Source organism: Stegodyphus dumicola, chromosome 1 (genome assembly GCF_044657685.1).
Source record: "Stegodyphus dumicola isolate Sdum_Otavi_A_Nest chromosome 1, ASM4465768v1".
Taxonomy (NCBI): Eukaryota; Metazoa; Arthropoda; class Arachnida; order Araneae; family Eresidae; genus Stegodyphus; species Stegodyphus dumicola.
Window position 1 is genome coordinate 65,506,103 of NC_140768.1, and position 69,276 is coordinate 65,575,378.

At 32.5% G+C, this 69,276-nt stretch overlaps 1 protein-coding gene across 1 annotated transcript; it reads left to right on the forward strand.

Moving 5' to 3' along the window:
- The first annotated feature begins 14,813 nt into the window (after nt 1-14,813).
- LOC118199721 (uncharacterized) lies at nt 14,814-28,284 on the forward strand. The gene is made up of 3 exons (XM_035371638.2): nt 14,814-15,537; nt 17,074-17,222; nt 27,718-28,284. Exons 1-3 carry the CDS (start codon nt 14,879-14,881, stop codon nt 27,849-27,851), a joined length of 942 nt encoding a protein of 313 aa, XP_035227529.1. The 5' UTR covers nt 14,814-14,878; the 3' UTR covers nt 27,852-28,284.
- Nucleotides 28,285-69,276: the final 40,992 nt, after the last annotated feature.

Sequence of the window (69,276 nt, forward strand, 5' to 3'; positions counted from 1 at the left end):
AATGGTTTGCTATTGAAACTGAATATTTTACAGCCTGTAATAGATACAGTCTTTAGTATATATACTACCAAACTCTCTTCAATAACGTGGTGTGATTCCACCTGTGAAAATTTTCATTATTATAAATCCATCGAAGAATGTTTTTATATACATTCATAGTAGATGAAACTCTATAGAGCTTCTATAGCAGATTTTAGAGCACAATTTGATAATTCATTGTAAAGTTTAAAGAGAGAACAATATCGAAACAGCTAGGTTTCTTTTAATAAAAAACAGAAACAGCTATAAAAATAAAAACAAATCACACAGGAGGCATACTTTTAAGAGAATGATTCTCATAATAATTATTAATGTATCATTTATTTAATAAATATATGGACTTTGTCTTTCAGGAGTTGTTGCAGTTATTGATGTCTTTTGTCACTGAATGGATTCTGTTTAAATCCTGTTTGAGCTCAATTAATTAAATGTTTATAATTTAATCTTCGCCTTAATTGCAGTTAGGCTGATTGATTTTATAATTATCCTTATAACATAATATTATTTTCATTTATAATTGAATACTGTTTATTTTACGAGTTATCTCAAATTAAGAATACTAAGGCAAATCCCACGATATAATAATAGTTCTCAATTTCACGGCGAACAGGATATATGTATTAGTATTCTGCACCGTAGCGATATTTCTAGAATCGTGCAAATACAGATAACAGGAAACGGAAGTTTTTTTTCCTCTCTATATTATTATATAAAATTTATGCCTTTCATGCCTACACAACCAGTCAACGATCACTACCTCAATAATTGTACATATTGGAATTATAATATGAAAGCATAAAATGCGAATCAAGTTTCATTATACGATAACAGTTATTGAAAGGCATCCGAATCAAGAAACACAAATAACAGTATGTTAATGAACCCAATGCGCACAAACATTCTTCGTAAAATGGCATGACGAAACATTAATCAGAATCAGAATTTCATTTATGGCATTAATCAGCTATAAAACTTAGTCATTAATATTTACCTTCCAACAGTTCTTAATACCCGTTGATCATCATAAAGTACATTTTTGTTTTGAGATTGTAAAGTACCATTTGTGTGTGAAACGTCAAGTAAATATTCAGAGTGCCTAGCTCTTTGATGTTGTAATGTAGTGGCATTAAATCCCTAGATCAGTGGTATTCAAACTTTATGGCAGTGTGAATCCATAAAACTTGCAAACGATCCCAAAACATTATTTCTCAACTCAATTAAAGCGTCGACTCTTAGTTACTATCAATTAAAATTACCATCAATTAAAACTGTTTAGGATTTTAATCCATCTTTCAAGACTATTATAAATTTTTTCGACCCCATGTGGGAAAAAAAGTCGCGAAGAATAGTTCGAATGCCGCTGCCATTGATGATGTCCTAGACTCCTTGTTTATGTGTTGTAAAACCTTACAACTCCAAGTTAAGTAGAATTCTTTGAGAAAGCGAAAAACCTCTCTACGATATTACATATGGCAAGCACTCCTAAATACTGTATTAGATAGAGTGTGAGGAAGCATCTGGAAAATAAATAAGTAAACGCATGGCAGTTACAAGATAATCGTTTCTTATGACGAATAAACAGCTGCTGATTTCAGACAAAATTTTTTGTATAATTCTTTTAGATTCTAAATTTTTCGGATAAAGAATATCAATGCTTTTATTATTAGTTAATTATATCTATTCCTATATAGCATGAAACTATAGCTTGTAAATAAGAACACAGAATATGTTAACTAGGCAGCATTTATATGAAGGTACACTTCTGACAAATAAAATTATAGTTTCTTGGCAGTTATGCAGAGATTTGTAATTTATGCCGTGATTTCATTTTTATTAAATCCCAGTCATACTAAATGTTGGGATTACATATTTTTATCTCTTCAAGCATTTGGAGAAATTCAAAATGCTATCCCAGAATTAATATTTGTATAATATTAATATCTATGTTATCTCTGTATCCAGTAATAAATATTAATTAACAATAAACCTTAATAATAAACATTAACATAATATCATGAGATTTAATAAACATTTGTAATTAGTAATGCATAGCAAAACATGTTATGACAAATAATTATTTTGTTACGTATTAAATAAGTTTGACTAACTATTTTAAACATTATTCTAAAACTATCCATTGTAAAAATAATCCCTCTGCACGAGATTTAAATAGAATTCATAAAATTTCTAGAATCAACAACTATATTTTTAAATTAGATTTTTAAGATTTTCCCGTTTTTCTACTGGAAGTTCAACTCTCTCAGTTTTCAGATTGCAGATCGCTGAGATTTCGAATGTGAACAGCAATCAATTTACTCATGTAGTTTAACTATATGTAATACAATTAAACCTGCTGAATCCATGCTTTAATTTTGTAAGCGATTTTGAAATGTGTAATGCAACTGCTGCGGAGCTAAGAAACAGAAAATGTTTTAAAGCAAAAAAGTCCAGGGGATTTCATATCGAAACTGGCACAACTTCATCAAAAGTCTTCTTGGCGCTAAAAATAAAAGAATAATGTTAAATGCCTTAGTTATATTACTTGGATTTATTAAAAATTACTTTCCAGCCATCTCGTATATGGCAGAATATTCAGATAGACCTTACGTATTTTTCTACATAATTTGATGGGAATCAATCTTCTGAAGTAAATGCACTTTCTGGAAACCACAAAGGTTTTTCATTTTCAAGTTAATTTATTATGTGTACTGATTTTGCATTACACTTAACTGATAATTTGAAAATTTTGAAAATTTATAATTAGATAGAGATTGGAATGGATCTCATACTATCCCTCAAGTGATAAGGCGTTTAGTTTGCTTCAAGAAGCCGTAGTTCAGTTAAATTTAATTCTCATACAAATTACACCCAAAATTTTGGATGAAATTCATAGATGCGTATCTAAATAATATCAAAACAGATGTATAATTTATGAAAATATGTTTATGCTGTTTTATAAAATGCGTACTTAAGCAATTTAAAATTATTAAATCATAATTTCTATGGCTGATTATTATTTGCTTAGCATTCAATACCTTAATGTATTTTTTGTTGCCAACATTAATATTCCAAAATATAAAAAAGCTATTACGCTAATTAGTTCTATTCGATCATAAAAGTTACAACAAAAAAAAATGGCATGCGAAGAAAAGGCAATATAAAATATCCATACTAATTTCTAACTCTTCAAAGAAGAATTTATCGTAAAAATGTGTTTTAATAAAAGCTATTAAAAAAGGTAAACAGCGTAAAATATTATAAAGAAATACTTTTTTTACTAATACGTTATGATACCTTTAAGGTTATCTGGGGAGTTAGAAACATCTTTTATTGAGTTAAAAGCCTTCATGAAAATTATCAGTTGGAACATATTATGAATTAAGTTTTAACCTATTTATATCAGTTTGATACATGAAAAATATTAAAATAAAGATTTATAGCAAAACTAGCATGTTATTTCTTTTAAATCGCTGAGTCTGTTAATCAGTAACAATTTCATTAAATTTGAAAAATATGTTTAAAAGCTTATGCAGCACTTTAATAATTGGTTATTCAGGAGAGCACGTGAAATGTAAATTAAAGACTTAATGCTTCGTATAGTGGTAACACATCTCCGAGGGTCATTAGTGATAAATGCTGAGTCTAGATTCTCCCCTTCTTCGTCCGACATTTTCCGAGGCATGATTGTGTCGACGCAATCATGCCTCGGAAATTTTATCGTCCTTATTTATCAGAACGTGATTTTAAATAATACACCTCCTTTAAAAAAAAAATAATAAAAAATAAAAAAAAAATCAGAATTTTATTTTTTTTTTTTACTTCTATACAGTCCAAAATTTCAGCAACAAAGGAATTGAATACTATGGAAAATCAATAACAGTAAACGGGTTTTCGTTACGAAACTCAACCCTGTTGCCTAACAACGGCTGTTTGTTATTTCTCTGAGAAGAAAGTTGAACTGAAAAATCTTTTGAAAACAAGATGTTATCAGATATATCCATCAAAACCTAAAATTTGAAAGAGGAGAAATGAGAGAAAGAATGAACTATGAGAAAAATTTACGAAGACATGAAATCGAAGCAAGGAAATGAAAGAAAAAAAAATGAAATGAAAACATTCTGTCAAAAATTTAAATTTTCTCTCAGTCATGCATTTCTGGCTTCTTAAAAGAATTCTCAGTTTTTTAAGCTGCCGATTTTTCATCTGTAGATAGCTAGGAAAAAACGATTAGGAGAAGCAAAATATTTTTTCTTCTAAATTGCGAAAAGGAGATAAAGAGCATTTGTAATTAGCTATGAAATTTTGATATGTACCAAAGCTCCAAAATATGAAAATTACCTTTATGTCTTTTTTTTTTTTTTTTTTTTTGTGTGTGTGTGAAGTGCATTGCAATTTTTGTTGGCTTTAATCGAGCTATTATTTGAGTGGTTATCGATAGCCTAGATCAAGTTTCAAAACAGTCTGGATCAAGCATTTTTAACGCCATAAAAGAGAATTAAAAGAAGTCTTTTCAGTAAGTGCATTTTGTTTCCTGCAAAATAAAACGTACTATCACTTGAGAAAAATATTTGTTGCAAGCTTCTGCCCAACCACTCCAATGAAATAAATACATCGCTAAGCCTTAAATAATTAAATACTTTAAATTAAATAACTGCTCACATCAACACGTGCTGCTAATGTACGATGAAATAATACCATAGAAAGTTTAATTCTGATCAAACTATGTTTTTTAGCTCAAAGGAGAGTTAGCTCAGAAGGGCTATTAGTTTCGTTTTGGCATTTTTACGTCGATTCACTTTAAGTGTCCGTATCACTTTTCAAATTGTTGCCCTCAAATATTATCGCTCTGTGTTATATTTTAAGAAATTAAATAATAAAGAATCTGTATAAATGTATGTATGTTTCTCGCATTGAGATAAAACAAAGGTACCTAGAGCCATGAACTTTTGAAAAACGTGCGTCTCCACCCGAGTATGCGCTTCCGGAAGCCCAAATTTGGAATTTGTTTTATTACCTATTTAATATTTTGTAAAGCATTTATGTGTTTTCGATTAAGAAAACGATTTCAAAGCGAGCAATGCAACACTGTACGAAAAATAGCTTTTTTATCTCCAACGCGCGAGACTGTATATCGGAAATTCTAAACATATACTCTTTTAAATATTTTGCGATTCTACTCTTGGATTGAATTTTATGGTTTAAGTGCGAAGAATATAATATTTAATAAATAAAAGAAATACGTTGAAAAAATGTTTGAAACAAATGTGAAAGGTTTCAGATTTTACATTCCACCCAAAGGGGCGTTTTATTAACGTTGTCTGTGTTAGCTTTATTTATTAAATATCATGTTCTTCGCACTTAAACCATAAAATTCAGTTTAACAGCAATATATAAAAAGAATTTTTAAATGAGCATATTTTTAGAATTTTCGATACACAGTCTCGCGCGCTGATGATAAAATGTTTTTTCCCTCTTACAGTGTTGCTATTGCTGGCTTTGAAATCGTGTTTTGCCTTATTCAAATAATCTAAGGTATATTCTCCCTCTTTTCTGCATGCCTTCATGGTGCAACAGTAGCACACTCGGCGCGTAATCGAAAGGTCCAGGTTCGAGTCCCAGCGAGGGCATTGCTCACTTTTCATGTCTGTTGCTTCAAAATAACCTAATATCACTACAACCTAGCCTAAAGATTTCAATAGTCCTACAGTATTTTATCCAAAAAATAATCCAAAGTTAGCATTGAAACTGAAATATTGCTTAAAATTTTGTAACAAATGCATTTTATAACATTTTATGCATATTACAACACTTTATCTCATTTTTCTCAAGATACATATAGATACATCTCAAGATACATAGAGAGAGAGATACATATATACACACTGCCCTGCAAAAATTAAGGAACAACATGTTTTTCAAAGCTCACCATTACACAGATGTCAATAACATTTAAATTCACGGTTTATATGTATGATAGTAATGACGTTTAAGAAAATATATGCAAAAAACAATAGCTACCACCTTTATTTTTATAGAAAGGAATATTTTATACAGGTGTTGGAGAAAAAAATGCAAAAATTGTAAGTTTTATTCACGAGTGTTGAACTTCAATTATAATCAGCAATTTCGATGATAATATACAGGAGAGTCTATCGATGATCAGGAGAAGTCGTTTGGCCGATTTGCTGAGGTAGCGGGTGATCGGATGAATTGAAATGGGGATATCACAAGCTGATGCTGCTAGAAGTCTCAATGTCTCTCACAGTGTGGTCTACTGTGGAATCAGTTTGAATCCGAGAATTCTGTGTTTAGAAGACATGTTATAAGCAGAGCTAGAGTTACAACAACTGCGAGAGACCATTATTTAGCACTTTCGGTCCGAGGAGGAGTAACATTACTGTGCCTCAGCTCATGGTAGATCATTTATTGGCAACAGGAACTAGAATCTCAGCTACTACAGTGCGCAGACGCTTGTACAATAAAGGTCTTTATGCAAGACGACCAGTCTGTATACTGTCCCCTTGACCCAGTCTGTACACAGAGGTGACAAACTTCTGTCGACCCCTTGATAGAGGTGCCCGTTTATGTTGAGGAAGACAATACGTATCCTGGACCAGTTAATGGGCGTTTCTTCTCCTCACAGACGAGTCCAAGTTCAAATTGGAGAGTTATCCAGGTCGTTAACTGATCTGGAGGGAACAACACACCAGATACAACTAATCTCACGTTATTGGAACGACACAGTTACAGAGGTGGCGAAATAATGGTTTGGCTTTGGATCTCTCTCGGTGGTCATACTAACCTGTATGTGTTCCATACAGGAACTTTGACCGGTGTGAGATATCGAGACGCGATTCTTGATCAGTATGTCCACCCATATACTGCTTCTATTGCTGCTGGATTTCTTCTGATGGACGACAATGAGCGACCGCACCGAGCTCGGGTTGCTGAAGAATACCTTGAGGATCACGGTATGGAGCGGATGGAACGGCCAGCTCAATCCCAGACCTGAATCCGATAGAGCATCTTTGGGACTACCTTGGGAGACAGGTTGCTGCTTTAAGTCCTCCTCCTAGGTCTTTAGATGAACTTGAACAAGGATTATTCTGTGTCTGGTTGCTGCCGCCAATGTATTGCAGCTAGTGGTGGACACATGCCTTGTTAGAACCCATTTTTAAAGCTTTACCACCCCATTTTTCCTCAAAACACTGTAATGCTCTGTTTCTCCAAGAATGGATTTCACTACCAAGAGTGCAATTGTTTGTTGTAATTCATGTTTGTAATGAACTTTAGAAATATTGTATGTCGCATTCATTGAAGAAGTGTTTAGTGAACATGTGCTCTAAATTTCTGGTTTCTATGTTGTTTTATTCTCAAATTAGATACAAAAACATGCTGTTCCTTAACGTTTGGAGGGCAGTGTATGTATACACTCTAAATCCACAATTTTGAAGACTAAGTTTTTAATAAATTATGCGAAATCTGTCAACACGTTTAACAAATTCTAATAAGAATTCCCATGAGTCAATAATGTAAAACATTCATTACTAAAACATTTCAACAACATTTTTTTTTTTTTTTTTTTTTTTTTTAAATATTGACTATTTAGCGGCAGAATGTTCCACGTAGTTAATCAATTCTTTGGATTCAATGAACATCTATTGCCGTGAATTCCAGAGTTGAGCAAACAGTAGCAATATAGTTCTGCTCTAAAGAGAGAAAATAGCAATAGAAGCATTTTAAATGTTATACAAATACTTTGGGTACTACGCACTGGTACGATCCAATCTTTTTCATTGATACGCATGATTTCGGGATGAGCACAATTTTCATGATGAACCCAAAAATGCTCTCCCTTTGTAGTCCCGAACGATGCAAACATCGAAACAACACGACAACTGCTGCTGAAAACTGGTCTTTTGGAATCACACCTAGTAAGCTTAACATCAGTAGAGACACTGCTCACAAAATGTTTGTGAAAGGACTTTGAAAAAGGAAACTTTTTCTCGTTTTGTCTTTCCCTCGTTGACTGCACTTCAAAAAGGAGATCAGTCATGATTTGACCCAAACAGTAGGTAGTATTCTTGATCTTTTAAAAACAAGCTCTAAGTGAAACTTGGTACTTTGTTTATGATACTCAGACCAAACGCCAATCATATACTTGGGTTGGATAAGATGTACTATGATCATAGAAGATTGGGTCTCAAATCATGAGCAAACCTTTTGTTAGAAACTTTTCTGATTGGAAAGAATTAATTCAATATTCAGAGCAAAATTCAGAGCATTAAGCCTGAAAAATCTCGATCGCCATTTTCACACGTAATCACACGATTCCGTTATCGACAAACAGTCTGTAAACGCTCAAAGTTTCACAATTCTCACCCCCCCCCAATTGGCAGATTAGCTTACCTTCCCTAAAGTTAAGGTTCACGTCTATGGTCATAATTTTGATACAACCAGGACTGTAACCAGACTTAAACAGCACTTCAAACAATGAGTTATACGAAAGCACCAAGCAACTGTATAAATGTGCCAAGTATTGTATAGACTTCTAAGATATTGACGACTGAAAAGATAAAATCCTATTTTTTTTTTTTTTTTTTTTCAGTTTTCTACAAATTCAGGTCTAAAGTTTTGTAGTTGCATTGTGTACTTATTAATTTAGAAGCAATTTACTTTACTAGAATAAACTGAAATAAAAAGCAAGATCTAAAAGAGAAGCTGCGCTTAAAGAGAAATCCGAAAATTAAAATTAAAAAAAAAATATCACGCTTGCTATCAACCGCAGAATAAGAGGTATGAAAACACATTTTAACGGATTCGACTGATAATTATCACAAATGTTTGGTGCAAAGGTCCTGTAAAGATAATTAATTATCGAATGTGCCAAGTATCGTAAACAAGTATTGTAAACAAATTCTCTCTTTTTTATAGAAATTATTATTTTCCTAAAAACTTAACAGCTGTAACTTACAAACAATATAATCGTTTTTCTATTTTTGGCAACACTTTAGAAATTCAGAATCTGAATAGCTATTATATGAAACAAAAATAAAATTATCTTCCTTGCTCCTTTCTTATACGTTTCATGTAAACATTTAAGTAACAGCAAAATTATCCTAAAATTACTCAACCAAAGTGAAATCAGCAACTCATCTCATTATTGCATTGAAATAATCTGGATGTTATTCTCGAAATATTCAAGAATAGTAAGATACTTACTGATTTTTTCACAGTTAGTGAACACAATTTTTAAATTTCATGCAACTGCATTAATTTACAATTTGTTAAGTGATTTTTGCGAATGGTAGAATTTAATTCGAATTACAAAATTCATTTTCCACATGTTCTACAAATGCAATATATTAATCTGATTGCAAAATATTAATTTTTCTCATATAATACGTTCATAAACCTTTGTTAAAATGTTGTTCTCTGCCTTTGTGACAAGTTTCTGTGTTTCGGAAGATAGATATCGTTATAGTAGACCTCAAGATTCCTTATCTGAGTAATAAATTAAACCTACTTTTCCACCATACCCGTCTACAAATAAAGTATCCGTTAATCATCACTGACAAGTTTGGAACTCACAGTGTTTGTGAGAATCGCAATTTGGATGTTGTCCAGTTCTTTACCAGCCATCATATGAGAGGGACCTCATCACTCAGAGGTGCCCAGGGAAAGACTTGTAATTACGTCTTCGGGTCCATGGCGTCGTCTTCTGTATGAAGGTTGCCATAATTTTAAGGCTAAAAAATAAATGGAAAATCGATATTCAAATTTTCATTATTTATCCAACTATAAAATCAACGCAGAAATCTTGCGAAATGACTCTCATAAACAGTAAATGTGCTTTAGTTCAGAAAATTTATTTAATGCTTTCACATATCTAGCAGCCCAAAGACTTTTATTTCATTAAAATGTTAATAAATCTGTTATTTTAACTCAATACTAATGTTTAATTGTTGCATAATTTTAAATAAATTGCTTTTATTTTATTAATTTTTATAAGAAATGGAAATATTATTAATTATTCTTCTTTTTCATCATGTTAGTTAAACAGTTACTGCGATTATTAACAATTGGTAAACTGTTTTCAAATAAGAAACAAATTTCTATTTTATTTAAAAATATCTGAAACATCAGCATACTAAAATGAATATTAGGTGTCAGATAATAAGGTTTTATGTAATTTAAATATATAGATAAATCTTTCGTAGTTTTTATTAGCTTAAAGAAGCGTTAGCTCAGAAAGGCTATTGATTTCGTTTTGGCACTTTGAAGTCGATTCAGTTTCTGCGTTGATCCACAGTGCCTTGACAAGGGTAAAATATTGTACGGTGTCGTTAAAATCAAAAGTCCTGGACGCAGGTTTAAACGTAATCGGAAGAAATCTTGAGTCAATCCTTCAAAAGATGTAGATAGGTTACCGATTCATTTAGAAACTCCTCTTCAGCCAAATTCGTGATTTGCTTGAAATGTTAGACGTGAACCTATGTTCAGATCGTTTATAATTCGAAGAAAACGAAATTAGTGCTTGATTGTGACTATTCCGTCGAAGCTTCAGGAAATCCAGAAAACCAGTTTCAAAAAATACATTCATCATTTTCTTTAGTGAAATATGGCGACTTTTTTCAGTGAAGCAACGAACTGACAACTCGACACATTGAGACTGCAGTCTTCACATTTTTCTCGGGGTGGGGGGGTAATATAAATTGGATAATAGCTAATTAGTGAAACACTAAAACCATTTGCAGCTTCCAAATATTTACAATCCAAATATGCAAACGAAATCCGAGGATTTAATAAGCTGCTATTATTTCTATATTAATGATGAAGGGATGATCATAAAATGCTTACAGGAAATCATTATTCCAGAATAACTTAAAACAGCAAAAGAAATCTTTTACTATACCCATGCGTACTATCTTCAAGATATTTATCTTAAAATATGAGTACGTCTACGAAGTATCCGACAATTCCGAACATCAATTCCTACAATGGAATGAAATTTCATAGCAGCAGGAATTGACAAAAATTTATTAAAGGCTCTATTTAAATCAAGCGAAACTGAATTACTTAGACGTTTTGCCAGATATTTGAAATCTGGCATCATCTGAGATCACAGATGACTAGACTTTACTACAGGAAGTTTAGTAGATTTCATTTTAATGGAAGAAAATCTTAAAATGGTGAAATATTTATATATTTCATTAATATGAAGTTCTAATATACTCATTGCTTGCGGCCCCGAAAATGCTCGTGCTGAGCCTATCCAAAAATGTAATATATACCTTTTAATATCAACTAAATTTTATGGGTTAAGATATATGCGAAATTGTGCATGGGATTGCAGTTGTTTGTGAATATCTGAGCTATTAAACTATGCTTCAAATATTACGAATTTTAACTGAGATGACATTCACTACTTACAGTTTATAATCAAAACTAAATATTTGGTATTTACAGAAGTGGAATTTTGAGTTTTTATTATAGCTTTTATTATAGGTGCGAATAAATATACCATACTTAGACATTTCGTCAAAAATCATAAATTGAGGTTAAGAATTCGAATAACGAGTTTGCTATCCATTAAAAAATGGAAATTTAAACCAATTATTTTGTCCTTAGATAAAAAATTATTTGGTTGCAACATTCTTAGAATTTCAATAAAAGAACGTGCATATTTATAATTTAAAGCAGAGCCAGAAAGGCATTTGACGATAATCCTGTCTGAAAATTTAAACTCCACTGCACATTTTAATGAACTTATAATTCATATTTACGCTAGCGTTTACACATAAACGCTCAACTCCATTCAAAGGAAATATCATATCAAAATATTTAAAATACTTTCTCTTTACTTTTCAGCTGTAAAGAATGAATGAGAAAATGTCAGAACATGTTCTTCTGGCATTAAGCGATTGAATTTCTGTCACGCAGAAAAAGGCACTGTTATTTAGATTCATTTTATGCATTATAAAAACAAATTCTTATTTTAAATCTTATTTCAAAATATCCTATGAAAGTATCTTTTCGACAGATATTTTCAAATAATGTGAGAAAATCTAGAAGGAAAGTTAGAAGTGCTCTGCTTATCACTTTGAAAATAATTTATGTTTCAGTACCTCATTATTTGTCTTTCTTTATGCTGCTTTAAGGCATTCTTGTTATGAACAAGCGTTCCTTTGTATCCATAAATAAGTTATTATTTATTTCTCTAAGTGAACAAGCAAATTAAACTTATTTCTGTCAAAATGTGTAGATAATGTTTAGCCCATTTATTCCATTATCACTCCTTTTTGCAGCTAGGTTCATTGTAGTTACTTGTCAAAAGTATTAAGTAATGAATACCCATGTAAGACCCTCTTAATATTGTAAGCCTGCCTCATTTTAAAATAGGTCATCACTTCTTTTCTAATGATCACTAAGATGTGTAGATTTAAATTATTTAAAAGACTACAGAACAGTTTCGAGTTTCTCATATGTAACCTGAAAATAAGAAAGGACGTAGTATATTGAGCCCTTTAATGAAAACTAAGTTGTTTCTGATTAAGAGGAAAAAACGATATAATAAAAAATATTCATTGTACAAAAATATACTAAAAAATCTGAAAACATTCATATTATAAAAAACTTTAAGCATGAGGAAACGACTGTTCATTTTGTAAGTTAACATAGGTTTTAAGAGGAGAAAAAAAATGGGTTAAATTTTACTGACTAGAATCTAGGTTCTTAGAATTTATACTTTTGTAAAAATCGAAGTACAAGATGGTATATTCAACGTGGACATTTAAAAAATTAAATCTGATCCTGATATTTTAAGTTTATGAGGGTTTGATTAAGTTTATTCGCTAAACTAATGTATAAGAGTGCTGTTAGCCAAAAAAAGTATTCCCATTTCTGAGAACTTTCTAATGGAAACTGACTAATATGAATGTTATCCATGCGAAATCTACGAAACTTCCATGGAAACAGCCCTTTCATTTCTGAGAACAGAGCATGGGAAAGAGGGACTTCTATTGCTTCCAGACTTTTAACATTTAGGTTCTGATTAATATCTATGATTAAGTAAGCAAATCTTTTAGGAATTTACAGATTCAGATAAAAGCTATGACCATTAAATCAAAACAGAAGAGAGTTGGAAGTATTACATTACCGCAAAATACTCTAGAACTATCTGACAAATGATGCGGATGGCTTCATGTATTAATTTATGAGAGAAACATGTTCTTATCCATGTAATACATGGGAAAAACCACGAAAGGGCTTAAAAAATCAGCCCGTTCACCTGAATTATTAAATTAAAATCAAATTGTTAAGCTTGAATATTACATAAATTATTGCAATAGATAGTCTGATAGTTCATTTATTTAAATTAAGACGAACCATCGCTTGAAAGCTTTGGGTTTATTAATATTAGATAAAGAAACAATATTTCATAAATCATTTTTAAAAACTGCATTAATATGCGTAAGATAGATATTATTAATTATTTCCAAAATTTTATTTTAAATAAAGAGAAGTCCGAAATTCAAAATTACTGTTGTCAAATCACTTAGTCATTAGGTAATCTTTAAAGAAGGAGTAATGAAAAATGAACAACGCTCTAACAGGGAATTGAAACACAAACCTCTGGATATGCGCCCAGCGTGCGGACCATTACACTACGAAGGCATGCTAAGAAGGTGGGAGAAATACCTTATATACTCTCCCTTTTAAAGGGCGACTGGGGTTTTTAGGGGAACCAATCGCCAAATCCTGGGTGTGGAGAATCATCATCCAACACCCTTTTAGTTCGGGCGCCACTGTACAGTCATTAGGTAATTTTTAAAGCAGGAGTTATGAAAAATAAGCAATGCCTTCGCCGAGAATCGAACCACGGACCTCTGGATACGTGCCCAGGGTGCAGACCACTACACTACGAAGACATGTTAAGAAGGCGAGAGAAATACTTTATAACTTTATTTATTGCAGAATATGAAAGCTTCTTTGTTGGTAAAATGCAAGTACTCTGTTTAGAATCAGTTGCTAATTCAGTGTTCATGAAGAAAAGGGACTATGTCCTAGAATTTATAAATTTTAATATTTTTGTTACAAAAGAATTGATAGGCTGCTAACCAAAATTTTCACATAAACGGAGGAGAAAGCTAAGGCAAATGTTTTGCTCCAAATAAATGAGCTTTTCATACAGAATAACTTCCAAGTATATGTGCGGTTAGTGATTATTGCCAACAGTAAAAACACAAATCAGTTACTATAAGAAAAAATTACAAAATAAAAATGGAAAAATACACAAGTATTAGTTTCATCTAAGAAAGTCTGACCACTCATCCTCTGAAACTTTTCGAATTGAACTTTCTTTCTTGTTCTCTGTAATTCGATTTGGCCATGATTACAAGTTGAGCAGTAGAAAAGCCTGAGAGAGCTGATAGAAATAATTAATCATAGACGTTTTACCAATTTACTTTATTGAAATCAGCACTATGTTTAATAATTTATCGTATTAAAAAATTACCTCTTATCTAGCAAACTGTTCGTTATTGTAGATGCTGCATGCAATTCTTTATTTAAACTGGAAAATATGTGTCACTTCAGACATCTTTCGTTTTTCCCCAAACTTTGACAAGTAATTTATCAACCATTTAAAACTAACAAGGATGATAACGTATGGTATAGAATTGATATGACGCAAAAGTGACGACGTTTTCAGCGTTATCAGACACACCTTATTCATGACGCGTAGATAAAGCACTAAATCAGTACCTTTCAGATTATAAAAAACATTAAATTCGAAAAGAGAGGATAGATTCAAAAGCCTGCGAAATATCTGAAAATAATGTGGTCGATTTCCATAATTTTTCTTTTTACACAGTTCTTAGTCTTTTCTTCTTGCCTTTCGACAAACTGCCCTACTAAAGAAGAAATATTTCCATGTTCTTGTAAAACATTGGCAAATATTATGCATGTAGTGTGTGCCGATTTCAATTCCAGTTCTACTCTAGTGAATGCATTCAAAGTTCTACGTAACCATCGTATCACCAGAGCTCTTTTTCACGGCTTGTATTTCACTGATACATTGCCGAATGATTTGTTTGATGAAATGCATATCGAATCATTAAAAGTTGAAAAATCCAGATGGCAATTCTCACAGCCGGCTTTCAAAGCTTTGGCAAATTCTTTATCCTCCTTGTACATTATGCAAAATTCTATGATCACAAGCAAAGATGGCTTCGCTTTGGCGCGCCTTACCAAGCTCTCAGCGTTGAATGTTCAATCGAATAGCTTGCCAAAGATCAAAGACACGTGGTTAAATGGAAAGGTGCCTAATGTTCATAATCTTGTCTTAGACGAAAATGGTATTAGCGAAGTCGAAAGTAATGCATTTTCCCAGCTCAAACAGCTGAGGATAATATCTTTGGCTAACAACCAAATCAAGGCTCTTAAAAGGTCAACGCTCCCATGTCCAGCTGCATACCTGATAAAGATTGATCTAAGGTAAAGTATTTTTAATCCCTTTTTCCAACACTGTATTTTAATTTTTGAGCATTTCTTAAAGAAAATTCGAGTATTCTTTTCTTGAATAAGTTGTATGTCTCTCAAATGCAAAGTATGTTGTAACGCTAAAGGAAACAAAAAATAAGTAAATAACAAAAAATAAAAAAATTATTCTATCATGTGCAGTTATGAACTGATCATAGTATTAAGTTGTAAGTATTCCTTAAATATGAATAAAAATCAAAACGATGGCTATATGTGAGGTTCTCAAATATTCTGTGACATTCTTTCGCGGGAGATTTCTGGAAGGTATCTTCTGCTCTATACAATACAAGAAGTTTATCACAAAATTATTGCAAAAGGGCATTACACAATTATTTTGTAGCTAGAATACGAGTGATGAAAATATTTATCACTTTGAAGCGTATTGATTTAGAGAAATGCAGGGAGAAAATTTTCTACAGAGCACTTTCAGTTTTTCTCTATCAAAATTTACACGGAGCATTTTTTTTCTTCTTCTTGAATATTCTGTAGAGCTTATTATATATGAAGCTACAAGTTTCAGAAAATCTGAATCATATTCTTCCGGAAAAAATATTTAAATTTCATGTATCACTTGACAAAGAAAACTGCAGGAATGAAAATTGACCGAGTATCAAGGAAAAGATAATCAACTAGACAAAGCAACATAGAATAGGTAATGATCTAGGCCAGGGGTTCTCAACCGGTGGTACGCAAGAAAAAATAGGTGGTACGCAAAGAAACAAAGTATTTTTAACTACTAAATTCAAAAATTAAAACCCCCGACATCCTGATTGAGTTTTTTTCTCTAACACTCATAAATTTATGCGATCTGAGCTTTGTTCAAGAGTGGTGGTGGTAGTAGTACTTTGTAGTGGTGGTATTAAAGGTTTTAAATTTTTGTTTAAATGGTACGCGTTAGTCAAAAGGTGGAGAACCGCTGATTTAGGCGATAAATTGTTCTAGATCTTTAAGGATTTAAGGTAATTTTTATTAAAATTAGATAAAATATGCATCATTAAAAATTTAGCCTTAAAAATTTAATATTGTGTATGCCTTTAACCACTAACTATTAGTTTTAATATGGTAATTATAGGTTTAGTATTCCATTAATATACGTATATATATTTGATTACCGAAACGATTAACTGTATGTATTGTTTCGTTTATTATTTGTAAATTAGTATGCCATCTTAAAATATATTTTGCATATATGACTTTGACGAAATATTAACGGATTTGAAATTTGATTACAAAGACTCGAATAAAATAGTAATCCACTCCATTTGCATCAGCGTTAAATCAAAATCAAGTTTAAATTTTACCATGTATCCTAGAAAAATACTGAAATAGTACAACATCAATTATAATTTTATAAATGAGAAACATGTCTTCATGAATTATACTTTCGTAAACGAGAGGGAGTTAATGAACATTTTATAACATGATGATAATTAAAATAAAATATGAATCTGTTATTCCTATTAAAAATTGAAAAAGAATTTAACATTTCAGTCACAACACAATTGGCATGATACCATCCGATTTCTTCGTTAACATGCCTTCTTTGACAGAAGTCATACTTACTGGAAATGAATTGCAGACTTTACCACAAGCTACTTGGACTCCAGTTTGGGAAAATCTGCAAAAGGTTCTTCTGTTTAGTAAGTACAAATTAATATTTATAAATATCTTCATTTTATTTTGACATCACTTTCTTTTAATTTATTACATTGACGATCTTTCGGCTCTCTTTAAAGGAAACAAACAAATCTTAATTCAGATTTTATCTGTTTATAATTCAAGCGATCTTGCCATTCAATTCACTTCGGAACTTACACTATCTAATCCTATCTTAATTATGCGGAATGAATTTAGTTTAAATACTGCAATATACGAAAAAGCATTTTTTTTTTACTTTACATGTAAAATACTATCTTTCCACCAAACAAGAGATGGATTCATAAATATCTCGGCCTGTGTGATCTCAAAATTTACTTCCCTGAATATCAAATTCATTTAGAAATAAAGTACTTACGTGCTGTTTCCATTGGTTGAAGTTTATCACCAAGTTCTACAGATTGAGCAATTATAAAATGTTTCTTTAGTAGCAGAGAAGTACCAGATTTACTAATCAAAAGAATTTAACAATTTAGTTGTTATTTATTTCTTTACTTTGATTGTAATACATATTGTTCAAGCACAGTTTCGAATTTAATTAAATGCTTACAAGTTAAATTTCAGTCCTTAAAAGCACAATTTCTACTTCGAATTCCTCTCTCTACTATGTTTTAATCATTCCTTTCCTTTGGGGCGTATTACGCATGGTGTATGAAAAAAGCACTTGCTTGCTTTATGTTCTTAACTACTTCTCTAATTCATTGTTCATAAAAGACCTAATTTATTAATTATAATTAATATTATTAATTAAAATTAATTTTAATTTTTTATCTCTTTAATTATTTTTAAAAGTAAGACACATATTTTTATGAAAGCAATTAAAAATTGCGCCTTAGAAAGTTCTGTAAATGTAAAATTTAGCTTTTGATAAAATTTCTGCAAAACAAAAATTTTACTAAGTTAATGATTCTCTGATAAATGAAATGCAAGAGGTGGAATTTAACGTGAAAATATTTCAATGTGAAATTCGTGAAGATATTCTAGAATTAATTCTTCTATTTCGAATATTTATAAATATTTATTACCAACAGAAATAAAAGGCTTTACGCTCAAATTTAGGAACAAACTAGTATTGCAAAAATTGCGCATATCTGTGATTAAAAAAAAAGATAAAAATGCATTGATAATTAAATTTGTATCTGACGGTTTGAAAATATAAGAACGCATATCTCTACGAGCTTTGTACGTAAAAGCATAAACAATGAAACATAATGAATATTTTATGAACTTAAGTTTTGTTCTACAAACCGCATATAAAAAAAGGTAGATATTTGTGTTAAGAAAATAATTCCACTCCACAATATTCAAACAGTTTCCAAAAATTCTCTTTTATTTTAAATAAAATTTTGATTAGGTTAGGTTATTTAATTACGGCTAAGCCTCGAGCGCTATCTGCCTAAGACGAGGGATGCCTTCGTGGAGGACTTTCCAAGGGAAACTGGCTTGTAAAATTTTGATTAGACATAAATGCTTTAAACATGTTGTGTAAATTGTTACCAAATTTAATTAATTAAATTAGGTAACAAATTAAACATTATTTAAGTAATTAAAATGTTTTCTCGCTTTTTTAACATTTAGCAGAATAGTGAATTCAGTTTCTGCACCTTCAGTGTCTTTATGCCGAGTGGGACCAAAATTAAACTTTCATTTTTGTGCACCGAAAAAGTCTGCCTTATTGCCTACTGGCAGAATTGCTTGTTTTGCGTATAAACTCTAACTTTAATTTTTTTTTATTGTTTTAATTGTATTTTGTGTTTTATTTTTTTTCTATATTTTTCAATTTTAATGAAGATATTTTGAGGTTTTATGTATTTTTGCCTTGTTGCAAAATGAGAAAAGAATTAATTGAATGAGAAATACATCTCTAATGAAATTCGAGGAAATAAGTGCTTCATATTAGCACTAAATAAAGTCGCCAGTCTGTTTCGGACAGAGGAGACGTTTACGAGTAGCGCATGCGCATCAGGTAAGCGGCGGTGAATTGTCTGTGAAAATAGGATTCTGTTTTATTTGTTTAATTTCGTTTATACATCGTTTTAGATTTATACTGTTTTGATTTTGAATAGATTTGAATAGAACATGTGGTAAAGATTAGATAATTCTTCAGATCATATAATTTCTGCGCATTCTGAGTTATAAAATGAATGAGATGTAAAGCTGTTAAGTGAACCTAGCGACAGAATGCCGCTAGGGTAAATAAATACAGTGAATTTTAAATAGTGCAAATATTCTACTGTGGTTTATGCGCTATCAACGAAGTAGACTTAATTCAATCCAATAATTTTAAATTAAATGCAGGAAAAAGTGCGTTAAATTTAATACTCCGCAAAAGAAAGTCGTGTAGTATACGCATCAGATCTTTTATAACATTCAATCCAGCAAAACAAGTGAATTTCAAAATCTTCGTATGAAGGAAACAAAATGTTTTGTAGGAAATTCTTATCCTTTTTTTCTCAGAACTTTTTTAATTATAATCATATCATAAATTTCCATAAATATCATAAATATAATCATAAATTTCCATTTCCAGATGCCAGAATTATTCAAAAACCATCTGAGGTTGACACCACATGACTTCCTTATAAAGCCTGTAAAATTATGCACATTTTCGCTACACTTTATTTAAACTTATATCCTCATATTATTTTAACTTAATTAACCGATCTCCTACGGCAAGTTGAAAATGACATCGAAAATTGCAAATTTTGACATTAGATATGCCGATAAATTTTTGACGAAATGGAGTCAAATTTTAATTTTATTATTTCATAACAAGTGTGAAATTTTCCCAGATATAAGTATGGGAACCAGTAGAAAACTTTAAAAATTGGATTTCGATATTTGTCGAAAATCCATTTTTACTTCCTTGTACGATGTAAAAAGGAAGAACTAAAATGGCGAAAAATTTCGGGTGTTATATTTCAACGAAAATATACATTTGACCTCTATCGAATGCAATTTAACGATGTTTTTGGGTGACATCTGTACGTAAGGACATAAAGGACTCTTTTTCCCCAAAAAATTTATTGATTTGAAATGAATTCTGAAGAGAATTTTGCGTGGTGCCTGTGCGTACGTAAGTATGTATGTATGTACCTTGCATAACTCAAAAATGAGTAGACTCAGAACATTGAAATTTTGTATTTTGGACTGCTATAGCATGTAGATGTGCACCTACTATTTTGATTGCAATCGGCCGCACCAAAAGCACATAAATATAAATAAATATATATATAACATATATATATATATCCACTCTGTTATTCGGCTCAGTGATCTCAGTTTCTTTATTCTTATATGTTTATAAATTGTGCATTTTTTGCTTTAAAAATGATTGAATTATGTTATTCTTATCTTCCGGTTAAGGTTGTTTATGCCTTTAGTTAATTTGCATGCAATAGTTGTAGAATTTTCAACAATTTAAAATTTGTTTAATTGAGCCCTTTTTTTTTTACTGTAGCAGCCATATTGTTTACATTTTAAACTTAGCAGAATAGTGAATTTAGTTTCTGCACCTTCAGTGTCCTTTTCCGAGTAGGACCAAAAAGAAACATTTAATTTTGTGCACCGAAAAATCTGCTTCCTTGCATGCTTGCCGAATTGCTTGATTTTGCCTAAAAACTCTAATTTTAATGGTAAAAATTTGATTTTTTTTAATTGTCTCAACTGTATTTGGTGTTTTATGTTTTTCTATATCTTTCAATTTTGAACGAAGATATTTTGAGGTTTACGTATTTTTGCCTTGCCGGGAATTGAAACTTGAGTTAAATGAATGAAAAATCTATCTGTAATGAAATTCGAGGAAATAAGTTTAAATAAAATGCAGCAAAAAATTCACATAATTTAATATTCCGCAGAAGGAAGTCATGTGGTGTCCGCATCAGACTGTTTTAATTTGACTTTACAAAAATATGAATAGTTTCGTCATTTAAAACACTTTTGTAACTAGAAGCAAGTGACTTAACGAAAATTAAGGCTGGGTAAGGAATTTGAAGGTGGGTAGAAACATCGATATATACAAACATGCCAAATATACTGCCGTATACGTAAACCAAATATATTGCCAATTACAAAGAATTTTGCACACTTGATTCTGCTGATTGGAAGAAAAATGGAAGGTGCCCTACTAAATGTTATAGCAATCCCATATACAAAATTTCAGTTTTCACGGCTAACCGTTTTTGATTTATGCGAGATATATTTATACAATATTTATACATATATACATGCATATGTATGTACTGAAATCACAAAAAAGGTCTCTTTTGCATCAATTTAAAATCCATTTTACAATCCGTTTTGGGAAAAAAATGCCCTTTATTCTGGCCTTACGTACAGACGTCACAAAAAATCATCCACCAAATGGATTCGGAAAGAGTCGAAATAGATATTTCTGTTGAAATATGAACCACGAAATTTTCTCCATTACAACACTTACTTTACTTTTTAGAAGGAAATAAAAGAACTTTAATAATCCTCGATGTAATCCACTGAAAATAGCGTATAGTTATGTCTTGAATAAATAAATCTCTTTATTATTGTTTAAAAAAACATTCTCTAGGTATCGTTAATTTATGATGAAATAAAATCTGGATACCTTTTTTCCCTATACTGTATTGCATTATTATCTTGAAGAACTCGTTTAATTTGTTCTTTCGAATGGGTCGTACGTTTGTACGATTCTTTGCACTGCCATCTTGAATTAAAACAGGATTAATTCTTAAAGTAATATGCTTATCATAACATTTTAACTTAAAACTGTTTCAAGTATTAACTTATAATCAACACATTGAAATGTTTTGCTTAATTTTTATATATATTTTTATTTTAATTTTTTTAATAATCTTTTGCAATTTTTTTAAAATTTTCACTTATAAAGTTTTCTTGAACTGCTGCCTGAGAACTGTCATGCTAAGTTTCACGCTAAGTCATGCAGATAGGCTTCCAAAAACTAAAATAATTTTTATTTCTAACGTGAAAATTTGAAAGTGTAATTACAATAATTTATATTATATTTCAATTGTTCATCGCAGAATCGTTTAGATTTTCCAGTTCCTTTTCAGAATCTTCGACGAAATTCAAAACTTTTCTTTCAGTTTCTGTTATTCTCTCTTCTCAACAGATGGCCCTAGCGATTGAGTTTCCTTTCAGTGCAGATGTTGATTCTGTTGAAATATTACCAGACCATATCTTTGTATTTCTATCTTTTTCATAATATTTATCGTCATTCACAGCTGCAAATGTATTGAGTGTAGTATGAATTAAACCAACTCAGCTTCTCTAAAACTAAAAACATCTTTTATCCTTACGATTTTATTATTTTTACCTTAAAAAAATATATGACAAATTATTTAAAATATTTCATTTTAAATTAAAATCTAATAACGTGTAATAAATTTGCGAAACTGGAAAAGGGTTTGCTGTAAACATTTTGACTGCAAAGAAGGAGTAACTTTACGGGAAAAGAAAGAAACCGCACTAAAATTATTCTTAAAAAAATTCAGTACTAATCGATAAAAAAATTGCGTAATCGCTCATGATTCGATAGATAACATTTTTAAATGTTAAAATTTCTTTGTTAAAAATTAATTTCGCTACTTTTAATCTGTAAACAATGTGACGGTTGTAACTTTATAGGTTTGCGTAATCAGTAAAGAATACTGTGACGTAACACGAAAACTAACTATGGAAAATCTGAGTTCAATAATTTGTAGGAAATTTTCAATAAATGAACGAATACTATATTATCGAGTCAAATAAATATTAATTAGTTTCCTTTTACATAAGCATCCTTTTCATGTAGATAGTTCTCAAGTAATTTTTACAAGAAATTATTCATTTTTAAAGTGATTAACTTCATTCCTAAGATTATTTAAAGCTTTTTTTTTTTCAAATATCTACTTTTACACCATTACTGTAAGGTGTTAAAAAACATATTATTCCGATTCTTTGTAATTACTTGTTATCTAATACAAACGTGGGTTTATTTACGCTGTAAACTAATGATGTGGCATCAGTAGAAATCAAAATTGTTTTTCACGTTACTAAGTCATAAGAGTAACTGTAACCAAAGGTAAACAAACTAGTTAACGCTGTGAATCATGCCCATTCGGAAGCGGTACTAGGGGACAAGCGATGGTTGTGTTAGTGACTTAATCCGCATATGAAAAGCGTTGTGCAGTGGATGTTGAAAAAATTTCTAATTAATCGGTGCAGCGAAAATAATTTATCCCGTGTAGATCATTTCTTGATAGAATTCCTTCAAACTGGGACTTCCAAAGCGGACTGCGGTTTTGTCCCCAAACACAACCTGCATTTGCCTAGGACTGGAGTATAGCTCGTCTAATACTAAGAAAGAGGAAATTGGCATACTCAGTTAAAAAACTGCTTGGGACGCATCTTCTAAGGTGAATCTAAACAGTAACATTATTCGCAGAAATTTGATTTTGAAGGGGCTTATGGGGAGTCGTCCAAGGAAAAATGCTTTGCTGTCCGCGAAGGAGAGTTCAGTTGCATAAACTAAGTTAAACACTGTAGGAAATCAGCTAAAAAATTCAATCTTAATTACTTTCTTTCTACAATGAAGTTTCGCAACTCACAGATGGTCCCAAGATACTTTACAGATGCAGAAAGATCTCAATTTAACGTTGGTACTAACACCCAAGTCTGCAGCATTTTAACATCTGAAGTCATTTTCTGTTACTCAAAAAAGAATGTGGAAATGTATCGAACTATATTTTCCAATGATTACGTTGCACACTGTAAAACCAAATCAAGTAAAAGACTCAAGATTGTTCTACACATTTTACAACTAACAGCTACTAATGTGTTCAGATTCTTATGGAATATAATAATTCCCTAATGACAAGAAGGTAAAAATTGGCTGTAAGAAAATACTAGTTGTTGACGCACCTTGTTAATAATCCAGATAGACACACTATACAAATACTTTAGAACAAGAACTGAAATTAGACCTAACACACTGACATGGCTACGTGAAATAGTTTTGTGAACTGACGTGGAATATATCTAAAAGCTCGTTTTATCTATCCCACAGCTCTATGCATCAAGCCAACTTGCGATTGCGCCAAATGGTACGGCTTTTTACTTTTCCTCCTTGTTTGCTGCCAATTTCTTCTTTTATTACGATTCATATCTCTATTTTTTACGCAAATTGTACACAGTGTGTTCGCACATATTTAGAATGCGTTCGCTGCGTTTTAATTACTGTTTAAAGTGTGAAGAATATCTTTTAAATATTCAATCTGAGAGCCTTTTTTCTGAACTATAAGTCTGCCTTGTAATTTCTATGACAGAAGTTCGTAAAATTGTCAGGGGTATTGGTATTCATTTCTCTTCGATTCATCTCTGGAATCCATCAATGTTGATGGCTTTATGCTTAGAAAGAGCTCTTTTCAGGAGACCAGAGCCACAATAGTCCTTAGGTTAAACTTCAAGAGGCTTTACAGGAATATGTTTAAAAGACAATGTTTCTCATTTCAAATAATAAACTATTGCCAGAAACGTTCGTTCCAAAAATATTTGCTTTATTTTATATCTTTATCGAAATTGTTCTAAAAATGTGTAAAGAGTCTCTTTAATTACTGTAGTTTTAGTCAATTCATACAATCAATATATAATTTAGGAAACAATCTCAAGGCAAGCTTATTTGTTCCCCTTATTTACAACAGCTCAACGTAGTTTAATTAAAGTTTTCCCTAATAAACACAGAATGTATCTGCAACACAAAATTAATTTTATAGAACTGAGCTGATTCGAGTTTATGCATTCATTTATTTATTAATTAATTATTTAGTCCAATAGGGCTTTGTCTCTGAGGGATTATTGTTTTTCAAACTGTTGACACCAAATAGTATCGCCCTGTATTATATTTCAAGAAATTCAAAAATGAACAATCTTCATAAATGTATGGTTGTTTCCCGCATTGTGATAAAAAACAGTAGGTAGAGACATCGAATTTTGGATGACGTAATCCTACTGCGAATATGGGCACTTGGAAGCTCAAATTTGAAATTTGGAATTAGTTTTCTGATCGATTTCATAATTTGTAACACTTTAACGACTTTTTAATTAACAAACTCAAGGATTTCAAAGCGAGCAATGGCAATGTTGTACAGAAAAAACTTTTATATCTCCAGCGCGTGAGACTATGTATCGGAAATTCAAAAAAATATCTTCAATTTAAAATAATTTTGCGATATTGCTCTTGAACTGAATTTTATGGTTGAGGTGCGAAGAGCATGATATTTAATAAATAAAGGTAATACACAAAATGTTTTAAAAAAACGCCCCCTTGGACGTAATTTAGAATCTGAAACCTTTCAGATTTTTTTAAACAATTTCTTAAATTTCTTTTATTTATTTGTTTATTTTTATTAATTTATTAATTTATTCATTAATTTATTCCATTAATTTTAATGACACTTTACGAGGTACACAAGCTTAGGAGAGTTACGTGCGTGATTACGAAGTAAGCCTCTTGAGAAAATTTCATTATTTCACAAACTGTATGATTTCTATGTTTAATTTTCCTTTCTGCAAATGAACTAAAATCTTTTTTTGTGTCTCCGACGTATAATATTCTCTATTGTGATCTCTAAATTCTAACAGACACATTTATTTTAAAGTATATGTTATAATGACATGTGCAAAAGCTAGAGAACAACACTACATATCTTATAAAATTAAAAAATCTAATGTGTACACTATATGACTTCCTTGTACGGAATATTAAATTATATGCATATTTCCTTGCATTTCATTTAAACTTATTGGATTGAATTAAATCTACTTCGTCGATAGCGCATAAACTATAACAGAATAAATGCACTCTTTAAAATTCAATTTATTTCTTTACCATAGCGACACTCTGGCGCTAGGTCACTTAACAACGTTACATCTCATTCATTTTATAATTCGGAATGCACAAAATTTATATCATCTGAAGAATTATCTAATCATTGCCACATGTTCTATTCAAGTATTATAATAAATCTAAAACGATATATAAAAGAAATTAAACAAACAAACAAAAAAAGAACCAGTTTTCACAGACAGTTCAGTATTTCTCATTCAATTAATTTAGTTCTCACTTCATGACAAGATAAAAATACATACAAACTCAAAATATCTATATAAAAAATTACGAAGTAAATCTTAAACACTTATTTCCTAGAAGAAATTCCAGAATGGATTAAGCATGATTTAATTCGCAGTAATAAAAGAAGACGTTATCTTTGTTATTGCGAAGCTTACTTTTTCTAGATTGGCAACAAATGTACTATTCTCTTGTTTCAAATATAAACAAGCAATGGCCGACATGGCAAAAATTATTAGGCTTAGCGGGACTTAAACAACTTTTAAATTTATGATAATTCTAAAAATATTGCATACAGATTTACTAAAGGCATAAAAACCTTAACCGGAAGATAAGAACAACATAATTCAATCCTTTTTAAAACAAAAAATGCACAATTTATAAACATGTAAAAATAAAGAAACTGAGATCATTGAGCCGAGTAACAGAGTGGATATATATATATATGTGTGTGTGTGTGTGCATTTAAAAAAATTAAATTTTAATTTTAACAAACACGTATAAAAGTAAAAAAGCAAATTTAAAGCCAAAATTTAAAAAAAAAAATAAAGCCAAAAAAATTATATATACATACATACATACGTACATACAGACGCCACAAAAAATTTTCTTCAGAATTTATTTTAAATCATTTTATAATTTTTTGGGGGGAAAAAGTGTCCTTTATTCTGTTTTCTTACATGCATATGTCACTCAAAAACATGGTTAAATTGCATTCGATAGCAGTCAAAATGGATATTTTCATTGAAATATGATACCCGAAATTTTTCGCTGTGACAATACATCCTTTTTACTTCGTACAAGGAAGTAAAAACAAATAATCTACTTTTAAGCCATTATCAATTTTTAAACATCTAATGATAATTTCGAAAACACTATTTTTCAGGTATTAGCTCAAGTTATCGTAAATATTATTCTTAAATTTTGTACGCAACTGTAATTAATCGTATTTATGAAACCATGAAATAAATTCCATTTGCCATATTAACTTCGCAACCAAACTACTAGTATTTCGAGACTTTAACCTTTCAACTACTAATGTGGACTTCATTACCAAAATATCCGAATTAAGTTTGAAATATTTCTGCAATATCTGAATAGGAAGAATAAAGAAATTTATTTTTGAATCTTTATTTTATAAATGTAAAAAATATTTACTTTATTTAAGTATGTACATGCTGCTCTGACATTAAATAATATCTAAAGAGGTGTCCATATTGTAGTATTCAGCAAGCATTTAATATCCAGTGGCCTAATTCAGCTCAGCGCTCTTAATATTTTTTTTTATTTATTTACGAAAGTTTATACTCTTCGTTTATAGGTATAACATAATTAAATGGTTTTTATTTTTTCCTTTACAGATAACAAAATAGTTTGTGACCAAAACCTGGATTGGATAAAAAGGTATCGCCGAGTTCTTCAACTGGAAGGTGACTGCGTAGCTCCGAAGGAAAGGGCGGGCAGACCTATTAGGGATATGTACTACAGCAGATAAAATGCCAGTACACTATTTTATTCATCATCTTCATTCATCTTACTTCCTCTCTCCAGCGAGGTCTATCTACCATGTAACCATAACCAGCATAATTATTTATTCATAAGTTTCTTCGAATTACTATTTTAAATACTGTGTTCGATAACCATCGCTCTTTTTGCTGCTTATACTTTTTTGCTGTTTCTACTTTATTTGTTTCTTCCCTTTTGTTTATTTTATTTTAAATGTTCTTCGTATTATTCTTTTTATAAGCATGTTTTATTCATTGATTGTTATGAAGGCATTGTGTGAGGCATAAAGTATATTGTGGGCGTTAATTTATGTATCTAAATAACGTATGAGTTGAGTAATATGATGGCTAGCAAAATGTTGATAGAACTGTTCCAGTGTATTTATTTTAGTAAATAAAATGTTGTTTTCTTTTCTTTTTCAAGATATGCTTAATTATTCCAAGAAAGCTTTACCATGGTTGTAATGCCTATAGAAATATAATTTAACTTGAAAATATTAGTTCTTGAAGGAAAAATATGTAAATAATTAAATTAAATTGAAATTAACTTTATTACTTCCCATATTAATATAACTAGCAGGTTTCAGCCATCTGGCTGTCTATAGTGCCCGTAATAACTCATCTAGATAGCATACATAATAACTCAGCAATGTAGTCTTTACCTCCTTTTCACAAACTCAGTCAAGAGCAACTCTATCAAGAACTTGCTGATCTTTAACATTTATGACCGATATGAGTCTTTTGTTAATCGAACTTCCAATTTTTAAGAATTTGTTGTTAATCAATCCCAATCCATTAGCAAATGTCAAATGTTACACGGTCATTCCTAATGGAAGAAACACCTGATTTTACAGTTTTAAGTCTTTGATAGATAAAATCATCTGAAAACATGAAACAATCATCTGAACTCTTGAGCAAAAATTCTATTTCTGCGTTTTCGTCCTTCAGATCAACATTTTGTTGTTTTTAAATTTTTTGTATTTATGACTCTTTATACCTCGATTGTAAAAACAATTTGTATTACTCAGATCATAAATCTTTTCCATTTATTCAAAAATAATATATCGCTTATAAATCTTTAAACATTTACCCGTTACACAGCGCGTATCTCTCAATTTATCCTGAACAACAGATTTAGTTTTTTCTAGTGCTTCAGCGTCATTCTCGGTTTAAAAATCTTTAAAAACCTTCTTTCTTGAGTTTTTGTTTTATTCTTTTTATATCTATATAATTTCTATATGATATTTCATTTATACAGATGGAAATATTTTAATAACAATAAATTATAATTTTTTTCTGAATATTCCCTTTCTTAATTTTCAGATTCAAATATTAAATTTCATTTAACTTCTTGGTGGTTCAGGTTTAATAGCTCATTCTTTTCATCTGTAATTTTCATGGAGAGCCCTTAAGGCGAAAGGACAGCATCCGACATCTTATTATTGATTGAAGCTCCTTTGCCAGTATCATAGTGATGTAGATATTATTTGGTTTGTTACATCGCCGATATTTTCTCCTTCTTGTTCGCTTTCTTTAAAAAGCAGTTTATTTACAGATAAATCTATTTTATATCTGTTCAGTAGTTTGACAGTATATCGTTGTCTGGCTCTTAGGATACCGAACTGAATTTCTCTACTTTTTCTTCCAAGTTGTTAGAAATAAGCTTCCAAATAATCGTTCAGTTCAGTAATTGCGTAATTTCCTTCTGAAATAATGAAATCGAACCACTGGAATCCATCAGATCATTTAAAGGTATTATTTCAGTTATTTTCACTTATATTATACCAAGAAACAAACATAAAGAAGTACTTGAGTGCTACTTTTCTAATTTAAACGAATGAGCAAATTCAACCGTGAATTCTTCCTGTTTATCTTTTGAATTTAAAACAAATTCTTGATTTATATAGAAAAAGTTTTTCGTTGTAATCACTTGGAGTATGAATAAAGGAATTTAAAATTTTTAAGTATATCGGTTTTGATTTCTTTCGGTTATATATTTCTTGCTGTAAAAAACCGCAGTTAACAGATAAATGGTTTTGCAAGTCACTATATGTGCATATATATGTGTTTTTTCTCTGATATTTTGAGATAGTTTACTATAACATCAGGAATTTTTTTTTAATTTCATGCTGTCACGAAAAGAGTGAAATTCAACAAAAATGTAATTCGAATTTTTATAATAACAAACCTAATGGGTTATGTTTACTGTAGATAGTTAAAAATGGGAAAAAATTCTCTCTCTTTGTTCTAATATAATTTATCTTTGCTCAAACTTATTTTTTCTCCTTTTTGAATTTTTTTATTTAAGATTTTATTGAAAGCGTATCAAACTCAGGTGCCTTATCATTTGTAATATTTAAAGGAACACTTTTTTTTTATTATTTTCAAATGCTTTTCGCGTGTTACCTTGTAGGGTTTATATTTATTTTAACTAACATTTATTTTATGTTTAAGCTATCTTTCCTGTCAAGCCTTTACTTTCCCCTAGAATTGCCAATGCCAGAGTATGTAAATTAGTAGAACGCGCAGAGTATTCAAATTTTAGCAGAAGTAAATTGAGTTTAAATAGAAGGGAAACGTGATTGTAAGTGTGCTTCTTGAATCACGAGCGTGAAGGTTGCTTGGTAGAAAGTTTAAGAACCGCGCGTTTCGGCCTGTGTGCCTATTTCGACAGTTCGTTGAATCTTTCAAATTCTTAATCTTAAAGTTTGCTGAATCTCAGCTGTATCTTAGAACGCGGTTAAGTTAGTTACGATTATAGAGCCTCGTAGGTAGTGACTTCGTTATTTATTCATCCTGTCATTTATTTTTAGTTGCATTTTTGCCTATTTTGTTCAACCGCCGGGTCGGCGTAGTTTGTGAGCGTCAAGTGAACGCAACTGTGATTTCTAAAGTGAAATAAAAAGGGAGTTAAACCCTTCTTAAGAGTTTGTGTAATTTCCAGTTCATAGCAGTCACTACTACTGTTTCTGAAAAGTTGGGGCCTCCCAACATCATATTGGCGCCCGAACACTTTACGAACTGAAATGGCCGAAAAATGGATGGAAGCTCCTGTACAATTCCAACAACAAGCATGGCGAACCAATTAGAAGGATTTGGATACCTGATCCAAAGGATGAGAGCATCGATCAAGCCAAACGTCAATTTCGACGGAAAAAATTCGGTGGCGATATTCTTAGAAGGCCTCGAAAATCATTTCCAGCTATACCCTGCGCCTGAAAGACAAAAAGTTGCCATTGCCACGTCTGCACTAAGAGAACAGGCCTCACTATGGTGGAAGAGTATAGGGAAATTTTTATTACGAGAATTCGGAGGCCAAGCATATACCTTTGAAAATTTCAAAATATCATTATTAAAGGTGAATAATTATTAAAGGTGAATGGTGCCTTCCCATAGTGAAAGACCGAGCAATGCTAGAAGCTGAACTGTATAGTTTTTATCAACGTAATATAGAAGATTTGACGGACTTCATTCTGCGAAAAGTTAAGCTGACAAACATGCTGTATGGGAAGAAACCCGACGCGGAGATTATTGAAATACTATTACCAAGATTGTTACCTGCTGTCCAAGATTACTTAGAAACCGAAACCCAAGCACCTTGCAGGAACTCTTCGAGTTGGAGGTCAAGTTCTAAAACCGCAGAATAGCGGAAAAGTCTAGAGGGGCATCGTATTCTCAAAGTCTCCGAAGGCAATCCTCAAATCAACAGACCGGAAACACAAATCGCTCTTATGGGGGAAAGAGCTATAAAGCCAACTCATCGAAGCTCGAAGGTCAAGGCCCAAAAAGGAAATTTGAAAACAACCATCCGCGTACCCAGAAGTCTGAATGAAGTTTAAAGGAAAGCTTTAAACGAGTAGAGGGGCCTGTTAAAGCGAGGGTCCAAATAGATCGGAGGGTGGTGGAGTCAGTGAAAGAACCTCAGGTAGACTTGAGCCATTTGAGTGTCCATGCAAGTCAAGCCATCCAGCAAGTGGTGAGTACTTTTTCAAACTTGTTTTCAGAACGGCCTGGTAACTGTCAAATTGTAACACATGATATACAACTAACTGCCGATAAACCCTGTAGGATTAAACCCTATAGGTATGATCAACAGAAAGAACAAATTATTGAGGAACACATTAAAGAAATGCTGCAGAACCAGATAATAACGCCCATAAATAGTGAGTACGCGAGGCCAGTCGTACTATGTAGGAAAAAGAACGATTTCCCTCTTTCGGATAAAAGGGCTTGGAGGTTTGCTATCAATTACAGAAAACTAAATAGTATTACTAAGTTCCCGGTTTACCCTTTGCCGGTGATAGAAGAAATTATTAGAAAGATTAAGTCTACGAGATACATGACTACGTTGGACTTAACGTCTGGGCTACTATCAAATAGCTCTGAGACCAGAAGATAGACATAAAAACGCGTTTATCACAAAATCGGGCACTTATGCATTTTTACGCATGCCCTTTGGGTTGTGTGGGGCCCCGTCAACATTCCAGAGAGCTATGGACATTGTTCTAAAGCCTGTCCTAGGAAAATCGAATTTAATTTATCTAGATGATATAATTATAACGAGTAGTACGTTGGAACAACACATTAAAGACTTGGAAGAGGTTTTTAAATTATTAAAAGAGGCCGGTCTTACAATTAACACATCGAAATTCAAGTTCGCGACTAAAGAACTTAAATATCTGGGATATAAAATTTCGCAAAAGGGTATAGAAACTCAGGATTCAAAAATAAAAGCCATCAAGAATTTCTCACCTCCCAATACCGCCAAGAAACTTTCTTCTTTCCTTGGTTTATGTTCTTATTATCGGTCGTTCATAAAAGATTTCGCGAACATTGTTGAACTGTTGTTAGCAATTAAATGAAAGAAAAGTAAGTTTACGTGGACAGCAGAAGCAAATACTGCATTTGAAAGGTTAAAAGAAGCACTCATCAATGCTCCTGTTTTGAAATTCCCGGAAGGGGACTAAAACCTGGAAATAGCAGCAGATGCGTCGGACTATGCCGATGGTGCGGTTCTCATGCAGAATGGCCATCCTTTGGCATTTTTAGTAAAATTTTAAACTCTGCGCAAAGGAATTATACAGCTACAGAGAGAGAAACATTAGCCGTATTAATGGCTGTACACAAATTTCGAGTTTATTTCGGCAAAGCGCCAGTAACAGTCTTTTCGGATCATGCGGCTGTTGGTAGACTTTACTCGGGGAAAACCTTAACGCCCAGGTTAATAAGATGGGCTTTAAAACTTCAAGAGTATAACCTAATAATTAAATATAAACCGTTTAAGGAAAACAATGTTGCTGACGCACTATCTCGAATAAAACTGGACGATGAAGGCAATGAATTCAAATGCGCTGTGTTGACTTCAAAAATTTTAGATTCTAGAGAAACAATTATTGCTGAATTGAAAGGTGATTCTGAATTTGGAAGTATCTATGCGTATTTGAAAGACCAAGAAAACTTTTAGCACACAGATATCGATGCTATAAGAAATAGAGCAGAAAACTATGAAATAATAGATAATTTATTGTTTTATACGAAAGCAACAAACGAAAATTTCGAATATAGACCAGTCATCCCAGCCTCGCATCGATTAAGCATTTTGAAGGAATTACACGACGCGAAAACCGCGGGTCATTTAGGGGTCAGAAAAACTATAAAAAGGATACGCGAGAAGGTATATTTCCCGCAATTATACAAAATAGTAACTGCGTATGTCAGTTCCTGCAATCAATGTCAATTAATAAATTATATTAATTACAGCCCGCCCGGGTACTTAAATAGCATTCGCGCTACATTTCCGAATGAAATTTTAGGCATAGATCTTCTTGGTCCTTTCCCCCAGAGTAAGTTAAATAAAAATCGTTTTCTTTTTTTTTTTCTTTTACTTTTTTAGTTCTTTATTGTAGATCATTTTTCAAAATGGACAGAAATTGTTCCACTTAAACGCGCGTCAGCCAAAACAGTCGCAGATGCATTCTTACACAGATACATTTTAGAATACGGTGCACCGATAAAAGTCATTAGCGATAACGGTAAACAATTCGTTAGCCAAATATTTGAAGACATTTGCACTGGACTTGGCATACGGCATATCAGAATGGTTCCGTATAGACCACAGGCAAACATCGCAGAAAGAGTTAATAAAAATATTGTAAAAATAATTCGAAGTTATGTTAGCACAAATCACAAGCGCTGGGATGGCTACATAAATGAGTTAGCTTATGCTTTAAGAACAGCAAATCATGATACTACGGGAAAAACTCCAGCAGAATTAGTTTTAGGACGGAAGTTAATTACGCCACTAGATAAATTATTCTTTGTGCAACAAAGAGAGGAAGAATTTAAACAAAAAGATATACAGAAACTCATTGATCAGGCGGTTAAAAGTTCGGATACGGCAAGAAATAGACAGAAACTTTACTATATGATAGAAAACGCCGTGAAGCAGATTTTAAAGTAGGAGATAAAGTTTCAAAGCGAAAATTTTCTTTATCAAGTGCCCCAAATAATTTCACTGCAAAATTGGCTTCAAAATTTGAAGGCCCCTATGTAATACAGGAAATCAAGGGAGTCGTATTGTACCTTAACAACGAGAGAGGAGAAACCTGTAAAGCAAGTCCCGACGAGGTGAAAAAATATTATAACCAGAATGATTTTGAAATCCTTAAAAGTTTCTTGCAGGACTCAAGCGCAAAGAAGTGGAATTTTCAGAACTAACGCCACCCGCTCCACCACCCAAGAAGCAGAGAACAGAAGAGGAACCTAGCCCTTCTACAAGTCATTCTAGGGTTCCGGAAAGAAGGAAGGAAAATGGTCAGACTCCAGCACTCAAGAAATGCAGGAAATCAACGCCACCGCGTAAAGAATCTTTGGTAAATAGGAAAAGACCAGATACAACTTTCCACAATAGAAATTCTGCGTCGAGGAAACCACTTCCAGGGCCAGATAGTCAGGAGCAAACAAGGCCGCTGTTCACGAGAAGAAAAAGACAGAAGGAGGAACGAAAAGATTGCCACCAACAGAAAAAATTCAAGCAAGATTCCAGACCGGAGGCCGCCGGACCAGCCGTCCAGGGGCGAAACGGAAAAGACAGGAACCCGAAGACTACCACTCCAAGAAGCCGGCGTGCAGAGGGCGAAAACGAAAAGTCACCATGGACGAAACTCGAAGAACCCAAAGGCAAAGATTGACTTCTATGAATTCTATAACTTGGGATAAATTCTGCCAGAAGAGAATGTCGGAGTTCCAAGCATCGAAAACTCAAAGATAAGTTAAAATCTTCTATAATTTTTTTCTTTTGTTTTGAAATGTTATGCGTAAATACGAAGTTCTATGTTTTGACGGAAGTCAATTTGTCTCGGTTTAGACTTTATTTAGCTAAGGCAAAAGTATTATTTTCTTTAAGAATAAAATCTAAGAGCAAGCAGTTCCTGTTGGTCGAAAGACTAATTCTGTTATGTTGAAGCCAAATTTTGGCCGAAAGTAAAATAACTTCGTATTCTTGTATTAATAGAAAATTTAATTTCAGTGCCGCCAGCTTGGCGAAGAAAGCGTGAAGTAAAATTTTATTATCTTATTCATTTGATGGTAAATTGTAAAAATCATATGTATTAGAATTTTGTAAATATAGGTGCATACTTGAAAGTTATGTAAAAGTAGAATTTAGTCTAGAAGCATAAAAGTTTAGATGCTAAAAGTAAATGCTCGAAAGAAATGAATTCAAATTTATGTATTAAACTGTAGATAAAATCATGCTTCAGAGCGAAAGCCTGCATGTCTAAAGATGAATGAGGGGGAATTTAGAATGAATGTATTTTGTAGGGCTCTCCACCTACACTTGAATTTTAAGAATGTTAAACATAGCTCATCGAGTTTCAGTATGTCGATTAAGGTGTGTCATATTTGGTTGTTGGAATTCTAACAAATCATTGTGGTTAGGGGAAGTGTTGTAATACAAAAATACGAATATTCCCGTTTGACACCACACATGGTGGAGAACCAGGGTAAAGTTAAATTCATGTTTGAATACTTGAATGAATGTGAATTAAGCAGTTAATTAAGGAAAATAAAAGGATCGAAAACGAAAACTTTATCCAGTGTTAAGAAAGTGTAAATCATAATGTATTTAGAAGATACTGATACTTATTCCTTCCAGATGCTGGAAGAAAGAGAAAAGATTGATTGCTGAAGACCAGAAAGGATCCTGTATGAAGAGATGGTAATTTTATGCATCTACAGAAATTATTGTAATTTTTGAGGAAACAGTTTGTTTTATGTAAACGGGGCTCTTGAGTTTTAGATCAGAATGTGGAAACTTTTTCAACAGGTCGTTTCTAGGACCTGCTTCCAAGTTTACCAAATTCTGGCAGCGGGAAATGTAGGGTTTATATTTATTTTAACTAACATTTATCTTAAGCTATCTTTCCTGTCAAGCCTTTACTTTCCCCTAGAATTGCCAATGCCAGAGTATGTAAATTACTAGAAAGCGCAGAGTATTCAAATTTTAGCAGAAGTAAATGGAGTTTAAATAGAAGGGAAACGAGATTGTAAGTGTGCTTCTTGAATCACGAGCGTGAAGGTTGCTTGGTAGAAAGTTTAAGAACCGCGCGTTTCGGCCTGTGTGCCTATTTCGACAGTTCGTTGAATCTTTCAAATTCTTAATCTTAAAGTTTGCTGAATCTCAGCTGTATCTTAGAACGCGGTTAAGTTAGTTACGATTATAGAGCCTCGTAGGTAGTGACTTCGTTATTTATTTATCCTGTCATTTATTTTTAGTTGCATTTTTGCCTATTTTGTTCAACCGCCGGGTCGGCGTAGTTTGTGAGCGTCAAGTGAACGCAACTGTGATTTCTAAAGTGAAATAAAAAGGGAGTTAAACCCTTCTTAAGAGTTTGTGTAATTTCCAGTTCATAGCAGTCACTACCACTGTTGCTGACAAGTTGGGGCCTCCCAACATCATAACCTCTTCGACCGTAGAAAGATATCCGCTCGTTTTAAAATAATGTCTCATTTATATGGAAAGAAATTGGCTATAATATTCCTCCACAAAATCCTTACCCACTTTCCCATTTCTTAGCAAGTTGTCAACAGGTAACACTATCTGATCTTTTTTCCCTCCAAAACATTGCTAATTTTTATGTTAGTTTCCTTAAAAGATCTAATTTATTTTCTAATCCCTTACCGGTCAGTAATTTTGGAGAATTTCTTATTTCATGCAATCTATTCAAATTCATCTTCAATACTTTTACTTTTTTAAAGTGTCTCAGTAATTTTTAATGTATGTCTCAGTAATTTTAAAGTGTCTCAGTAGTTTTAATGTGTCTCAGTGTAATTTTAAAGTATCTCAGTTTTTATCTGGTCACGGTAAATTTGCAAGTTATCTGTTTCGTTTTAATCTACGATCAAACAATTTATGTGAATGTTCAAAAAGAGTTCCTCAGGATGTGGAACATTTGATTTTCTCGTGCCCTACATTTGATGGCCCTAGATTATGCTTACAGAACGATTTGAAAATGTTCGGAGTGACTTGGCCAGTGAACTTATCTGTTTTCGTGAAGTCCAGACTGCTGTTCTCTGCTTTTGTTCGCTTTATTTATGCATGTAAATTTTAATGTTTATTTATACATGTAACCTTTAATGCCCTAGTTAACTTACTTCTGTAAGCCCCGTGTTGTACATATGTGGTGCACGGGGAGTCTGTATGTTCTCAAAGGAAAAAAAAAAACTTTTTCTTTCGTTTCAATATTCTCTGCAGTCGATCTCTTTTCTTAACTTTCTGCTTCAGTTACGTTTTTAGTCAGAGAAATCTGACTGTTCCATTGGCCCCTTTCTTTACTTAACTTGGGTTTTAAATCACTAGCTTTTGAATCATTTGATTAATATTTGCGTCATTAAGAGTTGTAAAGAGTTTCGAAGGTAAATCTCAATTAATCTCTAAAAATTCTCAATTTTCTAATCTCAATTTTCTTCTAAAAATCTAATATCTAAGACTTTAATGTCTTTATTTAAATTAAACATCAAAATTTTTCAATATCTTTTAGAAATCTGACGGGATTTTTTTTCATTTCATAGGTATAGGCCTTTTTTATCACACCAAAAACAGGGTTATGAAATTTCTGAATGGACTGAAATATTTTAGTTACCTTCATAAACTTATCTTCATTATTATGTCTACTTTCTTTTTGTAACGTCATGGCTTGTAAACTTTTTTGCATACTTTTCTTTCTTTTCTCTTTTTTACTATGGCTCATTTATATTCCAAAGCAATTTTCTACATAATTATATCTTTATTAATAGAACAATAAGAGGGAATTTAGATGGTCTTCATTTGTTGCTTTTAAAGAGCTTCTCTCATTTGTTGCTTTTAAATGAATCCATTTGGAAATTTGCTAAATAAATTATTACAGTAATAAAGAGGGTTCATCTTCTGAAGATGTACGTTCCATATGTAGCAGTTAACAAACTCTAATTATTGCGGGTGGTAATCTTAATGTTCTCAAACTAGGTAAAATATATACAGTGAAATTTTAATTCACGAATTTAATTCGTTTCTACAGACAATTTGTCATCCGAAATAATAGTAAACCGAAACAGTGTTTCCCATAGGAATTAATGTAGAATAAAACATAATTGCTAGGAAAAGAGTACTTTGAATGTAAGTTACAATGCAAAATAAATTGAATTCATTAAATCTAGCTCACACACATTATTAACATATGCATAATATTTAACATAATACTTAACATGTAAATACTAGGAAAACTTAAATTAAATTTTATCTTGACTTATCTCTACGAAGGAAAGTTGACAGCGTAAATAGAAACCAGTGAAAAAGACAAAGATGCGAAAAGGTAAATTGTGTTCTGTGAAAATATCAGGTAACTGCTGTTTTGAGATTAAGCTGTAGCCCTACCGTTTGCAATTATCAAACATTCCAAACGTTTTTAGGGTTTTTCCTCTTAACACCTCTCACCTCTTCTTAAGAAACGCTGAGCCATTGTTCCATTAAAATATGTCCACTCTGATTTTATTCTCTCTGTGCTTTAAAATATTCCTAAAGCAAGACATGACATTCCCATTGCAAATATTTATCTTACGGCTTACTACTTCTTTATCAGCGCACTAATGTTTTGTGAACCCTTGAAACTTGCTCCATTTTACATATATTTCGCGCATTAGATAAATAAGAGCATCATCCCTTCCGTTTTCTTTTTCTGGAGAAATTTCCTCCACTGCACTAGTTGCATTTTAGAGTACCATTTGTTGCCATCTTTTCGAATCACGAAATATAGTTCGTCCAAGACATTTTTCACTAGGAAAATTTGTTCGTGAACCGATTTGTTGGTGATCCAAGGCGTTCGTGAACCAAAGACCCACTGTAATTAGTTATGCAGTAAATATCCTCAATACCAATCATTTTAGCCTCTCTGATGTATTATCTTTCATTATCACTTTTACATAAAGTAACGTACAGCTGCATGTAATTACAGAAATATAGATAACTAAATTTAACTATGTTAAGATAAAATTACTGGTTTGTGTACTAAATATTTATTTCGCAAAGTTCGAGCAAATTAAAAAATCAAATTCTATTAAACAACCTGTTCTCAAAAGAGCGCAGTCAAATCACAACAAGGGATTTTTCCAATTTAAAACAGATAAAGGGCATTGAAAGAAAACTTATTTAAATAATCCAACAATGAACTTTTCCAACTGCATGTGTCACGCAAGTGTGTAAGAAATGGAAACCGGTCTTAAAATTCTTAGTTACAATATTAGTTTTGCTTCACTAGTCAAACAAAACGGAAGACAAAACAGAAAAAGTCACTTTGCTTTTGGTTATGTAAATAAATTTATCCGAAGATTATTCTGAATTATTATTAACGTTAATATTATCTCAAGTGTGTATTTAAATTCTCCATTCTCAACATTTTTTTATTTTAGATCACACGCGTGTATTTACTACGTTACGCGGGCCACAACATCGAATAAAATTTTCTATAGTTTAAGAATAAATATAAAAGCAAATTTTCAACCTTAATTTAACCAAATGGTTATTTAAAACAGTTATCTCCAAAGTCAAGTTGGCGTACTTAGGGTTTACGCCAAAGACGTAGCCTCATGATCACTTGAGAGTGATTACTACATTATATTATATTATATTAGGTATAATATATAACTATTTTTGTTTTAGTGGTAAGCGATCAAAAGCTTTTGAAGATCGCTGATTTAAAAAGCAGTGTGATTTTCCAACACTGGGACAAATCTTCTACTATTTTTGACAAGTTAAATATATCATTTCTTTTCCATTTTCTTAATAAATCACCAAAGTGAGAATGGATAAATCGGTTTCTCTTCTTATATTGACTTTTAGCTATTTTAGAATATGATGATTTGTTAAGGTACGTAGATGCGAAAACCAGAAAACTTTGTGCACACTTCTGTATAGTTTTCTACATTTACGTACTAAATTCCAAAATTCAGCATATTCCTCATTTTTTATCTCTTTTCTTCTAAATAACCTTGAAATTTGGATAATTTTTAGCTCGAAAAATTTTTTCAGATAGAGTAGAAGAATGCAGTGCAGGTTCTACATTCCTGGGATTTTCTACAAATTACAAACAATCCTTAACATTTCTTAAATCTTCAAATCCATGTACATCAAATCTCTTCTTAAATTCCTTGTATAATTGAAACAAAACTCTTGAAATTATTGCTTAGTTTTTTGCAGATATTTAAATGGCATCTTATTCAGTTTTTGTTACGGATGAAAAATTATTTGTCTGCTTTTGTGCATCCTCTTAATTAGTTTATCTTCAAAAGTATACAATATTTTGTTTTTCATTTGGAAAATAATATTCTTTTTTCCTGTAAACCCCGATTGAGATAATTAAGTTTTTCTATGAAAAAAAAATTTCGTACTAAATGTCTAAAAACTCTACCAGCCATCAATTTAAGTTTTCTATACATTTTACTGCTGTCCTCTAAAAATAAAACAATTTTTGGGCCTAAAGAAACAACCCAGAATTTTTCCTTTGCTTAATTATCGCACCAAGATATGTAAAAGAATATCGCTGTAATTTCTATGGATTTGTTACAAAAACCTTTAAATTTTCTGTGGTTAAGTCCTCGTTAACGAATGGAATTCATTTATAGTTCTCACCACGGCGTCTATTTCAGGCATAGAAACACTTGTTGCTAAGATGTCTTGGTGAATGGTATACTGAAATGATTAGAGATTTACAAAATGCTATTTTTATTTTAATTATTGAATAAATCTATTATCGGATTCCGCACTAGCAGTCATCCATGTATGCCCACACAAATTAATTATTTTGTATCAATATAAATAGAAGAATATATTTCCAGAAATGTTCTAATAATATCAAGATAATAATCGCCTCTGGTTTCATTCTTCATACAGAGAAATTTAAAAAGAATTTTTCAAGAATTAAGTTCTATTCCCTATAATGTATTAAGAAAACTACAGCGTTACTGAAATAACGGTTCTACAATCAAAGGCCTAATATATATATATATATATATATGTAAGAAAAAGGAATATGTAAAAGATTAAATTAGCAATGTAAATTTCCCTTCTCTATTCTAAAAATAGTAACCCCTCTCTGCACTGCGTCATTTCGAGGAAAATCTATGTCATATGCATGGACCCAGCAGAGATAGACTAACCCAGCAGGCGGGGCGCGCGTCACCGACATGTCCGCAAGAAAGAGTAGGGACGATCTGGTTTACTTTAACACTGAAACCTATGGCGTTTGTATCACATAACTGTTTTTAATTATTAAATGTGATACGCTGTATAGTAATGAGATTATGAAAATCACAGTTTTTATCAAATAGGATTTAATACATTTCATTAAAGCACTTTTTACTACATTACTTGTACAAACATCTTTACTTTGATAAAACGCTAAAATCCCTCAGCACAACATTTATGAACTTAATTTTGCGTAAAAATAAAGTGAAATTAAATAAGATTGATAGTACGCGATGCTTTGAAATAAATAAGGTAAAATTAAACAAGATCTGATATTTTTTTTAATTTAATGAACATTTTCAGGCAATGATTTTCAAAACTATAATAACATTACAAAACGATTATTTATTTGATTATATCATCATTAAATTATTAACATTAAAGTGGATTATTTATTTTAGTAATTTATAAAATTCGGAGCATAAAATTTTCTGAGTGTAATGAAGGGGAAAAGAAAGATAAAATAAAATCTAGAAGCACTCAGATTTTATATTACGCCTAAAAGGAACCTTTTTATAACGTTTTGTGTGTTACCTATATTTATTGAATATTATGTTCTTCGCCCGTAAACCACATTTGAAACATCGCCCGTAACATTTGAAAACAGCATATCTTTATAATTTCCGCACTGGAGATAAAAATGTTATTTTCCGTACAGTGTTGCCATTGCTCGCTTTAAAATCGTTGAATTTGTTAATCGAAAATCCGTTAAAGTTTTACAAGATATGAAATAGATAATAAAACAATTTCGAAATTCGGCCGTCCAGATGCCCATGTTCGGGTGGAGGATTACATTATTCAAAATTTGATGGCTCTAGATATCGTCGTGATCATGTATGCATGCAGATTCTTCATTATTTAATTTCTTTAAATATAATACAGGGCAATAATATTTGGTAACAACAATTTGCAAGGAGACACGGACATCTACAGTGAAACAGCGCAAAATGCTGCTTCGAACTAATAAATTAAATTAACCGTAAATAAAAAAAATCTTATGCAGAACTAAAAATAAATTTAAAAACTAATCACTGTAAAATAGAAGCAAAATTAATTATTACGGTTAAATACAATTTTAATATTAGAATTAAATGTATAAAAATTAAGGAGTGAAAAGTGTTTATCATTATGATGTATTATGAAATATAATTGAATTAAAATTCCTTTATAGAAATTGTGCTATAATACTCATCTATAATTTTAGAAAAGCAGCACAATTTAGAATTTTACACAAAACTTTCAAAAATTCGTTTTTAAATATTTTAGTATTTTTTACTTATTTACACCAATAAAAAGCATAAAAATTGCTTGTTTGAAATTTTCTATTTGTTCAGATTAAAAATATTATTTTCTAAAAGAAGTAGTTACAAATTTCCTTACAGCATAGGAAAAGCTAAAAAAATATCCAGCACTGAAAGCATGAAATAGCTGTATAATTATTTGAAACGCTAATTATGCTTGATAAATATGCTAAATTTTTAAAAATCAGACTCAGTTTCAAAAATAAAAATATGGAGAAATTCTAATTTGTGAAATGAGGCGCAACAACCAGCTTTTTGTTGACAATCATACTCGCTGCAATAGGCAACCATTGTTAAATTTCTGCAAGTCGTCCCTATTCCTCCGGATGTAATCAAGGTGACAGCCGGGTACGCGTCAGACGAGGGAGAAAACCCATTTGGGTTAGTCTATTTCTTATAAGGTCGATGGTCATATGACTCTTACGTAATTCTGATGATGTAAATGGAAGTATAACTCAATCAGCCAATAGTAGTTTTACAGCAATATTAACTCTCCAATCAAAATGCTTTGGAGAACCAAAACTAACTCAGTCTGACTTAAGATTTCATCCTGAACATTACGCACTTTCTCTTTACGCTTTGCCTTAGCTAGACTGCTGTTTGTCTGCTGCTGTTTTCTTGCTGCAAAGTTATCAAAAATATAAGCCTTTTGGAACAGTAGCATTTACTGTGCCAACTTGTGTGTAGCCGTAACAATTTGCTGAAAATAAAGCTGAAGACTTAATCTGCATTCGCCTCAAAATTTCCTATTCATTATAGATCGTCGTTTCTGCATTCTAAAACATCAAAATTCCTTCTCCTGAATTTATTACATATATATTTACCTTCTGTTGCGTGATTAGAGGCGTATTTGTGCTCTTTTAATTCTCCTGATGCAGATAGAATCTGAGAGTTGTGAAAGAAAAAATTTATGTGCTCCATCTAAAGATATGGATATACTAATTTAAATTCTTAAAATATACGATTTTTAATAACATGTTATTATATAATGTGTGGAAATTAAAAGAATATTTTTGTTAAAAAACATACAGTAAATTAAAACCCAGTGAGGCCTTTAAGGCAAATTGTTTACAACTCACAGTTCTTTTCTTCATAGCAATGTTGTTCTTTTTTTTTACTTTCTCTTTTTGTATTAATAAGTTTTTAAATTTGGACAGACAAACACAAAAAAGTATATCGCGTATTAATTTTTTGACATATTTTTCAAAAACTGTACATTTTCATTGGCACTGCAACTCTGTAACAATATCCAAGCAAACGAAGCTCATAATTTACTTAGCTTACTTAGTTAGAATGTTTAATTTAGAAGTCAAACAACAAAAATCAGAGTTATATTCCCAAATTTTCCAGGAATATTTTCGATGGTTTGATGGCAGCAGAGGTGGCCCAGCCCTGTTGGTCCGAAAATCACTCCTTCCATTTTTCTGCAGCCAAAGTTATTCAAAAAAATCTTCCATTGGTGAATTAGATTTTCCAGATGCGTTTCACATTCAAACAAATCTTTCAGCATTTAAGGAAATTATTTTTTAGTTTTCTTGATTTATCGAACGGCGCCAGTAGCTTAATTCCTGTCCAGTCAAAATTATCTGAACTTGTCACCATATCTTATCTCGTTCATTTGCACTTTGGCAGCTGAGGTTGATTGGTTCGATAAAACGACCAAGACTAGTCTTGGACAAGCAAATTATCACTATGTGTGAAGCAACGACAAAGCCATAAGAAGGTAAAAATACCTTTTTCATTCAAACATAAATTAGAACCTAAAAGCACTCGCTTGTGCTACAATATAAACCACAACTTGTGGAAATGCAAATCGATGGAACAGTCAAATTTAAGTTAAACGTGGAACAGTAGTCAAAGACTACATAATTAATTACTATACTAGAAGCTAGCTCACAGCTCTACAGCAGCGTCAGAGTTTACGTGTTCAGTAGCGACGGAACGCAACTTGGAATAATTAAAATTGCCAGAGCTAACAGGAAACTAACTACCGTAGCTCGCCCGCGATGCCAGAAACACGCTGTGTCCTAAAATTGGAAAACCTCAGTTTAAATACTGGCTACTGATTTAGTCTTGCGAATGAACTCAACATTAGAACTGATAAACAAGAAATATAATTATCGGGCGTTAATCTTAAATTTTGAAATGAAATAATGTATTAAGTAAAATAAAAGTTTAACTAAAAAAACCTGAAAGGATTCAGATTTTAACGATCATTCATAAGGGTTCTTTTTAACATGGTTTATCAGTAGAGACTATCGATAGAGATGGCCCAAGTGGAATAGTGAAACATTTTGGAAAATATTAGATTAATATGCATTTAGATTAGCATGGAAACATTACGCAGTTTCTGTATATCTAAAAAGTTAAAAAAATATGTAATGTAATTCTAAAACATATTTAATGTTTTTTTATTAGCTATATTATTAATTAAGTGTACTTTTCTTTAGATCAATCAGATTCAACAGCAGAAAAATAATATTCTTAAGAACTGCATCTATTGCTTTGGAATTGTTAGTTAATAACCGAAAGATTAAATATAAAAAAGAATCTGCACCTATTGTTTTTAAATAGTTTAGTTTTTTAATTAATAACAGACATATTAAATATGAAAGAATAATATCTTATGTTTTCCTGAATAGAAAGTCTCGAAGGAAAAGTGAAACAACGAATTAAAGAGAAACAGCGTAAAATAGTGCTTTGAGTCTAATGGCTCTTTTAGGCTAATAACTTTTAGGCAGATATTGAGAAGTTTTCCTTTCTAGTACTTTTTTTAATCATTTTGCATGCAAACTCTTAATTTCCAGAATCATTAAACTTAGTTTTCAAATTACTCAAAAATAAACTGCAAATTAACCCTTCTCTGGGCAGAGTGGCTGTTTGTCAATATATATTTAATACTTTTTACAGGCACTTCTCTTGTTTCCGAATGGAAACATGACGCATATAGTGAAAGTTTATATTTGTTCTTATTGTGCAATTTTCGGCTATATTCCTGAATGTCGCGAGATGCTTTATTCTTATAGAAATGTAGCGTGGTACTAAGTGTTACCAAATTATGTACGTTATACTCGTGTTAATTCAGAAGTGACATAATTTTTGTTGCTTTAAAAATTATTTTAGTATTATACACGTGTGGTAGAAGTAGAAAGAGACAGAAAAATAGCAATCTGTCCTTGACTAACTTTCTGGTTGTTTGAAATTCTCTGTTGCTGTTTAGCAGCACCATGCATTCAGTCAAAGTCTAATAGTTCACCTTCATAAATCAGATGACAGCTGATTTTCAGTGGTCATATACTTTCTTAATGAGTTATAATAAAATAAGTAGCCAAACGGTTTGTATTGTGATCAGCTAATTGAAATACGGATTTCAATACCATTACCTAGTGACAGTGAAAATGAAAGTGGGAATGATTGAAAAATTTGTGATTCAGTTTTCAGCCTAATTGCAAAAAGTTCACAGAAGTAAACGTAAAAGTTAAACTGGAAATCTTACTGCTTCTGAATTGAATGCTGTTATCCGAAAGGGATCTTAGAATGAAACGGATTCTGATGGACCGGTAGAAAATGCAGGTGCCCGCAGTCAAGTACACGAACCTGAAATGAAACTGTTCTTAGAGGTATTCCATCTGTACAAAGTAAGGTACAAAGAAAATAAGAGATGTATTATGGAGGAAGGAGAAGGTAACGTATGTAGAAAAACCTTTTTCTTAGAAGAGAACTTTTACCTCATGAAAGTCCGTCACGAAAACTCACTTTTGTTCGTAAAATTTAGTTACATAAAACGGATTTACAGACCTGTTTTTTTTGCTTGTAATGCCTACTATACAGGTGGCATTAGGGAGTTACCATTAAATGCTCGCTTATACCAAATAACAACAAACGATAAATAACTTGTTAAACTTAGTAAAACAAAAGATGAATTTTGGAAATATTTTCCCTCTCTCAGGTAAGCCTTTTCGAGAATACACATACCTTTAAGACCAAAATAAAACTCTTGCAATACAGGGTTAGTTACTCGATGTACTATCTTTGAACTAAACTGAAGATCCTAATTCAAATTAGGGTCCTATTTCCCATTCTCTATTCACATTTAAATTCTTTTATCGTTTCCAAGCAACTTTTCAAAAATCATTCCCACCTATGTGTTGAATTATTTAACGTTTCATGTCTAAGTAAATAGAACAACCGGAATTAAAATTTGCGTTCACAAAACTAGTGCAGTGATAATCAGTCCTTAGCAGCACGTGGCCTACCACGTGCTGTTGATTCTGCCTTCCAAAATGTAACAAGTTTCAGAATGTAGAAAGATACAAGGTCGCCAAGGCATCCGCTAAAGTTTTCATCCGTTTTCTGTAAAGAATGATGCTGCTTTGTGACCTAGAAATTTTACTTTGGTTTTCCAGAGTCTCTAGGTTAGGTGAAAAGGTCATTGTGTACTCTGTATTTGCTTATTCTCGAAATTTATCATTTTTGCAATGTGTTGTCGTAATTATTTAGATTTTTTGAATGTATTAAGGGAGAAAAATTATGCTTCTTTTTGCCTGGAAAGCACTTACTTGCAGTGAGCCAAATTTGTAACTAGTTACGTGAAAACAGTTTTGCTGCAAACACCGGTTTCGTAATAACACTGAAAATCACGTTTATAGATACATGACTCTCTGATTGCTTTGTAAGAGCACAAAAGTTTATCTTCTCTTTATTATGAAAGTAAATAATTGTTGAAATTACTTTGATAAAGATAAGTGAGACGTACTATATCAGCTCAAAATGGATAAAAATAAAAGTAACAAAACAAGTGAACATAGTATATCAATAAACAAGTCTCTTAAATTAATGGAATAAGTTCTGTGAGTATTGTATTGAATATAAGCTGATAAAATTAATTTTGTCGAAAATTATTTGCCGTGACTGTTTTATTTGTTATTCAATGGAATTTTTAAAAATTTAATATTTAGCATTTTAAAAATACGATGCATCATTAATCTGCAATATTGTTGATTTGAAAATTATTAAAATAGTAAAATTAATTTAACTACAATGTTTGCAAAAATATTTTAAAATTTGTTTGATTATTTTTAATATTATTTTTATAATTTTTTTAATTTGCTAAAAGTATAGAACTTCTTTACAAAAATAATGTATCTTTATGCTGTAGTTATAAAACAAAATTAATCCACAATATTTTAAACTAGATAGCATGTAATTATTGATTCAAAGATAAAAATTATGTCCATCATATATTAAAAATTTTTATAACACTTGTAAACTATTTATTTAAGGTATCGTTAACTGATCATTGCATTTCATGGCCAAAATATTTTACATTTTATTCAGTTTTGATTCAAGATTTCATTTTTAGATCTCTACTTTAAAATCGTGAGATTTAATTTTTCATTATTTTTATATTGCTAATCGATGGTACACCAAGTATAATGAAAACATTTTTAAAATTTATATATTTTAATCCATAATCATCATCCGCTTTTGCAGCTGAGGATGGTGGTTCGGTAAAACCATCGAAACTAGTCCTGTGAAAATTTGAAAATATAACGTTGATTTTTGTTGTTTCACTTCTGAACCTTTATACGTATTAACAGCCTTACACGCAACACATCACATAACATGTTAACATCACATAGCAGGTTATTAAATGCGGAAAACTTAACGACGAAGAACACTTGCGGAGTAATACCTGAACAAAATTCAGAACAAAGACGACCATGGAAACTAATAAGCTTCCGTCTCAAGGAGAAGAAGTTGCAGTATGCAGGAAGAGTTCCCGTCCAGCGCTGTATAAATATCGCTTCACAGTAGAGTGTGTTGCACGTGGAAGAAATATCAGTAATTTTTAATTCCGCATGGCAGATGTTACAACGAACACGACTATTTCGCGACTTGATATAGCCGGATATCTTGATGGTTATTATCTTTCATAGTTCGACTGCGGCAAAGTGAATATTTTTTTTTTTTTCATAAAACTTTCTCGAAAGTAAGTTTAGAAAGAGGAAGGACGCATTAAAATGTATAGATTTCGTTTATTTGTCGAAAGTTATTTCTTTTTAAGTTGACATTGTCTAATCATGAGTTTTTTCGTCACTTGAAACACTTCTGTAATTGGAAGAGTATGACTACTGCCAACGATTGCGAAAATAAAAGCCAGTTAAAGAATTTTAATCTGGATAATATAATATATATATGCGTTTGGTTCTGTTGATTGCAATAAAAAATCGAGTTGCACAACTAGGTGTTATTGCTGTCTCATATACAAGATATCAACTTTCTAGGGCTAATCGTTCGAGGGCTAAGTTGCGCAAGATAAATACATACGTAGAGACGTCACTAAAAGTATCCATTTTAAATCCATTTTACAATCCGCGTTGGGAAAAACAGTGCTTTATTCTGTCCTGTAACCAACAGACGCCAGACAAAAAAAAAAAAAAAAAAAAAACATGCAAATGGATTCGGAATGGTCAAAATGGATATTTCTGTTGAATAATGATAACCGAAATTTTGCGCGATTACAAAATTTCATTGACTTCGTACAAGACGGTAAAAAATCATACCTTAAATGTAAGTGGTTTACGATAATATAATTCGTCGTTATTATGGTAATGAGAGTCAGTTCTGGAATTGTGAGGATATTTCAAGATATGGGAAGAAAACATCTTACTGAATATGGGCACCATTTGGTGATCTCTCGCTAACCTGACAATATTCAGGAAGTTTGCGAAACGCGCATTTTCAAAATCTTGGAAGCTAAATTTGCGGAAGTTTTCTGAAGTACTTTAGTTCCTTGTTCTAAATATAAGCTGCAACAAAGACCGTATTCAGTGAATAGATTCAAGACTCTTGATCTGTCAGAAACTGTTGAGCTTTTCACTCTTTGATTGCTGCTTTAGAATTCATTCTGCAAGCGATTTTGATGATTTGCGATATTTCTCGTCTGTTAAGGAGAATTTCGCGTGGTTAACTTTCTCCTTCGGCTGTTTACAGTTATTTTTATTGTCTACTATAGCTATTATTTTTCTTAAAAAAGTTTTGTCTTCCTGTTTATCTGGCTCAGCTGTTTAAGATCTCTATGGGCTCGTAGCACGGAATAATATGCTTACCGTATACCTGCACTAGTCAACTTCTTCGCAAAATTCTCTTCATTCGTATATTTCATAAGAACATCATTTTCAGTGAGAGAACATTATGCCTGATCTACACTGAAAAACACTGAAATTGGTGTGCAGCGCTGAGGTTGAATTCATTCATAATTTTACTTTATCCCGACTGAAAATTTTTTGAATGAACTGGCATGATCATTTCAAGCTTTACTTGTAATTTCCGGATAGCCTATGCTAGAGTTCGTTTGGAACGCTTAACATGATAATTACACATTCTCGTTCTCAGTACTGAATCAGAACTTTCGACTACTGTCGTTTCAGCGCAAAGTTAACTACCATGTTTAATTAGGTACATAATAACATTTTCTTTTTTCTTTGTAGTTGGGTACTGTTCTTCAAATGTAGGACTACAGGGATGGCCAAAATTGTGGACACTTTTGGAAATTTTTATGTTTTTGAACTTTGTATGCTTATAAAAAACGTTACGTTTCACAAAATGCAAACTTGTATATATCATTTTAAAGAGAATTTATTATTGAATTCAATACAAAACACAAAATTCAATTATTTGCAGTACAAAAAAGTTAAACGATAATAGTTATGGATATACATTAGATAGTGATGATTGCAGTGAGTTATCAGTATTTAGTAGTGTACCCTTTATTTTTGATTACAGCTTCACATCGACGTTTCATTGAGCTGACAAGAGTTTTAAGCTCTTCGTTATTACATGATACCAGGAAACAATTATAGCCTCAATTAGTTCAGGGGGAAACAGTTTAAGAAACTCTGATAAATGCTAATAGTATTTCTGTATAAGTTTATACCACCAACTTAGTCTAAAAAACATTTATAAAAGAAATACTGAGTGAAATTGTAAAAATACTTGATTGTAAGTGAAAAATATAAATGAAAATAGGTCAGAAGTAATAGATTAAGTATATTTGAGTTTCAATGTAAGGGTCAAAAAGTAAGCTAAAAATAAAAACACCAGTTGAAGAAAATTTATAGTTTATAAATCACTCCGATTACAACACATTTCCTAATACATAACTATCATCAAAAAGTAAGCTAAAAATAAAAACACCAGTTGAAGAAAATTTATAGTTTATAAATCACTCCGATTACAACACATTTTCTAATACATAACTATCATAACTATCTCACCTACCTACTGTAAATCTCAATCGATTGGAAATGATCCCAGTTGCGTGTTTATTTGCGTCATCCTGCATTTACTGAACTTTGCAAACAGGTCTTCGTGTTTTGTGAGTGAACTTTTTACCAACAGAGAATGTGATAAGGTTTGCTAAGTCAACCTTGACCTTGTTCGCAACAATTGAGCAAGTACAAGCGCAGTTGTTTCATCTTAACTGCGAAGTTACTTCTCTAATAACGCTAAGTAATCATTTTGGTTAAACGTAGTTATTCTACCACAGTTGCAACTGATGTCAGCTGTAGAACATATCTTAAATTTCGGTATCATTGCATTGTAACAAATAAAAATAGAGAAATATAGTTAATGGTGATAGAATGAGATATATTCAACTATTTTTACAGATATTATAAATATCGGTCTCATTTTTGTGCCAGAGCAAGCATCTCTCCTGTTGTTACGTTTGCTGTACCTTTACGTGTTCCATACGAATGACAGTAATATTGTTTCCAGGTTTATCAAATAGCAGGCCACTAACTAGGAATTCGTTCCGCTTGCAAGAGCAATGTGCATTCGTATCAATGAATTCCATCTATCAAGAAACGACTCTGCCTGTCCTAGGTCATCCTTAATCATTAAACTGAAATTCGTGGATTTCTTCACCTTTGCTGCTGTGTTGAGGGCAATTGTTCATGGAAAGGGGAGAGATTAACTCATGAGTATTCTTACCTTGTAATCAAAACATGAAATCAGGAATTGGAAAAATTGGATTCAGTTCTCTGTTAAAGCGCAGGTCACTTTTCAAACTTTCCTGCTGTACAAGCTCTAATAGTTTATAGAGTCTCGTACTCTTTGGTATCATAAAAGTACAAACTCTAGAAACACTATATGAGGAATTATCCGCAGGTCTTCGGACAACAGACAAAGTCAGAAGAAAGATGTAAAGCACCCTTTATTCAATCATATGTAGTTGCATAGACACCTCGACCTGGGTTTTCATAAGCCATCATTTCTCGCTTAACTTAAACAAGTAATGTTGAACTTAAAATAAAGTGTAATTAAACTAGCCTTAACGGCTCACAGGATAATTTAAACTCGCAGAAAGGCTATGACTTGTAGAAACCAGCGGAAACAAGCCTGATGGCAAGAAGCTCTCAACGCCACAAAATTAAATCTCTAGTAAGTCAAGGAAACAGCGTGGCTTTCAAACAGACATAACACACTCGAGCAATTCCTTCTTCCTTAATTTGAATATGCTCGCGCTAACTGATTAGCATTCTGGCAGGAAAGCATGGGGGAAAAGACCAACGAAAGGAAAGTTGCTTTAACTAAAAAATAATAATTAGTCAAAATAAATGAATCTCCACGAGTTCTAAAGCTTGTTGTCGAATATTCTTGTATCTCCAGGTTTTATAAAAAGAAATCATGTGCATAATTTTCATGATAGTCTACATGGCTTTTACTTTCAAATAGATTATATTTGTTTAAAATATTATGCCAAAAGCTATTAAAAAATTTTGTGTTACTAATTTCCTCTTACAAATACAATTATACCATTTACTAAGATATTTTTTTCTCTATTACACTCTTTGTGCTATTTAAATCAGCTAATTCCTGTAATATTTTTGGTTCTGCATTATTAAATAAGACATATTAAACTGATGCTCAAGTTCTAGAAAGCAATTAATCGTGCATTTTTATGTGTTCGGTAGATTCAATAATAAATCCGTTAAATAAAAATATAAATGTTGAAAAAAATCTGGAAGATTTCAGATTTTAAATTACTTCCAAAGGGGCGTTTTTATAACGCTTTGTGTATTACCTTTATTTATTAAATATATCATGTTCTACGTACTCAAACCATAAAATTCAGTTCAACAGCAATATCCCAAAGTAATTTTTAAATGAAATGAGCATATCTTTAGAATTTCCGAAACAGAGTCTCGTGCCCTGGAGATAATTTTTCCCCTGTACCCTGTTGCCATTGCTCGCTTTGAAATCGTTTAGTTTGTTAATCAAAAATTCGTTGAAGTGTTACAAAATATGAAACTGATAATAAAACAAATTTCAAATTCAAGTTAGGGCCTTTCACATACCCATATGCTATGGAAGATTACGTTATTCAAATTTTGATGGTTCTAGGTACCGTTCTTTCATCACAGGGCGAGAAACACACATACGTTCGTGCGGATTCTTTATTATTTAATTTCTTTGAATATAACGCAGGGCGATAATATCTGGTGCAACAATTTGAAAAGTGAAACAATGCTTATCGTGAATCGACTCAAAATGCCAAAACGAAATTAATTGTCCTTCTGGGCCAATTGCCCCTTTGGACTAATAATATTAAAAATGTGATATTAATAAAACATTCTTTATCCTATTAATGAAAATTTTTAACTTGCATTTAAACAATAGACAAATGTTTTATTGACTTAGTCAAACTTTTACTTAACGAAGGATGGAAAGCGCATCGGTTGGATGGGCATTTCTATTTTTTGTCAGACAAGATTAAAAAGAGGATTTTTCAAGCGAAAGTATGAGGAAATTTGATATTTAGTTACGGAAATGAAATCAAAATAAATGATGTCGAAAGCTCAAATCAAGTTGCCATAGAGATTTGAAAACAAAACGTCTTATTCCGTGTTACCGATGTTAGTTGATGAATTTTCGCCATCTTCTCAAATTACGTTACAGTTATCCTTGAAAATACCTATCAGGAAAGATTGCGAAAGTATTATAAATACGATGACAATTCTTTATCTGAAGAGGAACTTTTAACACTTTATCGGAAATTACTAGAATCATCCTGAAAATCAGATTCAAAAATAAAAGTGAGTCAGTTCTAACCGGACCTGAACCGACGGAAACAAGCACGAGCAATGGGCATCAAGATAAAACGGGATAACAATACGGCGCTTCACGCTGAGTCCAGGTTGCTAGGCTACAATGAATCCCAAACAGACTTTAATCTATACGCCATATCACTGTTGGGTGGTTATTCCAATCGATCTACAAGTGTGAACTAATCTATTGCCACTTATATGTCCAGCTTGTCAAAACAATAAACCTGAAAAGAGAAGCAGACAAAAATATCTCAATGGAAAGGCTCGTGGCGCTCAGTTGACGTAACAACTGGAAGTTGATTGGATGGTTACTATGTGTTTATTTCATAAACGTCCTGTGTCTTCCAACTTCTGATGGCAATAAAGCAACAGCTACAAATGCACCACACCCGTTTCCATGACTACGCGATTTCTGCTTCTAGCTTTATTCCTACATATGTTTCGGTCCAATATTTAATTTTAAAATATTAAACAAGACAAAACTTATGTGCTCTTCATATTTTCTAAGACAGTTTAAGCAGCAAGAATCGGGAGTGTTGGAGCATGCAATTATCAGTTGCCATCCGTCTCTTATTATATGTACTTTCGCACGTCGATTTATGTTGTCTGTGTTCTAGTATTACGATTTGTGCATAGTGTAATAATTTTATTGAGGTGCAAATTATGAACATTCTGATAACAACAATTTTTTAAAGAATATCAGGGTTTACGTACAGGTTTTTTTCGGTTTATTTTTTACTTTCTGTTGTAATTGTTAAATTACTTTTACACTTAAATTTCTTTTAATGCCTTCATTAAGATTTTTATGAAAAACAGATTGCTAGGAATTCTTCTTCAAAATTCAAGCCAGAATTTTCTAGAAAATTTTCTGGAACATAATATCTTGCTTATTACCAGTACCGAAGTACTTGCATGCAGACTAGATGGAACAACTAATTGGAAGCTGTGCTTCTTTCATTTCAAATGTTTAGAAGATTTGGCATCATTAGATTTAGATACAGGGTATTTTGAAACAGGTAACAGTAGTATAATTATATTTCAAAATAATTGTTGGAAAGTGTCATGATAATGCTGTTATAGGAATTCTGAAGAATGTTAAATTTATAAATCATAAATTCAAACTGCTTGCTTTGTTTTGAAAAAGAGTTACTGTAGTTACAAAACTTATTGTAAAACGTCAGATATTGCAAACAGACTTTTAGTATGAATCACGCCAGCAAGCACCTCTAAATAAATTCCGTAAACATATCATGAAAAATTTAAGCCCTTTTTTAACTCATTACCCCTGTCGCGATCCCCATTTCTGTATCTTTTCCACTTTGCGCCTTGTTCGTTAAATTACGTTTCTTTACAGTTGATATACTCCAAAATGGAATGGTCATTTGAATTTAATTTCCAGTCTGGTGATTTTAGGACATTTTTTCTCTTGCATAGGACATTTTTTTCTCTTGCATAAATTAAACTGAGAATTCGTTTTGTAAGTGTGCGATTTCTTGCAGGGAGAGGGATTAGGGATTATTTGACTTACGAGAAAGCGTACGAGGGCAATCTCCCTGAGGAGAGGAATGCCTTCATGGAGAATGTTTTTAGAGACAATAGCTTGTATCTATGTTACACAAGAGAAAAACCTCGATAACTTCCTTGCATCCAATCCGGTCGCTGAGATTTGCACCCGGGACGAACTATCAATGTTCAGCACTTTTACAGGTCAGCCGCTAGTGAGCTTGCCGAATAAAGGAAGCGAAAAAATAAGCCATGTGCTAAACAAACATCAGAAATCAATGCAGTGCTGAACTCCATATACAACACTTCGTACAACTGAGTAAAGAAAATAACTGTCTCGTTACCTTAATTTTTCTAGTAAGACTATCCTAGTCATGCCTTTATAAAAAGAAAGTCATTTCTAACAAAGAAGTTTATTTGAAACATTTACGCCAAAAAAAGCTTCTACTTTGTCTGAATGGCAAATATTTTTACAGTATACAGGATATTTAATGCATGTAGGATATCTCGGTCAAAAATAGCACTCGAGAATCTGTTAATGAGCGATTCGAAGTTTAAAAGTAAATCTCGAGTACCGATTTTTAAGAAAACATCTTAGAAAATCAGGTACTTATTTTAAAACGGAGAGGGGGAAAACCTTCTTTATATGGACAAAGTCCGATTTTTCAGGCTAAAAGCCGTTTGTTGCGATGAGATCTGACGTGTATGCATAGAATGGGATGATATCGAACATAATCAGAAATGTTTTTAAAGATTGATATTTTATTATTAAGTACAAACGAATGCGTTATTATCTACCAGTTATTACACAGACCTGAAGAAGATCGTGTTGAAGGGTGGAATCAAGTTTGACAGAATTATTAAATTTCAAAATCCATGTCTATCAATGTTAGAGCATTTATTTGCGGCACAGTTTTAATATTTTATAAGGTTTCATTTCCTTTCTAGACTACAGTGTAAACGGAGGAGTGTTCAAACGAAATTCTGAAGCAGAAATACAGTATTTTTGGTCTATAGAGTTGAGAAAACCTGGAAAGTTCTGCAGTTATGTAAAAAATAACATTAGACGTTACATAAAATGGCATAAAACAAGTGAAACAACTTAATTTCCAAAATTATCAAGTGTAACTGCAGGATCTATTCAGCCAATAAATCATCTTGATGCACTTAATGACGAACTAGGGATATGCGCCTTTTGGCTTGTCTTATATTGATCACTTGTAATTACACATACTGGACACACAAAGTTCTTGTGATAGACTGTATGCATGAATAGTAGATAGTATACTAAAAAGTATACATTGGACCGTATGGAATCGAATCACAGGCAAAATTCTGCAGTAGACTTTTCTGAAAAGCTATATGCGTTTCAAGGAAAGTTGATAGAGGTGTTTCTTTTCTGCAGAGCAAAGTATATTCTTCTATATAATTAATGAACTATTTGTACAATTATTTAAATTACATTTTTAAAAAAACATTTTGTGAACTTGATTTGCACAATTGCATAAGCTCGAATATAAGACAACGTTTTCCCTCTTAAAATACCTTTCTAAACATCATATACGTCTCGATATTTGCTGCCTAGAATGAAAAAGAAATTTGTAGCAATATTTTACATTTGTGAACAATAAAAGAGAAATATTTATATAATTATATCAAATATGATATTTAGGCATTTTGCACATTTCTCGTAAACATCTCTTAGAAATTATATTTATATGGTAACTGATTTTGTACATATGTAAATAATTTTAGTGAAATTGTAGTGCTTTTTAACGTAACATAAAAATCTAAAGAAGCGAAACCCCTACATCCTTATTTCCTTCGGAAAAGCAAGAATACAGGGGCAAGTCCATTTAACATTCAGTAAATGAGTCTCCCGCTAACATAGATAAGTATCTCCAAAGTGGCAAAAGGACTAAATTTTGGCTCCAAATTTGGCGAGAAATCCAGGAAAGTCGCCAAACTTAGCGACTTTTTGGCGACATTTTGGTTTGGTCCAAGGGTAATTGTGAATGAATAAATGTAATGTATTATAATGTATATTCTAATCTAGATATGCAACTCTAAGCGTATCCGGCCTTAGATGTAACTTTAACCATATATGCTTATCAGTAATTCCGAGAAATGGAATTAACTAGAGATTTCTCGGCGGCCGGATGAAAACTGTATAAACTGCTCTCAATTGTTAGTTTAGAACTGAATTCAGAGTATTGAGATATCGTGAGAGCTTCGCTCTATAGATGCGTTTTGCATTCTTTGTGTTTAACGTTGTTAGCAGTTTGAAATGTAACCACTTATTAGACTCTGTGATATTGAGAAAAACTGCACGAGTATTTTTATGGAAAATTCCAGAACTGCAAAGTGTTTCTTTGGGTAAAATAAATTTTATGAAGCTATCATCGTTTCTAAACACATTCAATCCATTACTGATCCCTACGCTCGTAACAATTTTGGTGTCAGAAGTGCGGTTGAATGACGGTAACAATAGCGATGGAGGAGCAATTAAGAAAGGTGATGGCAGCCTTTTTGCTGCATTCAAAGAGGAGATGAAAGCGGGGCAAGGAAAGATGGAAGGGTCCGTTAGCTCGTTAAAGAAAGATGAAAGCTGTTAAAGAATTTGTGAAATCGGTTCAAGATTCGTTAAAGTAGAATGAAACCGTATCAAGAGGAAGAGATAAGGTAAATTTCATCAATAATCAAATTCAAAACTATGGAAGGCAGATAGACAAGGTTGAAAGTAAAGTTAGAGAAAAGAGTTTCTACTGTCGAACAACAAACTGATGATAGAGTTTCTACAGACAAGAAACAGACTAAAGGAGAAGAAACAGAAATTAATGATAGAGTTTCTACAGACAAGTTCTGCTACAGACAAGGAAGCTGATAGTTTCAAGAAATACCTGACGGCACCTGGTCACAATTCTAACGCCTTTAAATTCGAACCATATATCTTCCACACCCACTCTAAAGCTGTCCACATATGATGAAAAGACCTGGCAAGTGTACAAGATGCAGTTCTCTATACTGGCAAATGCAAGCGTATGCGATTCCAAAGTTAAAGCCAGTCATATCGCCGCTTCTTTGAGAGCAGATGCAGAGGATATCCTTAAAACTCTTTCCGCCGCGGTTCTTAAAAGGCTCTATCATCTCGCCTTTTCGGACTGCCAACCAGAAACAAGGGAAATCCTGTTTCTACCGTACTTCATCGATGGCATCAAGGATCCTGAGATACCAAAAGGCCCTGAGAATGGCGTATGACAAGAATTTAAACAGCGCCATGAATTGTGGTGCAGACAGCAAACACCTCATGGAGACCGCCACCCAGTCATAATAGCTGAAATCCAGAAGCCAGTGGATCAAGTGAATGCTGGTCTAGATGACTTAACCAAACAAGTAAATATCTTGACATGTGATAGAAATTTAAAAAAAAAAACGGATCCTAAAGTACTGGAACTTCGGTGCTGAAGATCACGTACGGAGGAACTGCAGAACAGCTCAAGGCACGGAAGCTAAGACGGCTCCCAGCAAGAATAAGGGAAACTAATTAGTGGCCATCACGTGAAGGGAACGTTGTCAGATAATAACAAGCCCCACTTTAAACACTCAAGATTTCTGCAGTGAGTGACAGCAGCAGTAATGGATTTTTCATGATGGGCATATCACTGGAGTTTCATGAAATATGACCACTGATACAGGAACCAATGTCAGCATCATTCAAACGGAATTTTCAGGTACGGCATCAAAGAATATCTCAAGAACTGTTACAGCCCCAAAGGAGTACTAATAGCTTCGGCTTTCGTCGACCTATCGAAGACTGTTATCGCGATGAGATATGCGAATGTAACTCATAAGGAGAAAGTCATTAGGAAAGATAAAGTGCTTGCAGCATTTACTCCAATGACTTGCGGTAAACAAACTAGTAGTCCTTCAGAGTCTGTGTTTTCGAAGAGCCTGACATGAGTCATTGCAGAATGCACATCCAAGAGATAAAAAGAAGACTGTGTCATTGAAGAATTTCAAGATGTTTTCGTCTGCACATCTTCCGATGTCAGTCGAACCAGTTTGGCTCAAATTAGTACTCATATCTGAGATCATTCAGCAAGCAACATCCAAGCCGTCTACCAACTGCTGAACAGGAAGAGGTACGAAAAAACGCTTATAGGAGATACAAGAAAGCGACGTTATCAAGCCTTCAACATGTTCTTGTGCCTCTCCTATCCTATAACAGGAGATAGTTCGTCTAGATTTTGCGTTGATTATCGCCGGTTGAAAGACATTTGCGTTGAAAGATTTTGCGTTGACTATCGCCGGTGACGAAGAGAGGCCTCTATCCTTTTCCTAGAACTGACGACATTCTGGTCACTCTTTCTTCAAAAATTGTTCTTGACATTTCAAGGTGATGCTTTTTGCATTATGTAATGCAACGGCTTCCTTCGAATGCCTTATGTAGACCGTGCTTAGAGGTCTTTCCTAAGAATCCTGTCTGATATACCTGGATGACATCATCATTGTCGGGAAAACTTTTGAAGAACATTTGGAAAGTATTAGGAAGGTGCTTCGGAGACTCAAGGAAGCGTCCACAGTAAATTGTTAAGTCCTGTCCAAAGTAAATTGTTCAGACAAGAAGTAACTTACCTCGGACATATCACCTCTGCTAAAGGTGTGTATCCAGTAAAAGTGTTGGAACTCAAGGACTGGATACTGAGAAAAGCTATACGATTATTTTTGTGGCAGTTTGCAGATTTGTAAAGTATTTCTTTTGGTAAAATATATTTTATCAATCTATCATCGCTTCTGTTTACGTTCAATCCATTACGAACCCGAACGCTTACAATAATATGTAAATGGAATCGTGTTCTAAGCATTTTCTCCCTTTGCAACAGATCTTAAAAAATCTTAGTGGAGATAACGTCTTATATTCTGGTAAATGTGCTGATTTACTTTATATTTTATAATCATACACAGCTAGAGTTTTCATATCCCGGGAACAGCGTAAGATTTCTTGCATCCTCCTGTTTGCTAGGAATGGAAAAACGTCATACAAAAAATTCGTAATATCAATTTAGAGAACCCTGTATACTGCACCCAGAAACAGATGTCCTCACTTGCCCCTTTTACCTACGTTACTGTCCATAAATAGAGTAGAATTTTCTCATAGAGCAGATATCAGCGATTATTTTCATGAAGTTTAGGGATTCCCAATGATTGCGAGTATCAATTACATCGAATTTCAGATTTTTCTATTTTCTCTTTTCTGATATGGTTTTTAAAATTTTAATTATTTTAATAATTTCCGATGTGTCTTTTTTAACTTCGAAACGCATTGCAGAACAACTGGCATTAAATTGTACAGGGAAAAATATCGCATATACAGATCAGTGAGTAAACATAAAGTTAACTTAAATTAAATCCGTTATATTATGCAACGAGGAACTCATTACTAGAATTTTGAAAGGATTAAATTGCTTTTTTTTTTTTTTTTTTTTTTTTTTTGCTAATCTTACTTGTTTGACCTAATCAGAAAAAGGCCACTAATTTTATTGTGGTAAGAAGTTCGCGATTGCGCCTATCGTTGACAGAAGTCTTGAGTACCATGTTGGTGACAGTATGACATTTCCTAGTTCCACCTCAGTTTCGAAGGAAAGCATCATCCCTGGGGACGAGTCCAAAGTGTCTCATCTCTCTTCCCCTACCACCAAACCTCTCGAGAGGACTTTCGACTCACCACGCATTTTGAGTGGCACATACCTTATACATGCCCCATGACTCTGCATTTACACGAACATACCTTCACCAGGATTTGAAACCCGTGTCTTTGGTATGGCAGACAGCACAGATTATTTAATTAAAGAACCCCACTCACATACTTGGATCAGAGCGAGAATGTTTTCAAGGAGGATTTCTATCAGAAACTGGTCTCTGTGTACATTATGTATGAGTGAAACCATAAAAATTTCCAGCGACAGCCTAGTTATTCAGCGGGAATAGAGCTTAGGACAAAATACCACAGTTTGGGATGTTGAAACATCTGACTACTACTAATTTATTTGTTTAGCTGAACGTTATAAAGCATGTAATGGAAGACAAGCATTTCTAGAAGACTTTCTAAGAGCACATAGTCACGTAACTAAGAACTCATGTAACACAAGGATAAAACATAGCGTTTGCTTCAGCTTATTTGGAAGGTTTCGAACACAGGCCGAAACACAAATGTTTAGACTTCTTATTCACTCAGTTACAATTAGAGTTTAGTTTGTGTATAAATATAAGCATCAACGGTAAAAGACTTTATATATATATATGAAAGTATTTTTTCATCTAATTGATATTTTTTTTAATTTTTAATATACATCCTTGGATTTAAATCTTCGCAAAATAGTTTAATCCTAGAAATTTTGTAAAATCATTATTACATTTAGTATACAGCGGATTTTTATAGACATCTTTAGTAAAATTTTACATAATCGCTTGTGTAAATCTCAGGTGGGGAAACTTCCTCATTTACTTTGCGAATTGTGTCCTTTTTTTCAGGGATAAAATTGACGTCTCTACCTATCTAATATTTAATTCACTCTCGTTCGAACTCCGAAATGTAGATATAAAAGTGAATTTTAAAAATATGTGAAAATGATGGTTGTAAAGTCCTTATTATTTTTTGGATATATTTCTTTAAAAAAAAAAAAAAAAAAAAAAAAAAAGAAAGAAAGAAAGAAAATTTGAAGAAACATTGTTGATTTAAATTAATATTTGCCCAAAATACATCATATAAAAAATTTAACATAAATTGATCATTTAAATAAAAAATACAAATAATAATGCAAATAAATAATATTAATATATATTACTGATAATAATATATAAATATATCTCAATATATATTACTGATAATAATATATAAATATATCTTAATATATAAATATATCTTAATATATATTACTGATAATAATATATCTTAATATTAAAAATACAATTATTAATTTTGCATAAAGTAGGAGACATGATTCAGAAGTTTTTTCAAAAGGTATCCAACCATGAACTTCTCATTTTGCTTTTGAAATTTCAAGGCTAAACTCGTAAAGCCCGAGGGTAAATCACAAGGTCAATCGCATAATAAATAACTTTTATATAATGGTATCTCCAGAGCATTACGTATGCAGAATCATTCTAAATGAATAGATTAAAGAGTTTTACTGATATAAAAGCTTCACTCTGCATATATTACCGATTACAGATAAAGAAAAGCAGATAGGTTTCCTTGTTGTAAATGATATACGGCGTCATTTCTGACGTTTTGACGTTTAAATAGCTGACGTTTCTGTTTGCTTTCTTCTAGCTCATTTCCACCGTGATTGTTTCTTGCAGCATAAACTCGTGCATTTGTGATTCATTATTTATAATGTTTTCTACCTAATTATTATTATTAATGATGCAAAAAATCACTTACACACCATATTTCTTGTAAAATCATTACCTTTTTTTTTTTTTTTTTTTTTTTTTTTTTTTTTTTTTTTTCCTCCCCTTTGGGGAGGGGAGCAGCAGACTTGAAAAATATGCAGTGCCCTCACCGGGAATCAGAAGCCAGACCTATAGAATACGCGGGGAATATGCTTTCAGTTACACTACGAAGGTATGGGAAAGGAAGTAGAAAATACATCATATACTCCCCCTTTTAAAGGGCAACTGAGAATGAGTGGACCCACTCGCCAAACCTTTGTGGTAACGAATTGTCGTCGGCAACCTTTTTAGTTCTAGTGCCATTTGTAAAGTGATTATTTTTTTATTCTTAGCAGAAGATGTGAAAAATGGGTAATGCCCTTGCCGGAACTCGAACCCTGTACCTCTCGAATACGCCTCGAGTGTGCTTCCAGTTGCACCACGAAGGCATACGGAAAGAAGGGAGAAAATACCTTATATTATGATTGATGAAAAGGGTTATTCTTAATCTTAAATAATACATGTTAGTTCCCCTTAAAATATCCTCCCCAAAGGCATCACTACTGTTATGCAGATAGCCATCCAGTGTTTTGCCATTATCTAAAATAAACAGAATCCTGACTAGATCCTATTTTCCTTTTAATCAATAATAAAAATAGAAACTGTTTTATTGATTATATTACTTTAAAGATTAAATTCATAATAAGAAACTTAATTAAAATTACTAAACATAATTAATATTGACTTTATTAAATACAAGATTAAATTAAATATTTAATAAAATCTAATAAAAATATTTAATAAAATCTAATAAAAATATTTAATAAATAAAATTAAATATTTAATAAAAAGGAAATGTATATCCAAGTTTTTCAACTGATTCTCAAACTGTTTACGTTCTTTTCAGGAGAAAAATTACCTAAAAAATTATTTTCTTTTTAAATTCCAGAAGTCATCTGTAAATTGTGCTTTTTTTCGTTCAACAGACTGTTATCTTTTCTGAATCAGCTGTAATTCGTTCTTAGTTCTTGATGTACAGATCAATGCTATATTTTTAGAAACTTCGTAAAACGAATCCTTGACCCGTGAGTTGAAATTATAAGCAATAATCGTAGGCTTCTTGAGTTCACGTCGTTTGAAAAATCATGTTTTTCCCAGTCTTCTTAAATTCCTTGATCTGAAATTCCTTTCGCTGGAATGTGTCCCTTGTGTAACAGAAAGTTAGGAATCTCAGTCGACTGCCTAAACTGGCTTTATCTGGAACTTGGGCAACCGTGTGTCACTGAACGTGACTATTGTTCGTTATTTTCAATAAACCTTTGTTTTGACCTTCAGTAGGACCTTGACCCTGACAAAAATAAAAACGGAAGGCGAAGAGAGTGGGGCCGAAAGTTCACTACGTTAAAAAAGACCTGGTATTTCCGAATCTAGACTAAAACAAGAGATTCCCGATAAGAGAAGACTACATACAAAGCCAAGCGCAATGGGAAAACTTTAATCAAAACTGTAGCTGTCAGATGTTCATAATATGCAGCATTTCATTACAAATTAGAAAAGGATTTTTAAGTAAATATGATTAAATACTGTTTAATTTAAAACAAAAACTACGCCAAAAAGTTCCTATCTTCATATATTAACTTATTATACATATATGATTTGCGTATCTCCTTTATATGACTGTCTTGATTATACGATACTTCGAAGTCCCGGGAGCAGAACTTATATTTTATCATTTATGCGCCGCACTTTGAAACTTATTCTACTACGTAAAAACAGTGAACTTCCTTGAGAAAAATTTTGTCTTGGATCTTGGTTCAGATAAAAAGGATCTTCTTTTGTTATATCATATTAAGCGTATAGAATCGTAAGGTTATTTTGGGAATTCACAAAGGTAGTATCTGAGATATTTAAAATAATTAAGGTACTCCATTTATCATCATCATCACCATCCCTGTGTTTCCAAGTGGTTATTTCCAGTGATACGTGAAGCTGTCTTTCTAGCACCTCAAAGTTAACGTCTAGAAAAACTTTTGTCTTCATTTTCACATATTTCTATTATCAGTTTAATGATAAATTTTATTTTAATAACCTGAAATTAACTAAATATAAAAATGCTATTTATATTGCATAAAAGGTAATTCTTTATGGTACATTAGTTGAGAAACATTGAATCATTAATTGAATTAATATAACACTAAATAAATTAACAATATCTGTGTTATAAAACAGATGAAAAACAAACTATACTGTTTAATATTGTTACGGATTTGGTATTTAAAAAGCTAATGCTAGTTCAATTATAAATTAAATGGTTTTATTTCTCGCGCAGTGCAGCGCGTGACGAATATTAAAAGAAAGCTAAGCCGGAAAAATTAAAAATACAAGAGCGCGTGCGTTAAATAAATAAATATCTCTTTTTGATTTCGAGAAAGTGCTGGAAAATTCAAGCGCGTGATTTTAAAATCGTATAAAAGGAGGAAAACATCTCAGTTTGTAGTAGTTGCTTAGTTTGTTGTTGTTTAGAAAACTGCCGTTGTTGATTATAGCGAATTCGCGGATTAGCGTTCTTTAGCTGTTTTGAATTACGTTCTATTGTACATTTAAGTAGTTAAAAGATAACTACTGTGAGATATAGTGATACTGCATGATAATTTGAGAAAATTTAAGAATTTCTGTTGTGATAATAATAAATTTTTGTTCATTTTTCATCGGACTTGTGCATTCATTTCATAACGAACCCGTACGCACGCAACAATTTTTGGTGTCAGGAGTGGGGTTTTGAATGCCAATCACAAGAGCGATGGAAGAACAGTTAAAACAATTCATGGTAGCCTTTGCTACATTTAAAGAAGAAATGAAAGACTCTGTTAAAGAAGAAATTAGGTCCGCGAAAGAAGAAATGAAGTTGGGCCAGAAATCCGTTAAAATAGAAATGAAATTGGGCCAGGAATCCGTTAAGGAAGAGATGAAATCTCTTAAAAATGAGATGAAAGCAGGTCAGGACGAAATGAAAAGAGAAATTACCTGCGTAATAGAAAATAAATTTGAGGCTATGGAAGGCAGAATAGACGCGGTTGAAACTAAAGTTGGACAAATAGAAGAAAGAGTTTCTTCGGTAAAAGAACAAGTAGAAGAAAGAATTTCTTCTGTAAAAGAACATATAGAAGAGAGAGTTTCTGCCGTCGAACAACAAATTGATGATAGGGTTTCTGCTGCCGTCGCCAAAGAAGTTGACAGCCTAAAGAAGTGCATAGCGACGGTAGGAAACAATTCTGAAGGTTTCAAATTTTTATCGATGCCTGCTCGTTCCGTTCTGAAACTATCTACATATGATGGGAAGACCTCCTGGCAGGTGTATAGGACACAGTTTTCTATCGTTGCGGATGCGAATGGATGGGATTCCCAAGCTAAGGCCTGTCATCTCGCCGCTTCTCTGAGAGCAGGCGCAGCGGATATCCTACAGACGCTTCCCGAAAATCAAAGGCTAGATTTCGAAGCTCTATCCGGCGCTTTGGAGCTGCGCTTCGGCGAGAAATGTTTAAAAGACTACAGCAGGCTCCAATTAAAATCTCGTCAACAGAAGCTCACCGAAACGCTTCAGGAGCTCGCCACGGATGTTGAAAGGTTGTCACATCACGCCTTTTCGGAGTGCCCGACAGAAACAAGGGAAATCCTGTCCCTGCAATATTTCATCGATGGCATCCGGAACCCTGAAATACAGAAAGCACTGCGAATGGCGGATGTTAAAGATCTGAAAAGCGCTTTAGTGTATGCCATGGAATTTGAGGCAGCCCAGCAAGCCACCCGTCGAGACCGCCATCCAGTCAGAGCTGCTCAAGTCCAGGAGCCAAGGGATCAAGTCACTGCTCGTCTAGACGATTTAACTAGACAACTGAACGCCTTGAGACAGAATATTGGTGACAAGAAACCGACCGTAAAGTGCTGGAACTGCGGTGCTGAAGGACACATCCGACGAAACTGCAGAACACCCCAGGGCACGGATGCTAAGACCGCTCCTAACAAACAGCAGGGAAACTAATTAGTGGCCATCTCGCGGGGCGGAGGTTGCCAGATCATGAAAAGCCCCAGTTTAAAGCGCTTCAGATTTCTGCAGTGAGAGGCGGCAGTAATGGACTTTTCATAATAGGACATATTAATGGAGTTCCCTGCAATATGACGATAGATACAGGAGCCAACGTTACCATCATCCGAAAAGATTTGGCTCAACAACTGGGAAGCAAACTTATCTGGACGCCGCCCTGCGTTACCCTACAGACTGTGTCCGGTGAGAAGATCAACATCGATGGAAAAGTAAATGCTAACATCACGTTTGGAAGTGCCGCTTACCATCACACGGCATATGTAGCAGAGATCACTGATTCTTGCATACTCGGATTGGACTTTCTAAGGAAATACAATTTTTCCTTGGACTTTAACCCTTTAACTGCTTAAGACGTGTTTAAACGTTTTTGGAATTTCTTTAAAAATGCTTAAGACGTCTTTACACGAATTTCAAATCGGACGAAAAATGCTTAAGACGTGTATACACGAAGCCCGAATTTCGCGAAGATTGCTTAAGACGTGTTTAGACGACGCGATCTGGTCTTCCTTCCCCTACCTTTCTGCAGGCGGCTGTCAGTTGACACAAAGGTCTTAATAGGGTGTGAAGTCTCTTTGAAAAGAGCACTATAGGAAAAAGTCCTTAGAGTGAAGTATCTTTGTCAGACAGCAGGTATGTATTATCAGTGTGCCGACTAACAGTTTGCGAAAGAAGATAAATCGTTTTACAACTGTTTGCCTTGTGGTACTTTATACAAATGAAAGTCAAACAGGATCCGACGTTGTTATAGTACATTGCCGAATTATAGTAGAAACAAGAAAAAATAAGAATTGTAACGGAGGACGCCTTTATGCCTATATGTTATAGAATCAAATATTTTATTTTTGTATTGAAAAATGATTACAATTTCTAATTCGTGAGGAAAAAATATAAAATGTTGTAACCAGTTTTCTTGTTTGCCTTCGTATTTCAAATGCGCGTTATTATAATGGTATATTCTTCTTTTTACATTCTTAAATGTTAAAACTGTGCTTTCAGCATGCCTGAGTTTTGTACTCGTATGTGTGGCTCTATGCTCCGTAGAAATGGCGAACTGACATATAAAAATTATATGAATGTTGAAAGGAAGATATTCTAGTCGAAACTTCAACTAAATGGAATAAATAAATACGTCGAAGGAATTTCTAGAAATATTTGTTTTGAAAATTTTATTATTAAGATTTTAAATCCAAAATGTTTTGAAATCTAAAGAAAAAATATGTAATCCTTGAAACATTTTTGGAAAGAAATCTATTGATATAAAATCTCTTAAAATTAATGGAGTGTAAATGAATTAAAACAGTTAGTGTACGGAAGAGTTAGATATACTCCGCACAAAAAATTACAATCAGAAGAACAATTATTTAAAGATATGAATTAATTACATTAAAAGAATTTAAAATAAATTAACATCTGTCCAAATGTCAATGCTAACAGCAATAGCACGAATGAAAGTTATTCTTTAAATTCCGAACTTAATTCATCCGTCGGTACGCAATGATTGTGTCTTTGCGATTACTTTTCTTATAGATACTACAAAAGGCCGCCAACGAAGTAGCGGTAAAATCGTTGAATACTAATAGTTTAAAGCGGGTTCAAATCCTGACGAATGGATTGCCTGCATACCAGTTTTAGCGAATTTTTGCTGCCCATGTTTAATGTGAATATGAGCCAATTTTAGTTACCTTTTCATGATGACGTGCCTTGACTACGAGTCCTCGCTCGGGTTGTGTTTGGTTTGGCTTGTTAGATTATTAAGCACGTGAAGGCGATCTGTCTAAGGGAAGGTATGCTTTCGTGACAGGATTTCTAAGGGAAACAATCTCGCACTACAAAAAGTTAAAACCATAAAAACGCCCATGCAATCAGCTTGTTCACGGGGGTTTGAATGCAGGTCAAACTACCAGTATGTTAAGAGAAGCGATTTCAAGAATGTTTAATTATTTTATTTAGTTTGTCATAAGCTAAATAAAATAATTAAACATTCTTGAAATCTCTTCACATTACTGAAATGGCAATAACTTCGAATTATACTATGCTACTACTTTTCCTCTAATATCAAATTTTGAACTTTTCCGTTATCGGACAGCCCACCAGCGACTGAGCGGAGTCTAACGGAACAACTGGTGGTTCTGTCCGGGGTTCGAATCCCGGCAAACGGGCTGGTTGCCAGGATGATATTCTTAG

What these genes read in the sequence shown, in the direction of transcription:
- LOC118199721 (XM_035371638.2), top strand. Translation starts at nt 14,879, where the DNA reads ATGTGGTCGATTTCCATAATTTTTCTTTTTACACAGTTCTTAGTCTTT. An exon ending in CTGATAAAGATTGATCTAAG is followed by an intron (nt 15,538 to 17,073) that starts GTAAAGTATTTT and finishes TTAACATTTCAG; the next exon opens with TCACAACACAATTGGCATGA. An exon ending in GCAAAAGGTTCTTCTGTTTA is followed by an intron (nt 17,223 to 27,717) that starts GTAAGTACAAAT and finishes TTTCCTTTACAG; the next exon opens with ATAACAAAATAGTTTGTGAC.